The sequence below is a fragment of the Venturia canescens genome, chromosome 6 (genome assembly GCF_019457755.1).
Source record: "Venturia canescens isolate UGA chromosome 6, ASM1945775v1, whole genome shotgun sequence".
NCBI classification, from domain to species: domain Eukaryota; kingdom Metazoa; phylum Arthropoda; class Insecta; order Hymenoptera; family Ichneumonidae; genus Venturia; species Venturia canescens.
The window spans coordinates 18,883,348-18,955,436 of record NC_057426.1 but is presented as its reverse complement, the minus strand read 5'-3'; the positions used below and the strand labels follow the sequence as shown (position 1 = coordinate 18,955,436).

The 72,089-nt window shown below is 34.7% G+C and overlaps 2 protein-coding genes, 2 long non-coding RNA genes and 1 pseudogene across 4 annotated transcripts; 2 read left to right on the top strand and 3 right to left on the bottom strand.

Moving 5' to 3' along the window:
* Positions 1–32,175: 32,175 nt before the first annotated feature.
* Positions 32,176–35,160, bottom strand: LOC122412124 (uncharacterized). The gene is made up of 6 exons (XR_006261293.1): positions 34,925–35,160; positions 34,609–34,842; positions 34,387–34,521; positions 33,688–33,867; positions 33,293–33,537; positions 32,176–32,668 (listed from the first exon to the last, which is right to left on the bottom strand). It is a non-coding gene; the product is annotated as an uncharacterized lncRNA (long non-coding RNA).
* A 592-nt stretch (positions 35,161–35,752) lies between these two features.
* Positions 35,753–37,429, top strand: LOC122412084 (long-chain-fatty-acid--CoA ligase 3-like). Its single transcript, XM_043421371.1, has 3 exons — positions 35,753–36,581; positions 36,646–36,898; positions 37,260–37,429. Exons 1-3 carry the CDS (start codon positions 36,569–36,571, stop codon positions 37,261–37,263), a joined length of 270 nt encoding a protein of 89 aa, XP_043277306.1. The 5' UTR covers positions 35,753–36,568; the 3' UTR covers positions 37,264–37,429.
* A 2,458-nt stretch (positions 37,430–39,887) lies between these two features.
* Positions 39,888–42,809, bottom strand: LOC122412050 (RCC1-like G exchanging factor-like protein). Its single transcript, XM_043421312.1, has 9 exons — positions 42,761–42,809; positions 42,244–42,506; positions 41,618–41,887; positions 41,246–41,528; positions 40,895–41,067; positions 40,668–40,829; positions 40,445–40,572; positions 40,234–40,365; positions 39,888–40,157 (listed from the first exon to the last, which is right to left on the bottom strand). Exons 2-9 carry the CDS (start codon positions 42,299–42,301, stop codon positions 40,080–40,082), a joined length of 1,284 nt encoding a protein of 427 aa, XP_043277247.1. The 5' UTR covers positions 42,302–42,506; positions 42,761–42,809; the 3' UTR covers positions 39,888–40,079.
* Positions 42,810–42,882: 73 nt separating this feature from the next.
* Positions 42,883–46,932, top strand: LOC122412407 (exocyst complex component 2-like; annotated as a pseudogene).
* Positions 46,933–47,811: 879 nt separating this feature from the next.
* Positions 47,812–48,401, bottom strand: LOC122412159 (uncharacterized). Its single transcript, XR_006261298.1, has 3 exons — positions 48,297–48,401; positions 48,036–48,214; positions 47,812–47,955 (listed from the first exon to the last, which is right to left on the bottom strand). It is a non-coding gene; the product is annotated as an uncharacterized lncRNA (long non-coding RNA).
* Between the last annotated feature and the right edge of the window lie 23,688 nt (positions 48,402–72,089).

Below are 72,089 nucleotides of genomic sequence, written 5' to 3'. Positions count from 1 at the left end.
CATCAAAAAAAATATATAAGAATCTTTGGCATTAACAGGCCATGTTCTCTTTTTAATTGTTGCATCATCAACGTTTATCCAAGATGAACGGCCATGTCTGATCATGCAGGTATAGTGGCCTGTGGTGACATGTTCACCATGATGAAGTATCGCGCTCATAACTTTAAATGTATGTCCGCATAGTTTTATCTTAGAGCTAGGGACAGCCTTGATTTTACACTGTTTTTTTGTTATTTTACCCGTTTTTTCATTAACTACCGGTAATGCTAATACAATTACCAATATCTTTGACACTGAGCTCAAAGAGTATCGTACATTCCTTGTCATTGCAGAACAATTGTCGCAAGGAATATCAGCTGATTTCCATTCTGCTAAATTTCGATCAATTACTTCTTGGAGCGTTAATGTTGTTTTCGTGTTAATAAACACATCTATGGTTAAAAAATTTCTAAATTCCTCCGTTAAAGTTGTCGTATACCCGCAGGATTTGCAAACAACTTTTTTCAAAAGTTTACATTGAACAAGGTTTTTGATCGATGGCACGACTTGACATAGAGCATCAAAGAAATCTGATGCATCTTGTTGAATGGGTTGAACGAATTTGTCACCAATAAACTTTCGCACTTCATTTAAAGCGAATGGGGGGTTATTCTTTGTTTTATTAATCTCCAATGCAATCGACAGAGGTCGACAATCGTTTGCTTTCTGAACCGATTTCACAATGGGGTCACAGCTGAAAATACATTGAATGACAGTATTAGCATAACAAGATATGCCATCAGAGTTCAAAAATCCGGTAATGGAAGAATTTTCCTGCCGATGACATGTTTCGCTGTCTTGTATTTGCACATCGGTCATTCCTTTAGGGACGGCCCAAATGACATCGCGTGTTTTAGGTCCCCGAGTGTCTGGAACCTTTAGGTCGCCAAGATCGGGTCGATACAAATTCCTCAACCTATTGTACTCATCAATACATAAACGATTAGCATGAACCGAATATGGGTCGAAGTTTATTAAATGTAAGCCATTAAGAGACGTAACTCGCGACAAACCTACATAAATTTGGCCACAGCTGAATATCGGGTTCCCACAATCCATGACAACACATTTTAGACTCAATCCTTGACTTTTGTGGAATGAAATGGCATAACTAACACACAAAGGAAATTGTTTCCTAATTACGTATACACCGTCAATCACTTCGAATTTAACGCTCACACGCTCTATATCATATTGCGCACCATTTGCGAGTTTAATTGTGACTCTCTCAATTGAATTCTTATTCAATGACTCGGAAACTGAAAGTACCTCGCCAATTGTTCCATTTACGAGACCTACTGTTACATCGATATTCCGTCGAAGCATAACTTTGGCACCGATTTTTATGGGGATCACCCTAGCGAGCCCTGCAGTTTGACTTATGTCATCTTCCCACCGTTGTAAAATCTTTATAACCCTAGTCTTGACTGATGGTTTATCGATTAAATCTTCAGCTATTAAATTAATTTCTGTTGACGGAATCCGATCTAACATTGCCTCATTTAACACATCACACATTCGATTTGTGGGCATCAAGCAAACTACATCGGTTGCTAATGTACTTATATAATCGCACAATTCTCTAATTCTATCAGGAATATTTGAAGATAGCAATTCAATTTTTCTAGACTCCAACATTTGTATACTTTCGGTATCTATATAACCCAAGCGTATTTTTGAGAGCATTTCTCGATAAGATGAATCATTTTTTTGACGCATGTTGATTGATAGTTCGTCATATTTGAATAAATTACCCCACAAATTTGTGCTGCACAATGAACCAATCAATTTTTCAACCTTCTCTTTCGAAAGTTTCATGAACACTGGTTCTTCTCGAACAGGTGGTAATTGTAAAAGATCGCCAAAAACTATGATATGTTTTTTACCAAACCAACCATCTTCAACATCAGTGGTGTTAAAAATTTCTGTTAGTCTCAGATGAATGTACATTAAAGTGATATTTGAGACCATGGATATTTCGTCAATAATTATAAGATCAACGTTCTTCAAATTAACTCTAATAACCTCTAAAGCTGCATCGGACAGCTCCTTATATTTTGGTGTTTTATTATGTTCAACGGGCAATTGGAACAACCTATGTAAAGTTAATCCATCTATGTTAAAAGCAGCAATCCCAGTGGGAGCGGTAACAGCCGAATCCTTACCTTTTATTTGCTTGAGCCAACAGGTTATGGTTTTTATTAAGAAACTTTTGCCCGTTCCGCCCTCTCCGCTCACGTACAAACGTAATATTTCATCAGAATCCATCGTGCTGGTAACCAAATCAAACACACGTTTCTGGTCTTCGTTCAATTCTGCAATCATTTCTCTAATATTGAGATCTTTATGAGCTTCATTCGCGCCTAAATTGACGAAATCTTTCATCGCTTCATCTGCTTCGATGGGATCACATCCTCGTGGAATATTATCAGAAACGGGATGATTTTCTTGGTCTTTTTCCATTTCATCAATTTTTTGCTGTATCAATTCTTTCATTTCCTTCGTGTTTTTGGCAATTTCCGCTAAACGCTCGTGATATTCTGCGGCCATTGGCAATTTAGCATGTACTGAAAAATACGACGCAGTATATGTCTCTTCACCGTTTTTAAGCTCGGCCACACATCGCCATGGCTGGAATAATAACAACAACGAGTGAAAGTAATTTTCAGGGTTCGTCATGGGATCATAATGATAATGATTAATCAAATATCCGCGTTCGCGTTTCCGTAGATACGAGCCTGGTTTAAGTTTATAAAATCCATGAAAAAAACTTTAAAAATATTTTCTTTTTAAATTGTCAAAAAAATGATTTTATAAAAAAAAATACAGAACAATTCGAAAAAATTTTCACAAATCTTGAAAAAACATTATCTGTAAAAAAAACTAATCTGTATCTATTTTTTAAAGTGTCAAAAGAATCAAATAACAAGTAAAAAATAAAAAACCGAAAAATCGCGCTTGAAATCATTTTGGAAACCGATGCCTCATTCTTCTTATTTGATTCGAACAGCTAAATCAATTGAAAAAAATTCCATCTAATTTACGTGCAGCATTAAAATTTATTATATCAATTCGAGGCCAAGTATTTTCTAATGAATTGAAAAAGTTACCACTTGAGTTACGTGCAGCACTAAAATTTATGATATCAATCGAAGGACAAGTAATTTATGAGTAACTCCAAATTTCAACATTATGGAATTGTTCTAAGAAGCTTTTAAATCCAAAAAAATCACATGCAAGCTAGTCATTTCTTACTCTATGGTGGCAAAGACTTATAAGAAAATCGATTCTTTTTAGACTTTCAGGAGCTTCTGATATTATTCACAATATTCGACGTCGATTGGATCGATACAAATTATGTTTAAATATGAGTTAAAAGTACTTGTCCGGCCCATCACTATTCATTCAAATAAAAATCAATCATAAAAAAACGAAATTGTACGGCAGAGTCCGGTTGAAAATTTATTGACATGCGATTTATTATTAGTTTAATGTTCTTAATAATAGTATAGGTTAGTTATACCGAATGAAATACGTTCGCTGGAAAAAGTGAGAAGTAAAAATTGCCGTCATTCCAATACCAACTGGGGAGTTATTTTTGGAAGCTTGAACATATTTAATGTGCAAAATGTTTTTTATTTATCGATGCACAATAACATCCCTTGTATAGTACAGGACAGTTCGTTTCCATTCTTAATCAATTAGTGCAATTAAGGAAATATTACTTGAAGATAACTCTCTAAATACGCTCTGCATGAATATTTGTGCTCGATCAGATCTAGAGAAGCCCTGATTTTTATTTGAATAAACAATTTTGATGGAAAGTGATGGGCCGGACAAGTACTTTTAACTCATATTTAAACATAATTTGTATCGATCCAATCGACGTCGAATATTGTGAATAATATCAGAAGCTCCTGAAAGTCTAAAAAGAATCGATTTTCTTATAAGTCTTTGCCACCATAGAGTAAGAAATGACTAGCTTGCATGTGATTTTTTTGGATTTAAAAGCTTCTTAGAACAATTCCATAATGTTGAAATTTGGAGTTACTCATAAATTACTTGTCCTTCGATTGATATCATAAATTTTAGTGCTGCACGTAACTCAAGTGGTAACTTTTTCAATTCATTAGAAAACACTTGGCCTCGAATTGATATAATAAATTTTAATGCTGCACGTAAATTAGATGGAATTTTTTTCAATTGATTTAGCTGTTCGAATCAAATAAGAAGAATGAGGCATCGGTTTCCAAAATGATTTCAAGCGCGATTTTTCGGTTTTTTATTTTTTACTTGTTATTTGATTCTTTTGACACTTTAAAAAATAGATACAGATTAGTTTTTTTTACAGATAATGTTTTTTCAAGATTTGTGAAAATTTTTTCGAATTGTTCTGTATTTTTTTTTATAAAATCATTTTTTTGACAATTTAAAAAGAAAATATTTTTAAAGTTTTTTTCATGGATGGAATTATCAGCAAACGAGGGACCATCAATGTACTTGTCCCAACCTTTTTTTTCCTAGGGGAAGTTTATGGTTTGATATCACGTCTTTTTTCTCAAAAGTTCCTTATTTATGTTCAGTTGACTATAGGATTTTAGTTTAAATTTCTATGAATTATTTATGATTTTCGTCTTATAACGTTGGTTTTCACGAAAAAAGACCTATTTTTCGTAAAAATTGAACTGGAAATATTTCGTCACAGGTCTGTTCTTGGACTTTGGCGATTTTTTTCCTTGTACTCTAATATGTTTTGTCAATCAGGAACACAAGAGCACGGTCGAAAGCGGGTTGGAGGCCGGGATATGATTTTCGGCTTATAACGTTGGGTTCCACTAAAAAAGACTTATTTTTCGTAAAAATTGAACTGGAAATATTTCGTCACAGGTTTGTTCTTGGACTTTGGCGATTTTTTTCCTTGTACCTTAATATGTTTTGTCAATTAGGAACCAAAGAGCACGATGGAAAGCGGGTTGGAGGCCGAAATATGATTTTCGGCTTATAACGTTGGTTTCTACGAAAAAAGACCTATTTTTCATCCAAATTGTACTGAAAATATTTCGTCACAGGTCTCTCCTTGGACTTTAGCGATTTTTTTCCTTGTACTCTAATATGTTTTGTCAATTAGGAACCAAAGAGCACGGTGAAAAGCAGGTTGTAGGTCGTGATATGATTTTCGGCTTATAACGTTGATTTCCACGAAAAAAGACCTAAATTTCGTCAAAATTGTACTGGAAATATTTCGATAGAGGTTTGTTCTTGGACTTCGGTGATTTTTCTCCTTGTCTTCTAATATGTTTTGTCCATTGGAAACTCAAGAGCTTGTAGCAATGCGTGTTGCGGGCTGAGATATGATTTCCGGCTTATAACGTTAGTGAAAAGAAAGGAAAAGAGAAAAGATAGATCAAATTCAAGACACAACGAATACAACAGAATTGGCCATTTTTAAATGTCGTTTTTGCATTCTGAATCTAGACATTTTCGTGTCATCCAAAACATGCCCCCGATGAAATATATTTCCAAAGTTTGCAAGTGGCCGCGGAGATCCAATTATCTACAGTTTGATAGTTGCAGAAAAAAGGCACCAGTAAACATTTATTATGTCAGAATTCAAAGAAGTAAAAAAAACTGAGCGTACTTGATTCAACAGAGCAACGGAATTCAAAGACGTTTAAGGTACCTGCATTGCTTGTGGAGGAAAACAATTTCATTTCAGGATAATTTGAAAATAAATTAGGAAATTCAAAAATTTAGCATAGAATTTAGAAAAAGGAAAATTAAGATAATTAGTAAAGCTGAAAACTTTTGTGATGAATTTTTGAAATTACATGTTACGGTTGGAGTAAAAAATTTAAATAATTGGCACACATGCTGCGACACAAAAATATCAAAGTTTGAAGGTATTCGCTCCATACCGCAGTAATACAAACTTTAATACTATTTGAAAAGAAATACTTTAAAACTTGCTGAACAAAGTTCCATTACATATTACCATAAAGATAGGGGGTGATACTTAGCACATATACTTATCCACAGAAATTTCCAAGTTCGCAGGTATCTGCTGCAATTCAATGTATCTGCGCAATGAGTTTGGAAGACAGCAATTTCAAATCCATCCATAAATGAGCAACTGAAGACTTTTGTAATGAATTTTTCACTTCATATTTATGTTACGGTGCGAGTCAAAAAATAAAATGAATGGCACAGTATATAAATTTTATAGTTTGCAGATTTTTGCTGTATTTCAATGATCCAAATCTATAGTATTAGAGTGAAAAGTTGGCAAAAATCATGATGTTACGTTGAAATGACATAGCGAACATTGTATTCAGAAATTCTGTAGGTTTCCATGATGTTGGCAGGTATTATACTTAATCGCATCGAAAACTGAGCAACTGTACACTTATCGTAATGAATGTTTTCACCAATAATTCCACATTTGCAGTTTGCAGAATAGGAATACTCAACATACACGTCATTTCATAAGTATTGTTGTCAAAATTTGTGTTTGCCTACCGCATTCCGAAGATTCAACTTTTCATATTATCAGCAAAAAAAGCATCCAAAGACTTTTTGGAACAAGTTTCATAATTTATTACTCGACAGACCAGGTGGAAAAAGAATAACTACACTTATATCAAGACCAGAAACTGTTTTGAGAATCTGTTGTACAAAATGTGCGATTGATGATCATAATTGGAAACCTCTTGAATCACGTTACCACAATCAGCATGAAGAAATAGTAGAAAATCATAGGACACATATTAGGCAACCAATTAATAATATGCATCGATCCGCTGCAAACCGATGGAGTCAAAACAAGGATCGGAAAGAGCAGAGCCATAGTTAAAAAGAAAAAAGACAGCGCAATTGAAAGAGAACAGAAATCAAAATTGTTTCATGTATCTGTGCATTAGTTTCTGAAGACAGTAATTTCAGATCTATTCAGAAATAAGTAGGTGAAGACTTTAGTAATGAATATCTTCGTTAATATATTCCAGTCGGATCCAAAAAGTTAAAAGATTGGCATACCTGCTATTTCACAGAAATATCAAAGTTCATAGGTACTTGCTACGTACCAGTTATACAGACTTTGGTGCTATAGGGAAAAACACTTCAAAATTACATGAACCACATTTTTGAAACTTATTATGACACATTCAAAAAAAAAGTGACAGATACGATGCATGTTGAAGCAAGCAAAATGCTGTAATTTTGTATGTCTCCATGGTTATCCGCAGACAAAATATTTGATCACATCCAAAAATGATCAGGTGTAGACTTACAGACATGAATTTTTCAACCCACAATGCCAATCGCAAACATGGTCTGGAAATATTCAATATACATGTCGCTTCATCACTTTGTCGAACTTTAGAGGTGTTCATTGCATTTCGAAGATACAAATTTTGATATCATGAAAATTAAGCACCCAATGACTTATTGAAATAAATTTCCAAATTTATCATGTAACAACTCAAGTGAATATATCTATGCATTTACATGGCCCAAAGATTTTTCAAAACTTGGGTGAATGAACAAGCAATCATGAAGGCTTTTTGTTATAAATATTTCAAATTATCTTGTTGAAATTAATATAAAAAAATAGAAATACGAATATCTCTCGTATTGTCTGGAGAACAAATAGAAATTGGTATGACAATACACTGTAAGCTAAGGAGGTGGAAAAAAGGGACCGGTGAACACAGCCAAACTAAATGAAAGAAATTATGACAACAATACATTGAATTACTTGACCAAAGTTTTTTAAAATTTATTTGAATTCGTTTACACACAACCATCCACCTCTTTTTTTAATGTAATTACACAACATAGAATTTTTGTTTGGAAAGAACGTTTTAGAGGTTATAATGAACGAACGTTTTTTTTCTCATTGTTATTATTATTATTATTCAACACTAATTAGTCACGTCATTAATAATATCGATTCCTTCCACTTTTCAATAACCACTTTTATTTTTCTACACTCTGCACGCAACAGCACTCCGGCGGTCATAACCTCAAACGTCAACATGACGCGAAATCTCGCAAATTTGCTATCTATGTACATATTACGATATCGAAGTAGAACAGATAATTCTTAATTTTCACGACACACATTATTCACGTTTTCACTTCTCAACATTTTACTCACTCTCAGTACACTGTATGAGATCAATTAATCCACTTTTGAGGTTTTATTTATTATAGATATTATTGTCGTGAATTGGGCTCGAAACTTATTGAAACTTTTTTTATGAAAAAAATAAAATTGATTATATCCACTGCTATTTCCAATAATGTTTTATTTATTTAAACGAAATTTGCAAATCTTGCACCGTTGATCCACGAGGCTACGATCGCAATCACTTTATAATAACATAACAGACGATAACAGACGGTATACAAGAAAACATTGAGGACTATCAGAAACTTTCTCATCGGCGATTGGTCGAGACGGATAGATTCTTACCGGTGATTGGTTATGATGGGCATCAAGAAGCCCTTGTATGTATCGGTCTGAACCCATATACGGATACGTCAGCTGCGTAAATGTGTTGGTACTTTTTGCATAATCTTGAGCCCGTGCAAAGTTTTTTCTCAGCAATTACGCCACCGATCATGCTGATTTTGGGCGCAATCGAAAGAGAATTTCTTCATTAGCTGAAAGTTCAATTTTCAAATTGCGACATAACTCCTGAGCTTCGCAATTCAAGAAAATGACATGTCGATTTTACCCCCACCACCGCGAATCGTTTTATTCAGAGATAATATAGTCTCGGCGAGAGCCTCAGGCCAGCAGACGACAGGGCTGTCAATGTACTTGTCCCGAGACTCTGCCGAGTCTCTTGATACAACGTCTTTCCGTTGAGGCATGGCTTTTACAATGTCATACCACTTTGCGTAATCGTAAAGACACACATCGTTCAATTCAATTGGTCTATTTGGATAATTTTCAATCAAACCTTCGTAGAAAATATCCGTAGATTCTGCGTCCATGGTCTCTATTACTTTGCGGGTTTTCACTCGCCTACTTCTGACAATATTGATATCAACCCACCTTATTACAGTGTCTGGATCCGTCATAAACAACGGATACCCCAATAATCTATCGGCTGCTTCAAGTGCACCACATTCTCGATGGTTCAATGCACGTATTCCAATATTCCATAGCTTACTGGCTACAGATTTCGTACTGTTAATTTGTTCAAAAGTTTCCCCGACATGCGTTTTTTCTGATTTCGACAAATACTTGGTAAGATACCAAGCCAGCGCCGACGATTTTTCTCCTACAAATGAAATATCCATATTACCCTCCCAGGCTGTCAAAACAGCAGGGTTGTAGTTATCAAGAGACTCGGTAGAGTCTCGGGACAAGTACATTGACAGCCCTGTCGTCTGCTGGCCCGAGGCTCTCGCCGAGACTATACTTTCTCTGAATAAAACGATTCGCGGTGGTGGGGGTAAAATTGGCATGTGATTTTCTTTAATTGCGAAGCCTATGAGTTATGTACGACTTTGAAAATTGAACTTTCAGCTAATTGAGAAATTCTCTATCGAATGAGCCCAAAAACAGCATTATTGGTGGCGTAATTGCTGAGAAAAAACTTTGCACGGGCTCAAGATTATGCAAAAGTTACCAACACATTCAAGAATTTATGCGTCTGTATTTATAAACACCATCAAAGGCACTTTGATGCTCTCGAGTTTCTGATTCGTTTGATCTGACGACATCCATTTTTAGACGTTGTGATTGGTTGTTGAAATTAGTTGTTGATGATTGGAAATCTGACGTCAACTTCATAACGTAGCACACGGCGCAGCACAGCTGGTAACAGGAGTCATAAATTCGATCGATATACATATATAAATGTACAAACCATGTGTCAGTTTTTGATCGCATGAACAGAGTTTCGACATTACGAAGTGCGTGCGGGATAAATAGAAAAATAATTTTCGTCATCTAAAGAAGTCCATATTACTATTTATTTTGTTAAAATTTGTGATATATTAAACCGGTATCAAAGCGGCCGCGTAAATGTAGTCTGTGATGTGTGTGTGAAAAAGAATATAAAAAATGCGCGATGCATATGTCAACGAAACTTTTCAAGATTTCATTATTTCGTTCGATTGGAAATAAGTGTTGACTGAAATAATCCTTCAATTAAACCAAATTACAAAATATTGCCCAGTGCGAATATATCGTCACTGGCGTGGTTATATATCATGTGTAAATAGGTTATACATACGAATAAATAGAACAAAAACACACGGAACTGTTAGAATGATATTAGAAACTTTACTTGAATAAATGTTTTCTAATTTATTTCCTGTGTCAACATTATATATAAACATTCCCATATTTTGCTTGATATTCAGTTTGGCTCTGCCCTCTCCGATCCTTGTTTTCACCCCATCAGTTTGCAGAGGATCGATACATATTATTAATTCGTTCCCTGATATGTGTCCTATGATTTTCTACTCCTTCTTCATGATGATTGTGGTAACATAATTCGAGAGGTTTCTAACCATAATCTTGAATTGCACATTTTGTAAATCAGATTTTCAAAAAAATTTCTGGTCTTGGTATAAGTATAGTTATTCTTTTTCTACTTGGTCTGTCGAGTGATAAATTTGGAAACTTGTTCCAGAAAGCCTTTGGAGACTTTTTTTCTGATGATATGAAAAGTCGTATCTTCGGAATGTAGTGGGTAAACACAAATTTTGACAATAGAACTTATGAAATGACATGTGTGTTGAGTATTCCCACTTTGCAAACTGCAAATGTGGAATTAATAGTGAAAAGATTCATTATGATAAGTCTGCAGTTGCTCAGTTTTGGATACGATCAAATATCATGCCTGCCAACATCTATGGAAATATACAGAATTTCTGAATGCAATGTGCGCTATGTCATTTTAATGCAACATCATGACTTTTGACAACTTTTCATTATAATGCTGTAGATTCGGATCATTGAAATACAGCGAAAATCTGCAAACTATACAATTTATATACTGTGCCATTCATTTTACATTTTGACTCTAACCGTAACATATATATGAAGTAAAAAATTGATTATAAAAGTCTTCAGTTGCTCATTTATCGATAGATTTGAAATTGCTGTCTTCGAAGCTCATTGCGCAGATACATTGAACCGCAGCAGATATCTGCGAACTCTGAAATTTCTGTGGATCAATATATATGCTACGGATCAGCCCTTATCTTTGATTATGGTAATATGTAATGGAACTTTGTTCAGCAAGTTTTAAGGTGTTTCTTTTCAAATAGTATTGAAAATGTATTACTGTGGTATGGAGCGAAAACCTTCAAACTTTCATATTTTTGTGGCGCAGCATGTGTGCCAATACTGCGGTATGGAGCGAATACCTGCAAACTTTCATATGTTTGTGTCGCAGCATGTGTGCCCATCATTTAAATTTTTTACTCCAACCGTAACATATAATCTCAAAAATTCATCCCAAAAGTCTTCAGCTTTACTAATTAACTTAATTTTCCTTTTTCTAAATTCTATGCTGAATTTCTGAATTTCTAAATTTATTTCTAAATTATCCTGAAATTAAATTGTTTACCTCCACAACCAATGCAGGTACCTTAAACGTCTTTGAATTCCGTTGCTCTGTTGAATTAAGTACGCTCAGTTTTTTTTGCTTCTTTGAGTTCTAACATAATAAATGTTTTCAGGTGCCTTTTTTCGGCAACTATCAAACTGTAGATAATTGGATCGCAGCGGCCACTTGCAAACTTTGGAAATATATTTCGTCGGGGGTACGTTTTGGAATACACGAAAATGTCTAGATTCAGAATGCAAAAGCGACATTTAAAAATGGCCAATTCTGTTGGATTTGTTGAGTCTTGAATTTGATCTATCTTTCCTCTTTTCCTTTCTTTTTTCTAACGTTATAAGCTGAAAATCACATCTCGGGCCGCAACACGCATTGCTCCATGCTCTTGAGTTCCCAATGGACGAAACATATTAAAAGACAAGGAGAAAAATCACCAAAGTCCAAGAACAAACCTCTATCGAAATAGTTCCAATACAATTTTTACGAAAAATCGGTCTATTTTCGTGGAAACCAAAGTTACAAGCCGAAAAACATATCTCGACCTCCAACCTGCTTTCCACCGTGCTCTTGGGTTCCTAATTGACAAAACATATTAGAGTTAAAGGAAAAAAATTGCCAAAGTCCAAGAACAGACCTGTGACGAAATATTTGCAGTACATTTTTGACGAAAAATAGGTCTTTTTTCGTGAAAACCAACGTTATAAGCCGAAAATCATAAATAATTCGTAGAAATTTAAACTAAAATCCTATAGTCAACTGAACATAAATAAGGAACTTTAGAGAAAAAATACGTGATATCAAACCATAAACTTCCCCTAGGAAAAAAAAGGTTGGGACAAGTACATTGATGGTCCCTCGTTTGCTAATAAATCCATCCATAAAAAAACTTTAAAAAAAATTTTCTTTAAAAATACAGTACAATTCGAAAAAAATTTCACAAATCTAGAAAAAACAGTATGTTTAAAAAAAAAATATTCTGTATCTATTTTTTAAAGTTCAAAAAAATCAAATAACAAGTAAAAAATAAAAAACCGAAAAATCGCGTTTGAAATCATTATGCAAACCGATGTCTCATCCTTCTTATTTGATTCGAACAGCTAAATCAATTGAAAAAAATTCCATCTAATTTACGTGCAGCATTAAAATTTATTATATCAATTCGAGGCCAAGTATTTTCTAATGAATTGAAAAAAGTTACCACTTGAATTACGTGCAGCATTAAAATTTATAATATCAATCGGTGGACAAGTATTTTATTAGTAACTCCAAATTTTGACATTATTAAATTCTTCTAAGAAGCTTTTAAATCCAAATAACTCACATGAAAGCTAGTCATATGTTACTCTATGGTGGCAGAGACTTATAAGAAAATCAATTCTTCTCAGACTTTCAGGATCCTCTGGTATTATTCACAAAATTTGACGTCGATTGGATCGATACAAATTATGTTTACATATGTGTTAAAAGTACTTGTCCGGCCCATCACTATTCATTTAAATAAAAATCATTCATGAAAAAATGGAATTGTATGGCAGAATCCGGTTAAACATTTATTGAAATGCGATTCATTATTAGTTTAATGTTCGTAATAATAGTATAGGTTAGTTCTTATTCCGAATGGAATTCGTTCGCTGGATGAATAAGTGAGAAGCAAAAATTGCCGTCATTGAATACAAACTGGAGAGTTATTTTTTAAACTTGTACATATATATTATGTACAATTATTTTCATTTATCAATGCACAATAATATCCCTTGTATATTTCGGAACAATTTCTTTGCTTTTTTTATTAAATTAGTGCAATTACGTAAAAATTACTTGAAGATAATTCTCTCAATTCCCTCTGCATGGATACTTGCGATCCATCAGTTCTAGAGAAGCACTGATTATTATTGGGATGAACAATTTAAACGGAAAGTGATGGGCCGGACAAGTACTTTTAACACATATGTAAACATAATTTGTATCGATCCAATCGACGTCAAATTTTGTGAATAATACCAGAGGATCCTGAAAGTCTGAGAAGAATTGATTTTCTTATAAGTCTCTGCCACCATAGAGTAACATATGACTAGCTTTCATGTGAGTTATTTGGATTTAAAAGCTTCTTAGAAGAATTTAATAATGTCAAAATTTGGAGTTACTAATAAAATACTTGTCCACCGATTGATATTATAAATTTTAATGCTGCACGTAATTCAAGTGGTAACTTTTTTCAATTCATTAGAAAATACTTGGCCTCGAATTGATATAATAAATTTTAATGCTGCACGTAAATTAGATGGAATTTTTTTCAATTGATTTAGCTGTTCGAATCAAATAAGAAGGATGAGACATCGGTTTGCATAATGATTTCAAACGCGATTTTTCGGTTTTTTATTTTTTACTTGTTATTTGATTTTTTTGAACTTTAAAAAATAGATACAGAATATTTTTTTTTTAAACATACTGTTTTTTCTAGATTTGTGAAATTTTTTTCGAATTGTACTGTATTTTTAAAGAAAATTTTTTTTAAAGTTTTTTTATGGATGGATTTATTAGCAAACGAGGGACCATCAATGTATTTATATTAACTTCGTCAAGACTACGAGGATTATCATACAATTGGCATTTAGACTTTAACTTTCGCCGTCCAGCAATGGATGTTTGAACATCTCTGATAATCCACTCGTTAGTGACCGGTTTCGGAAATGCAAATCGACAAACTTTACGACTACTACCCTTATCTTTTACTCCTACTGATTTGCTACGCATACAGTAGGAATTGTGATGATGATATTGATGGGTAGTAACTCTACGATACAACATGGGTGAAATATCAGGATTCGGTATTCTGCAAGTCACATACGTTTTGATGAATTCAGAGACTTCTTCTTTCGAGTTTTTTCCGAGAACAGGGGCACCCTCTATCCATATAAGAAAATGGAAATGTACCATACCTCTTCCCTGATATTCTCTCCTTATAACAAAATGTATAATTTTTCCGATGGGATGGTCATCTGATTCGAGGAATTTTACCATTGCTTTGAATTCATTATCAATGAATATTGCAGCTGATATGGGATCGGCAGCTATGAGTTCGCTCATTGATTTTCCGCTTCCAACTGAGGGGTTCCTTTCTTGTAAAAATTCAGAAAGTCTATCCCATTGCCATTCACTCGGGCTCAATGTAAAAAACCACGTTGGAGGTCCATAATAAAAGAGCATGCAATTCAAATCACTACGCGGTTTTTTCCAATACTGTTCGGTATTCGGAAGTTTAGAAAATATTGTTGATAAATTTCCTTCCAGCTCCCCTTTTCTCAATTGATCCAAGTAAGAAGCAGAAGTATATCGCACGCGTCCATCGGTAACGTTAAGTTTATGATATATACCACTCGATAATTGTCGAATAGTTTGAGCATTCAAAAGGAAAAACAAGTATTGTTGATTTAACCGAAATTGATTGTTTCGTGACAAAATTCGGACTTTAGCATATTCAAATGAGGAAAGATGGACAGGCCTTTCTTCATATTCTCCATTAACACCATTAGGATATTCGCACGGAAAACATAATAAATCCAACAACTTATATCGGTTATCTAATGGTTCAGCGTGAACCTTCAACATCTGATAAAGTTCTGTGGCAGTTTTATTCTCCTTCGGAGCGTGCATTCTTTGAATAGTGTACTGTTCATAATAACAATCAGATGGTGTCATTTGCGTCAACAAAGCCGCTGCGCGGCCATCGATTTTCTTGTTTACACCTACTTTTTGAATACCGTCCCCTTGTTTCTTTTGTTTTTCTCGTCCAACAAGCTTAATATCTGGGTCATCAACATCTTCATCACTGTCACATTCTTGGGATATTTGGAATTCAGTTTCACGTAAATCCGCGTCCAGCAAATCTGAATATCGCTCTGGTAAATTTATTTCACCGTATAGGATATTGTGTTCTTTCAGAGTCAAAAGGGCGCGAAATACTTTTTGTTTGTTCACAATCGATTCCCAAACTTTTTTACTCTTAGTTGGAACGCCACGTACTAACATGTATAGTTCATGATCTGAATTAATTGCTTTGGTCGGAGGACAAATTTTTTCCAATGTTTTTTCTAACGGTAAAGGCAAGTGGAAAGCTCGCCCCTGAGCTTTAACTAACATTTTTCGGTGTGGTATATTTTTTTTGTGTACAGTACCCATCTTCACTACTGTTTGAAATACTTTTGCCCTCTGGATCAAAATTTTTTCAAATTCATTCAAATCTTTAAGTGGAGTAGGTGTAGGTCGAACGTATAAATTATTAAGAACGCATGTGGGAGGTATAACACCAGCGCGAAGCTTGGTTAAACAATACTGACAGATATATTCTGAATCACAATCTTTATGACTAGCAATGAACAGCTTCAAATCTTCCCAAATCTTTCCAACCGGAACGACGCGTAAGTTATCAAGTTTCCTGACATCGGTCAAGCAACAAAGCTTTTGACACGAAAGGCAAGGAAAATGTGGAAGATTAAAAGCTTTTTTCTGAAAAGATCGGAATGCGTCTGCATACTTGTGAAGTATGGCATCTTCGTCTAAAAGTATTTCGTCGGTATGTTGGAAATGTGTTGCATTTTCTTTTGCTTCTTCCGCAAATTTTTGCAAGTTTGCAACATCCGTCGTATTCAATACAATATCAATCTGCATCACTTTTTGGAGCAATGCTGATACAGTATAAAATAATCGCTTCACCAACCTCACTAGTGGAAAATGTGGTGATAAGAATTCTAAAGATAATAACAACGATTCGCATAGAGAAGGCTGTATATAACATGCTTGGCTATGTCCCAACATATTATCAGTGTGTTTCACTGTACATTTGCGAATTTTAGGTAAGACTTTATTCAATCTACGCACTGATATATCACGCATGATGGTCAGAAACTTCTCAAACTTATTCAAAACAATCTCATCTGGAACTCTGCAATGCTCAGAACAATTCCACGCTCGAAAACCACGGCGAGTTTTTTTTGTAACAATTAACGGAAGAACATTCGTTGCTTTAGATTTGATATCCAAAGCAATAGGTTCGGTGATTTTTCTGGGATGAACGTAAGCAGTTTCTTCATAGTAAGGTTCAGACGGTGCTGTATGCTTCCTATTCGAGCCACATAGAGCAGCTGTTCTACTGTTAATATCACAGTTTAATACGGCTGATTGGAGCGTTAAACAAATTTCAGCTCTACGTTTTAGCTTTTGCAGCGCTTGCTTGAGGGCGAAAATCTTTTTACCCCTAAGTCTTAAATTCCATTTAATAATACACTCAGCTTCGAAGAGACATTGATCCAACGAATGCGAACGTAATTTTTTCATTAATAGATTAACGTACTCTCTTCTAGTATTCGATAATTTTATAGTATCATTGCTTTCACGAATTCGGTAATACTTCCGGGATAATTGTTTTGCCTTCTGTAACTTAATTTTAATATCGATGCACTGTTGAATTTCGCGGTGATTTTTTTTAGCTGCACAAGATTTATTTTTACCTACAAGCTTTCGGCGTTTTGGGGAATGCGGAAGTACCGGACCATTCAACATTGGATACTTTCGCTTTTTACATTGTTCCGTTGTCATTTTTTGTTTTTTTATAATATGCGAAGAACAAACCGAAGGCGGAACATTTGATAGTTGCTGATGATTCACAACTACAGAATCTATTAAAATCGATTGCTTACACTCATTCCTGTCATCACAATGGTTAATAACCAGTGGAACAGTAGTGTTTTTTATTATAGTGTTGATTAAACATTTTTTACCATTCATATTGTCGAAGGTTTCACCTTTTTTAACAATTTTCGGGTCGATTAAGATCTTTTTATTCGACTTATATATCATCTTATTAGTCTCAGTAGAAGTCACCGGTTGAAAACTGGAGACTTCGCAATTCTTCGCTACTTGCGCAAGATTAAGTTCGTGAGGAACGTGGTTTATTATGCCTATAATAGTCGGTTCTTGTTTCATTATATTCCTCTTGACACCATCATGATCTTTGGTTGTGTTCTTTCCTTGCAAATGCTGATTAGAAATTTTTCGCCGAATAATATTTCCCAATACTTTTTGTCTCCGTTTTTTCAGTTGTTCCAATGAGCATATATTGACAGAATCGCCTTCCTTAACTATGCGCGGAAAATGACTAATCAACCCTGTGTCAAATATTTGTAACAAATGTTGACGCATTTTTTTCACATCGTATTCAATTTTTTCTGGTTTTACACCAAAAAAAAGCGTTATTGCGAAAGCAATAGCAAATACTCCACAGTCGTTCGAATTCGGTTGATTTGTCACGACTGGAAATTTAACAGGTTGTCGATCAAACGAATATTTCGGAAACAGACGCTGAAGATACAACTTATGATGTGAATGTAACTTTTTTTTGTTCATGGAATCAAATATAAAAATGGAGCGGGTATCGTAATAAGCGCACACCCAATGCCCCCCTCTATTGTTGATTCCTTCTGAACTGTGCAAAATTTGAATGAATTTATGATCAGCCCTCTCTTCAGTAATATTATGGGGCAATTGTACCTTCCATGTTTCTTGCATCACAAATTCAGATGAAGAATGTTTCGCTAAAATCCGGCCAAAGGTGTCAATATGATCTCCAGTGAGCCACTCTCCTCTGGATATGATCATTCGATCTTCGAATTTTAATTTTTTCATATCCATATTAGGAATAGACAATTGTTGTTGTTAATAGCTAACAGCGAATTCCCATACAACACCAGTAGAAATTTTCGTTATAGCGAACGTAGTAGCTTGCGATACAATGCACGAAGCAGCTTTTGATATAGCGCACGAAGCAGCTTTTTATATAGTGCACGAAGCAGCCTTCAATATAGCGCACGAAGCAGCTTTTTATATAGCGCACGAAGCAGCTTTTTATATAGCGCACGAAGCAGCTTTTTTTTAAGTGGAAAAACAGGAAAGAGGAGAAGTGGGGAAAGGGAGGGAAGAAAATCTCTCCAAGAGATGTCTTCAAACGTAGGAATAATCTGCAAAAAAGAAAAATTAAAACTGTCACAGATGAGTAGAACAAGACGTATAATACATTGTTCTTCTATCTATTTTTACAGAAAATCGTGACATATACACTCCCACTATCTGCGAAAAATGACCAAGGGAATTAGCAACTTGTCTTGGATTTATATTTTTGGCACTGTTTTGGTTGAAGTATATCAATTCATAACCTCATTTGAAAAGGAAGGAATTCTGCTGTGATTCATTTCCTTATTATTTGATATAATTCTTAAAAATTCTTTAACTTACAAGGAAAGTCACCTTAGTGTACCCCCACAACCTGGGTTGAAAAAATTACATTTTGTAGTTCACATCAAAGTATAAACACTCACAAAAAATTAGCTGCCCACTCGCATATTTAAGGGGTGAAATTAATTCCTCAAAATCGGTCGTTTTTTCGTTTTTCGTTGATATCTCCGTAACTAAAATGGATACGGCAAAAGTTTAAATGGCAAATTTATTCATTTTTCAGTGCTTTGCAATAATATATAATCGTTAATTTTATAGCTTTTTATTCATTTTATTTTTATAAAAAAACGTGTTTTTTTGTACATTTTTCTCTACTTTTCCATTATAAACCTAATTATTCCGATTCGAAATTCAATCATATCAATCTACATTGGTTGGTTTTTTTCCGACACAAGCGCTCATTAAAAGGAGTCAATTTTCCCAAACGCAAATTTTTTTATCAATTTCAACTGATAACATGTTTTCATCAAACTATGAGGTGGGTTTTTTAAAATACGTTTTATTTTTCTATGATATCCTATCTATTGTGTTAAACAGTAATATATCAGTAAAAGATCAGACTCTATATAATCTCATTGTTGTCACATTTAAGTTAGTTTTAAAGCGGTTCCCGTTCTCTAAGGTTCTCTGATCATAGGTGTGCATTGTTGAGTACGTATTGAATACTACGAACTTTTTTAAAAATGCATATCAATCCAATGAATGTCATACATATTTTGTCGACTTATTTTATGACGATGAATTTGCCCGAAACACCGGTGAATGAAAGTGAAATGAAATTAGCCAATACCATTAAAGAGTTTTTAATTGAAAGCATTAACGAATACACGGGAATTGAAATTGAAGAAGACGAAACTCTACACTTTCAAGAACAATTCAAACACCATGAGCCTGAAAGTGTAGAAGATAGTGAATTGGAATGGGATTCAATTTCATCCGATGAAGCAGATGGATCTCATTGTACAAAAAATGAAGATGAACTCTCATTTGATTACAAGAAGAAAGCTGTGGAGTATTGGAGAAGTGAAAAAACAAAAAATTTAAATATTCGTACGGTGGCATATCGTTTTAGAAAAGTAATTTCTAAAACACAATTAAAGCGTTGGGCTCATCAAATAAATAAAGGTGGGATTGAATAAAATATCTCAATATACTTTAAATCGCTTCACTGAAGCAACTGAATGTGGCAAGATCATATATGATATTGATTTGCAACGATGGGCTTTGACCGCACATAAAGATTTCATGAATTCCGATGCACGATTCAAAGCATCAAAAAATTGGGTTAAAAGACTCAAAAAATCTTGCAAAAACGGCTGAAGAGTTTATAAATAACGTTAAATCTGTTATCAACGACATTGGTCTGGAAAACATTTATAATTCGGACCAAAGTGGATTCCAATTTGAAATGCATTCCGGTCGCACTCTTGCAAACCAAGGATCAAAAGAGATTGAATGCGTTGCTTAGTACATATCTTCGACAACCCATTCGTATACGATTCAACCAATGATATCGGCCGATGGAAAATTACTTTCACCGTTATATCTTGTAATAAAAGAAATCGGTGGTGACTTTGGCCCACGTGTAGAAAAAACGTTGTTTAAACCCAGAAACGTTTTTGTTTCGGCATCAAAATCGGGAAAGTTAACATCAGGTACGAACTATTCAAGTTATATATTCGGGCGGCAAATTAAATATAGCAAACCAAATCATACTAAATATTTCGTTTTTTCGACAGATCATTTCAAAGAGTGGCTAACAGAAATCTATTTTCCGAATGTTGGTGACAGCAGAGCGCTCTTGATCGACTCTTGAAGTGGACACTGTCCAGGGATAGTTAATGAAGTAACTCCTCTTCATGAAAAAATTGTATTAGAAATTATTCCAATAGAAACAACAGGACAAATACAACCATTAGATGTGTTTGGTTTTCGAATATGGAAAAATTTTGTAAGGCACTTTTCAGACATAGCTATTCTTTCCTGTAGCGATATAAATCTACATTTAAGGAATAACATTATTAAACTGCAGTCACTTGTTCACAATCAACTGTCTTCTCCACGTTATGTTAATATATTTAAATATGCATGGTACAAAAGTGGCTATATAGAAAAAGTACCCCCTGAATTTATTAATCCTGTGATGTTTGGTTTTGGAGATAATTCGAAACCACGATGTCACATGTGTGGTGATTTAGCTGTTATAACATGTGCGTGGTGCAAAAAACTTTGTGTCTCAAACATTTCTTTGAGGAGTATCATTATTGTAATGATTCTATAATACGAAGGTAAATGAACTAATAAGTGCATGGCAGGGTTTTCTATTCTACTTGTCATGTGTCCTAGACATCGTAATAACAAGAATACATGAATTGAAGGTTTCTAGGAAATAATATGGAAATATATATATTGAATAAAGTTTTATATAAAATGGAAAACATCATCTGATAGTTATTCGCTTGTACTACAATTAATGGATGCACAAAACTAAACTAAAGGTAAATGATTCATGAGTATTTTAAGGCAAGAGTAGAACGCATACCTGGATACACTCATTTTATATTTGACAATTTTTCTAATCTTGTTTTATTTTCAGGTAAAGTAAAAACTTTTTCGACGATAAAATAAAGAAAAATGTACAACAAACACGTTTTTTTATGTAATTATTAAAAGCTATACAATTAACGATTACATATTATTGCAGAGCACTGAAAAATGAATAAATTTGCCATTTCAACTTTTGCCGTATCTATTTTAGTTTAGAGCCTTATTCCTTACTGATATATCAGTGTTTAACACAATAGATAGGATATCATAGAAAAATAAAACGTATTTTAAGAAACCCACCTCATACTTTGATGAAAACATGTTATCAGTTGAAATTGATAAAAAATTTTGCGTTTGAAAAAATTGACTCCTTTTAATGAGCTCTTGTGTCGGAAAAAACCAATGTAGATTAATATGATTGAATTTCGAATCGGAATAATTAGGTTTACCATGGAAAAGTAGAGAAAAATGTACAAAAAAACACGTTTTTTTATAAAAATAAAATGAAAATGAATATAAAAAGCTATACAATTAACGATTATATATTATTGCAAAGCACTGAAAATTGAATAAATTGCCATTCAAACTTTTGCCGTATCTATTTTAGTTACGGAGATATCAAACGAAAACTGTGAAAAAAAAACAAAAAAAAATGTGAATTACAAAATGTAATTTTTTCAACCCAGGTTGTGGGGGTACACTAAGGTGACTTTCCTTGTTAGAGTACTTTTGACCGGAACCTTAATTCGAGTCGTGAAAAATGTAGTGTGATATTAAAAACACGTGTATTTTTTTCATCGAATAATATTCTTTTAATATGCTTTAATTAGCTCCATCTGTATGTGTGTGTGCAAGTAAACTGATGAAATAATCCGACACTTTTTACAAGATTTATTTTGCTTTTTTTTTACTGTTTCGTTCGATCTGCTATAGAAGCGCGTTTTTTTCGTTGAGAAATTACAGGTGATATTTATTAAGGGGGTCACTTCGTATGGCAGCCGGATCATTTGGGGTTTTTTCATAATTTTTTTGTGGCGAAAAAAAACATAGACCTTTGAAATTTGGAGGATGTTATCACAAAATAGATATAGTTGAATCGGATAGATTCGATGTTACACTACTCCACAGGAACCCATGTGTTTCTCCATAGTCTCCACGATTCCGGAGATGGGTTTTATTTCAGACTAAAAAACCAAAGAGCATTTCAATTTATAAAACAGTAGCTATCGCCTGAACTAAAATCATACGGAAATATAAAAATTGAAGAACTTTCACGCCTTGGAAAACAAATCAAATTTTTGTGTTTCAAAGCGCGAAAATTCTTCAATTTTCAATATGTCCGTATGATTTTAGTTCAGGCGATAGCCACTGCTTCACAAATTGAAATGCTCTTTGGTTTTTGGATCTCAGATAAATCAATCCTCCGGAATAGTGGAGACTATAGAGAAACACATGGGTTCCTGTGGAGCAGTTTAACATCGAATCTACCCGAGATATCAGAGTTAGAAAATTCTGTCATAGAGGTGAAATACCAATAAATAACCCCTCCAAATTTCAAAAGTCTACGTTCTTTTTCCTCGCTGCTTAATATCTTGAAATCGTCTAACATAATTTTGGAGCTACGTGAACAAACTGTTCAGAGCTTCGAACTAAGATTTTTTAAAAATTCCAAAGAACTGAATAAAAGCAAATGCTTCACGAACTCTTAAGATGTTTTTAAAACATAAATGTATTCATCTTACCCGACATATTTTACAAATTTTATCTGCAGAATGCAATAATAAAAAATTTCTTCTTGGAATGCGATCCTCCAAATATAACGTTTAAAATAAAGATATAAGTTAACAAACAAAAAGTGGGTTATGAAAAGCAACGAGATATGACTGTAATAGTAATCCTACACCGAGCGTAATGCTCAGCATATAGTTCGAATGACTAACGGGAGAGTGTCCTAGCCTCCGTGAACTTGGCCAGACGATTTGAATTTTTTTATTCTAATCTCGCTTCCTATTAATAATAAATGATATAATTCACTGCTCCTTAAATTGTAATAACTGCTGCATTCTAATATGTAGAGTACCACAATGACATAACTTTTTATAAATAATCCTTAAAGTGCATTTTTAACGTTAAGTACTTCATTCGTCATCGATCCTTGAATACCCGTCCTCGAGCAAATGCTTAATTTACATTGATGATGGAACATAGGTGTTATATTATTGATTATGGAAAAGCTTCAAAATGTTTGTTTTTTTTTATATAAATCGCAGACAACAAAGTACACGAAGCGAATGTTATGAGGAAAATTGAATACTTCATTCGTCATCGATCCTTGAATACCCGTCCTCGAGCAAATGCTTAATTTACATTGATGATGGAACATAGGTGTTATAAAACGCAGACAACAAAGTACACGAAGCGAATGTTATGAGGAAAATTGAATTTCCAATAGATTTGTTCTTTTCGATTTATGAAGTCATTTTTTCGTTTTCACCATTTTACATTCCGATTCATCTCGGGAAAAATGGATTATAGTCTATGAAGTACCCACAAATTTGATAGAGTTTATCGCTGAAAATTCATTCAAACGAAACAGTCTCTTTTTGCCATTTTAACCATATTTTATTTTTATATCAATCGTAATCGATAAAATAACATTTTTAAGTTTAAATTTTGTACAAATTGATTCTTATCGACACGCTATAAAAACCATTCCTCCATTTCGACCAATTTTCATTCAAATGTATCCCAAAAAATATCAGTCGCAGCAGGTGATTAAAATAATATATTGAGATGAATTGTGCAGATCTCATTTTCGCACGAATTTGTTTATCACGATTCGTGGACTTGAAATCAATTCAAGGATATAATGTTGTTTTTCTATTCCAATATTTTTCCCTTACATTGGCAACTGAAATTTAAGGCCTTAGTGCCAGATTTCCATTTCGATTAAGTTTCGTATTGAGTTTCATTCGGATGAAAACGCAACAATTGTTTTTTTTCAATAATTTTCGACGTCGAAAATTTTATTTTCAACAACTCCTTCCTTGCTATCAATTATAAGTACACGATTATTTTCATATAAAGATTTAGGACCCCCTGTAGCCAATCCAATCAAAATGTAGATTATTGCTTATAAGTTACTAATTAAAATGAATTTCTAATTTTATTTAATGAGCTCTTAAGCACGGAACATCATGAATATAATGAATAATAATTTATACATACTGTCAGATTATTCAAATCTGTCGATATGGGTTTTTATTAATTCCATAAAATCGGAGCAAAATTCCATACTGAATGATAACATACCGAACATTAAAATTCCTTGTATTGGAATTGAAATGCGTATTCTATGATCCATTAAACAGAACTTAGTTCATTTATTAATAAGTGTCTTCACGCGCAATCCCAACTTATAACTTATTAATATAATATTATCAATGCGAAAGTAACTTTGTCTGTTACCTCTTCAAGCTTAAACAACCAAACAGATTTAGATCAAATTTAGTATGAAATAGTTTGGGTCCCGCGGAAGAACATAGGATAGTTTTTATCACAGAAATCATCACTTAAAGCAAGGACCTTCAAGTAAGGAATATGAAACTCATAATTTTCGTACTACTCAGACTAATTATAAATACAGAATATAGAAACAGAAGAAATATAGCATTTCAATCAAAACCGTTTACTCATCAATACATTGGAAAAAAAGTTCTCACATTCTTTTTTCCAATATGTATTGGAATCAAAATCTGTATTCTATGCATTCAATATTGAAAATCTTTCAGTTCATTTATCGATAAGTTTTGTAACCCACTATAATTCATTTATTAATGAGTTTCTTAACCCGCCATTAGAAAAAGTGAATGGGCACTCTGTGCATGGGACAGCGGCAATCCATTCGTTAACAAGTTTGTTTATAACCAGCACTCAGTGTATGAGCGCTCATTGTATGAGATAGCAGCGATAAAGCATTCTGCTGCAAACTTTTTAATCATTAATAACTCATCGATGACAGAACGATTCTATATTTTTTATGAAAATTGTAATCGATATCGAATCAATAACGTATTCAATCTAAACCGCATGATCATTAACCCATTGAATACAGCAGTCTGTTGTCAAGAGACTCGGTAGAGTCTTTGACATGATATTCTATCCATTGAACCGGTAAGGGTTTTAGATTATGAGTATATAGTGTTCGGTTGATTGCATTTTTATAATCAAGTTTGAAAGAAAAAATATGTAATATTACCTTTGCTGATCTGTGGAGGAATTGATTACATTGAACGTTGGTGTTATGTTTTAAAAACCTCTAATTTTCCTTCCTAGATATTTTAGCGCCTGGGTCAGATTACCTGCGAATGAGTAATTCCCATATTCAGACATAAAGATAGAAAAATCACATATAAATCCATTTGAACAAATCAATTTTGCCATTAGCTTGGACAGTGTGTACAAAATCCTTTTTTATTTGAATTACTTTTTCAATATAAGGGAACGCTTTTCATATCTTTTTCCCATAAAGAAGAAAATTATTTCCGTACATCTGAGTTCAATTGTCTATGTGATTCTGTAATTGTCTAAAAAATTTCGTCAATCCATTGATTAGTATATTAGTGTATTTTTTCGTATCGAATTATGAAACCGTACATGATTTGATTTCGAAAAAAGAGAAAAAACACCTACCCAAAACCGTACACAACTACGACGAATTGAAGCTTATATCGACGAAAAGCACTTATCACTATCACTGGCGTCTAAAAGAAGAAAAAATTGAGGATTATTTTAACAAAAATGCGGATTTATAATTCACGAAAAGGACGAAAATGCTTACACGAGTTGTTTACACTGAATGTTATAACAATCAAATTAACCATAGCATATAAAACTTCTACTCGCACGGACTCTTCATATTAGTTCGGACTTTTTCCGATAAGCGGCTACTCATCGAACATTACAACTAGCATCGGATTGAGGGGACTCAAGATAAAAGCAGCTATTCAAAATTTTTTTAAAATAATTAAGTGATAAACAAAGAATCCCAACACACTTCAACGTATAACCAATCAAGTTTGGTATTCATGGACGAATTCTGCAAGAAAAAATGTTTTTTGTGCTATGCAGTGGAATTACAATTGGGTTGAGTTGAGTTTGTGCGCTAGAGTTGGGTAGCCAAACTATTCAACTTTGGTGCTCTATTCCGATTTTTGCATTCTGTTTTCAACGCTAATTGTTTGACTGTGTTTTTAGTTTAATCGGAGTGTTTGTTTGATAATGTTACCACTAATAATTGAAAAAACACCTACCCAAAACCGTACACAACCACGACGAATTGAAGCTTATATCGACGAAAAGCACTTATCACTATCACTGGCGTCTAAAAGAAGAAAAAATTGAGGATTATTTTAACAAAAATGCGGATTTATAATTCACGAAAAGGACGAAAATGCTTACACGAGTTGTTTACACTGAATGTTATAACAATCAAATTAACCATAGCATATAAAACTTCTACTCGCACGGACTCTTCATATTAGTTCGGACTTTTTCCGATAAGCGGCTACTCATCGAACATTACAACTAGCATCGGATTGAGGGGACTCAAGATAAAAGCAGCTATTCAAAATTTTTTTAAAATAATTAAGTGATAAACAAAGAATCCCAACACACTTCAACGTATAACCAATCAAGTTTGGTATTCATGGACGAATTCTGCAAGAAAAAATGTTTTTTGTGCTATGCAGTGGAATTACAATTGGGTTGAGTTGAGTTTGTGCGCTAGAGTTGGGTAGCCAAACTATTCAACTTTGGTGCTCTATTCCGATTTTTTACATTCTGTTTTCAACGCTAATTGTTTGACTGTGTTTTTAGTTTAATCGGAGTGTTTGTTTGATAATGTTACCACTAATAATTGAAATTAGAAAATTCATAAAAAACGTGGAAATGTTTGAAAAAGAATTTTCTCTTAGAACGTATTTTCGACCATAATTTATGTTAAAAACTAAAAAAGTCGAAAAAGGAGGGCAAAGTTTGGGTTGCTGTCAAAAACAACCGCAGCGCCGTTAAGTGACTGGTGCTGATATCATGGATAAGATTACAGTAACTGCTTTTTTTTTTAATTTTCAATGAATTTTAAAAATATTGTCGATTGACTGAACGATTGAAAATAAAAAATAAACGAGGAAATATGTGACCGAATGAAACCGGGGAGTTCCCGCCGTGGTCTGACATTTACTGACTACTCGTTACCGACCGACAGTAACTTCCTCTGAAAAGTAAAAAAATCTTATTCATATCACGATCACGAAGAAATAAAATTATATCAGGATATAAAAAAAAAAGTTATAAATTATTCGCGAAGAAATACAACCTATTCCTTTTATTTAAAGGCAGAAAAATTGCACGGAGATATTTTGACCCTATCTTTACCGCTGCCATCTAACGGGAGTGTAGGTGTTCATGATGCGGAACGCCATCTCATGGAAATAAAAATCTTCTTTAGTTTGAGTTATATGACCACTCTGGCGCCCAAAAACCATTTCCATCACTGCAGTCGTTCCAAAAGGTAGTAAGTATATTTTCAAATTTTGCTTGTGCATCTTTATTTTTTTCTAATTTATTATATGAACTAATCATAGTTCGACCCGATTCTCATTAATTGATCTGTTCACGCCGGCTGAACTTTCTGCACTATTCTGCACTTATGGTGCATATAAATGCGTAAAAAGTTTAAGGCTCTGCTTAGATGGGTATCGTTGTAATGTTTCAGCGTAGTGCTGACGTTGCGAACTTTACGATTTTCCAACAAAGCCTCAAATTTTTGTAAAAGTATAAATCGTGAATGTCCTAAATCAAATTAAATGTTATTTTTTTTTATTTCCAAGCAATATGCAACAAAACATTGAGCGTGACGAGGTAGAGTTGGTTGGTGGTGTTGCCAACAATTTTCCGGCACCACCGCAAAGAATTGAAGGAAGGCAACCAGGTGAGGCACCGGTGGAACTACCACCAGAACCACCACTACAGCCACCGCAGCAACCTGGGCTAAGACCTGCCCCAGATGTACCACCTGGCCCGCAAGGTGGACGACCTGCAAATCGTGAGTAATCAGGACTGCTTGTTTGTACCAAAACTGAAACCAATATGAAAATCATCATATTTATACTTGTTTTATTATTTTCAATAATAAATTGTTGATTCTTTGTTCCTACTTTAGACCGTGGTACAAGAGCAGGGTGGAGGGTTCGGCAGACGCTGAAGATGAAGTTCCTCAACCAACTCCAGCACCTCTCAGCGGATCACCTTGCCAATGAGGCTTTGCGGTCCAGGCGCCACAGATGGCATAAAAAAAATTCAGGCCGTCGGGGTGGTCAAGATGGCCCAAGAGGCCAAGGTAATCCGGGTAATCTAGGTGGTCCAGGCGGTCAAGGCCCCTTGGGTGGCGAAGGTGGTCAAAACTAAAATAAACTGAAAAAAATGATATATACCAGCATAAATTTAGAAAGTACTAACAGTCAATGAAAGATTTAATTTGTGGTCCGTGAATCATTTCAGTATATTAATGTTTTTCTTTGAGCATCATTCAGTTCGAAACACAACAGAAAACATCCATCATGTTCCTTAAAGTTTTTGATTTTTTTAAATTTTCAACCTTCAGCTTTTTCTTTCAACGCATGAAGTGAAAAATAATTCTATGGGTTGAAGTTGATGAAATCTCGTCGTTCCCTATCGTTCCTCTGCTTTTTTAGTCTTCTGCTTAACTAACGAAAACGAATAAACAGTATATGTAAAAGAACGAAATCACAAAAGTAATATATTTAGTTTATAAATTTGAATGAAAAAATTATATTCAATATTGAAATTTTGATTTTGAACTGTTCTTGGATCAATCGCTGTTAGAGAAATTATTCCGCGATCAATTATTCTCAAATTAGTTTTTGGTTAAGAAATGAGGAATCGTCGGTGTTTAATTTTTTATAACAATGCTCTAATGTGGAGTGTTGTTTATGTGATTGCTAAAACTTTTGGTTTCTTATTGCTGATCTCTGCTCTTGCCAAATTTTTAATGATTCGATCGATTATTCTAGTTTCGTCAAAGTGGTAGCTTTTAAAACTCGGTACCGATTTTCCTTTTCATTCTCCATCGAAGCATGCTGACTCATTTCGTTATGCATATCCATAATGTCATAATTCTCATGAAGCATGAAGATAGATGGTAATTGGGTGACCATAGAATTTGCGAATTGAATGGGTTTTCCAATTTGTAAAGTAATTTTGTGTATCAATTTTTCCAGCAAATCAAGTTTTCACAACTTTAAATCCATGCTTCTAGATTTAACGTGTTGACAATCATCAATTTCAGTTGAAAAAAGAAGGAGATATTCGGGTATAAGTGATATCAATGTACGAGAATAAATATTTGCGCTTACGTGTCTTGCGTTAGCGCGAAGAATTTCATCACTTCCACCACTATAAACTTGGCAGTAGAATTTCAGCTTTGATCATTGTTTATTCAATATATCTTTTTAATTAATCAAGGTGTGATTTAATTGCCTAAGAAATCTTGTTGAATCTAAATTTTCCTTCAAGTTATTGCTCCGGTGCATAAATTTTATGAAAATTTTGTTATTCAATATATCTTTTTATTCAAGGTGTGATTTAATTGCCTATAAGAAATCTTCTTGAATCTAAATTTTCCTTCAAGTTACTGCTCCAGTACATACATTTTATTAAAATTTTGTCGAACTTGAGAATTAATTGAATTTAAAGAAAGGGTGTGGAAAGAACGCTGTGTTGTCTAAGCATTTTATCAAAATGCAATCCTGGAGCAGCAGAGAAACGTCAGAAACGAATTCTCACCTCCTAATTTGGGATTCTATTTATGACTTATTACATTTTTTTATCATTTTTATTACATACCATATTGCTACACAGATAGCAATGCGCGATCGAACTCCCTTGGTTTGCTGCATCAGAAACGAATTTCGTTTTCGAAATAACGGATTGGTTGAGAGCCACAGCTCTCGAGTTGATCATCGACGTAAATCCTCGTTGCGACATTGTTGTTTCCCTACTTAACTGTACGCTTATTTTTATCTTGATATGACAAACGAGTTTCTAATTTTCCAATCGTCTACAAACGAAAACATAATCGAAGCAAATTTAAAAATTCAATTTCGAGGTACACAATTATTTTCGTGGGAGATTTACCATCGATCGGTAATGAGTGGTCAGTAAATGTTGAAACGTAGCAAGGATTCCCTATTTTCACTCTATCATCACGTATTTTGTCTAAACAAAAAAACCCTCAGACGCGGGAGTCAGGGGTTTCTCCTAAAAAAAATCATTACACAGTTGAACGATAGCCTCGTTGTAACGCGCTTGACCGTGGAATCCATAGTTTCAGGTTCGAGACCTGTCAGCATTACATTTTTTTTTTATAAATGATTACAAATATTACGTTAAAAATAAAAGCCAAAAAGCCAGCAATATTAGCGTATACTAGAGTACGGCGGACTCACGTAACGCAGGCTTTTAATACTTGGCGTCGAGCCGTTGCTGCGTCTCTCTTGATTATTTTTTCATAATTTTTATCGATTACTCCCTAGCATTTTATTCCGAAAAAGAAGGCTTTCTTTATGCGACCCGTGACCAATGGAAATTGAAACGGGTATGAATATAAGGTTCATTATGTTTTACGGTTGCATCATTATCAAGTAAATATATAATAACTTGAATCATTTTGCGTAAAAGAATCGTTCAATGTCATGCAATTTTACGCACTTTGCATAAAATTATGAATCAATAACTAATGAGTTTTTTTATAATAAAACTAATTCCTTAAAAAAGATACTCCCTTTGTCCTTGGAATTATACTTAACTCCTTGGAAAAGAAACTCCCCTTATCCTTGGAATCGAAAAAACGATCTTCGATCTATCCTGTCAACCCCCAAATCCTCAAATGGTTACTTCTAGATTCCCGAGGAATTGGAACCGAGATATCGCGTCGCGTAACATTCAATTTCAGGATCGTTTTTTCATGGAATTTGAAGTAAAAAAACGTTGCTCTGGCTTATCTCTCGGGCAGTAAGGATTTTTTTTCTATAATCGTAGTTTCTTTTGCCTTCGTGGAACTAAAAAGCATGAGAGTATCTCGATGGTTAGCCGGGTATGAATTTCGGCTTGTGACATCCAATTTCACGATTAAAACTCGTTTTTTCACGAAATTGGAAGTGAAAAAACATTGCCTTGGTTTTTCTCGAGGGCAATAGAGATTTTTTCCTACAGCTATAGTAGCTCATTTTTCTCTTTCAAATTACATTTCATTTAATTCTGAATTTCTCTTTATTTTCAGAGAAATTTGAATTTGAATCATTATCCTCGAAAACAAAAGTAACAACAAAGTAAAGTAGAATACGAAATACGGATCGTGAGTTGCTTATAATTGATAACAGATAATAGATAATATAACAAAGACGCTTGAGCGCCTTTGAGAAATGAAAAAATCTCTGAATGCGAACCAATTTTATTCGTTTGGAGTAAATATATGTTAGTGTTTTAAGGCTAATTCGAGTAGGCAAGTATTTTTCCTTCACAAAAATCCCAACAGGTAAGGTAAATGTTAATTGAGCTTATAATTATAGATTGAATTGAGAACAATCACGAGTATGTGGAATAAAAAAAATTTTCATTTTATTGATACCACAAAAAAGCAGGCATTATAATATTTCGATACCATTTCTTTACACTACTTATTTGAAAAATCGAATGTTTTCATTGCATCTTCCAGAAATTCAGTACATCAAGGTAATATGGGTAAAAAAAAACAACAGTTTTGCATCGTTTTCAATGGATCGGATGAGTAAATTAAAATATAATCCCACCTATATTCGACGCATTTTGTTTTCCAAATCACGGTCGCAATAAACGTGAAAAAGTTCGGTTTGAATGTAGTTGAAAAATCACTTGCAGTTGAACAAAAAATCTGATAAATATAGAAAAATGTTGAAAAATCGATTCGTCATTCCGAACACTTGCCCTCCTCGAGCAAAGTTTTTTCACTTTGTTGAAAGTTATGAGCGTTTTACTCATTTTCGATTGGTCGATTATTCTTCTCTTTTTTCTTCTTTATTTTTTCTTCTTCTGCCTTTCTTACTGATTACGGCTGCGAATTATTCGATCCACGGCTTAGTATTAATCATCTGAAACATTGGAGGCCATAAAAAACATGTATTGAAATAAAAAAATATAAAATATATCCATCACATTCCTCAAAAACCAACTAATCGAGCTATTTTTTAATAGTGTGAATCCGCCATTGGAAGTACAAATTATCTATTGATCGAAAGAATTTATCGTTTAGTTATTTTAATGTTCACATGTCGAATATTCATGACCTATTCACTATTTCATCAGGTCATCCTCATTATTATACGTTTAATGTTCTCGATAACTGAGTAAACGTGGGAAATTGATGAAATATAGATTAATCGATTTTTTTTTTTTAATCTCTTCGTTTTCGATATAGAAAGATTTATCATTCCCTGGAAAAGAAATGTGACCACCCAAATAAACTGATTCGTTTAAACTTTCTTCTTTCCGGTTTTACTAGAACAAATGCTCGAGGTTTCGTTGTTTACCTCAGGAGAATACAAGGAATGGCATTTCTTTATTTCCCTTGTGGTGAGAGAGTGTAGCCACGAAGGTAAAGAGGCATTGACCTTAGTGTGTTTCTTAGTTTATGGATGTGGAAGAGGAAGACAGGAAACACTAAAAAGATTGATCGATGACAATGATGAATTCGATTTTTTTTTGTTTCAACGAACCTTTTAGAAAAATGTGAGTCCAACTGATGTCGATTGTTCGTCAATTTTTAACATCAGCTATGAACATTCGGGTGGGTCGATGCAAATTTACAGGTTCGGTCATAGGGTTCGTAGGATTTCCAACGCTGTCTACTACCAGCCTAAATGGTGCCGAAATTTCAGTACCGATCACGTCACTCTTCACCAAAGTTCGCGCTGCTCCTTTGAAAAAAAACGCAAGTTCTATCATTTCTTTCTTCGTATATCTGAAAAATAAATTATTATTACTATGATTTGTTTTAATAAAATCAATTTTAATTCCTAAGTTAGAGTACCTCTCGAAATCATCTTTTGATTTTCATAATTATTAAAGACTAAAATTCAACAAATAAAAGAAAATCTTAAAATAAACGTACCTTCAAGAATAAAACAGTGTGTACTGACTTTTTCCGTGACGTAGGCTGAATCACTACTAACACCGTAATCAATTGTTAGTACACCCATAGGTTCTCTATCGACCCCGAAAACTCTAACCGTAGGATCGAACAACTGATCAGTTTTATCGGAGCTTCGATCCAAATGAAGTTTTTCTAAATCTGTAATATAATTGGAGGAATAAAATATTTGATAATTCACTATCATAATTGAGGTATTCATGAAACCTGATAATGGTTCTCAAATATTGAAGGAATTTGTTAATTGACATTTGATATCTAATTGAGATATGAATGGAACCAGATAAAGTTTCTCTATAAAATCATTGATGGAATAAAACATTTGTTGATATTCACTATTCTAGCTTAATTGAGCTATTGAAAGAATATGATATTTGATAATTTTGATATTGAGCTGTTGAAAGAATAAAACATTTGATATTTTTGATATTCACTATCTTAATTGAGATTTCCAAAAAATTTTCTTGCGCAGCAGTGCAGTTATTTCCTTTGTGCATATCGATTCTTATTTTTTTATGATTTTGATAATAGGTGAATAATTTTTTTAATTGAACAAGAATAACCAATCAATCGCAAACCTTGAATCATCAATGATGATGTTAAAATACTACGCAATCAATCCAACCGGCATCGAATGAATTTATTAAAATCAAGACTTACCACAGGGGAGTCGTAAGAGAAATCTTGAGAGCCATCAGATAATCCCTCGGATAAACAATGAACGCAAAATGAGAAAACCTATCCAGAAGAAGCGTCGCTTAAGTCTCAGAATAAATAGTTCCGATATATTATGTCCTGAGATGCCAACAGACAAACACACATACAGATAGCTTGTAATTCATTCGATGTGTAGTGAATCAGCAAGAACATAGGACTACTTACCTTGTAGCCATCCAAATCTCTCATTTGTATCTGTAACGGTGACAAACCACTGAGGATCCAAATATTATCCCTTAAACCATTTAAGCGCTATGCAATAGCACTTGATAGCTTCGTCGTATTTCTTGTTGGAACGTTGCAAAAGATGATAAACGTGCCAACGAACAGCGAACTGCATGTAGATCGTTTCTGAGCAGGAATCCCATCTGAGACGATCGTAAACCTCTTCTTTGCGTCCTAAGCAGTTGAGAGTAAGATTTTTTATGGCCAAGATTTCTAAATTGAATGCTCACTGGATTTTTAATTCGTCAATATTTACTTGGCAAATTTCGAACCAATTTCGACATATTTACACCGCACCTCACCTGTGACACCTGTCACAGTACTCGCAGTAGTCACGTCAACGAAGTCGAAGACAAATTTTCTGTGACCCAAACGACCGCTCCGCGGCGCGGCGTTCGCTTGTGGCATCACTAGTGGAACAGCTGTCCGAACAACCGATCTGTCATCGGTGTGAACTTGGCCCCCCGATTTTGACTTACAAAATTTTTTCTAATTCCATTCGTTTGTGAATCGTTAGTAGATATTTGTGAGATTAAGAAAACCTATTGTGAGATGTATTTTTGCTAAAAAATCAAAAATCAAAATTAGCGTAAAGTTAACCCTTCTATTTTATTTTTGAAGCTATATGAGTTTATTAGTAGATAAATCGATGCGAAATCGTTTGTAGAATACGAAAATTATAATAAAAACGTTTGTAGGACGCTTATTGTAGAGCGAAACACAAAAATAAAATTGAAAAAAAAATTCCGAACCAGATGATCATCTCGCGAAATAATTGTTTAGACTCCCGGAGGCTCTCACCGTGCATCGGGGAGTTTAGCCGAAAAGAAAAAGGAAGCACGTGGCCGCGATAAATGCCGTATATTTGACTTGAGTGCTCTAATGTACATCTCGTACATGCCCTAATGAGATTTGTTGAGATCACAATTGCTAAACTGTGATTTTCGTTATTTATTGAAACAGGTAACAGACGTTATAATGGATCTCATTTTGCGCGAAATGGTGACAGTGAACGGGTGTGATGGCTCAGTGCTTGTTTTGGTTCTATTGATCATTGCAGGATATGTTTGGAAAAATCTGGAAAGCGCGTTATCATTAATTAAAAAAATTACAGTTTTGTGATAAAAGATCTGCATCAAAAAATGCATCATTTAAGACTCAGGAAGAAAATAGAAACTAATAGAATAGCACCAAATTGAATCGTTATGATGATGACTGAAAAAAAATATATCACAGCTGATGCTCGATCGCATCTCCAAAGGAATAAACGAGAAAGTTGAAAAATTTGGAGTGTTCAGACAAGCGATTTTCAATTTCGCATACGAGTACAAGCTCAAATGGACGAAACGTGGCTATATGAGACACCTTTGTTCAATTATTACATTTTCCTCGTTATTTCGCCTCGTTATTGTCACGCAGGGATACGGTCTCACGGAAACGTGCTCAGGAGCCACAGTTATGGACAGTAAGCATAAAATCTGTTGTATATTCTTAAATTATATATTTAATAAATAATCGATAAAATAAAAGAAATAATATACGTTTTGAGAAAAATTTACACAGTTTTCCTACCGATGCAGCTTAAGTTGCTAAATCTATCAACTGTGTTTTACCATTTATAATCCTATTCGAAGCTTTGTCTTCGAAATATAACTTATATAAAAACATTTTTTATTATTAGTGTACAATAGAAGCACAGAAAGAGTCGGAGTTCCTACGGTTATCTGTGACATAAGAGTGGAAAATTAGGAAGAAAGGGAATTACAGAGTAACGCATACACCTAACCCGAGAGGCTGGTTTTACAAACTTCCGGACCAAACAAAAGAGAACTTCTTTGAGGAGAATGGCAGATAATGGTTCAGAACAGGCGACATTGGGGAATTGCATCCGGATGGAAGCATGACGATTATCGGTGAGCATTTGCTTTGAAACTTTTCCTCAGTACGTAACTTATTTATTTATTCTGTCACCGGCAGATCAAAAGAAAGATTTAGTCAAATTGCTATTGGGAGAGTGCGTATCACTCGGTAATATCGAAGCTGAATTGGAGACTTGTCCCGCCGTGGAAAATATCTGCGTCTATGGAAACGCTTTCAAGGTGTACACAGTTGCTCTTGTCGTACCGAGTCCTTGCAGCCTTGAAGAAATTGCAGCTAATCTTAATAGATTACAACGAAGAATCTTGAAGAATTGTGCGTTCCGTATAAATCAAATTTTCGAATGGATGAGGTGATTATTGAAACATGCCTTTAATTTTTATTTTGGATTTGTGGTACCTCGCGGTTTGATGTGCGAAAATTTCCACACCTTTTTTGTCGAATGGAATGCATTTTTATTTTTATTTTTTATAATTCTTTCGAATTTTGTCAGAAAGTTTGCCGTTTTTTGTGAACTTTTCTGATCGTTTCGAAAAAGCATTGTCACGAAAAATTAACGTTTTGGTTTGAAAAATCTAACATTCTTACGTCATTTCCTCGATTGAAAAGGAACAGATAGATAAATGACCTTTTCAAACATAACTCACGAAAGTTGTATGCGCCCATTGTAAAATTTGCCACGAGTATAATATTTCACCTTATTTTATTTAAAGGTAAACTACAGAGATTCGAAATCCCGGAAGTTGTGAAGCTCTGTCCAGAGCAGTGGTCACCGGACATGGATCTGGTAACGACTACTTTCAAACTGAAACGAAAAGCTGTCCAAGAGCGTTATCAGCACGAAATAAATCGGATGTACGCCTCTTGATGTTACGGCAAAAAATGCGCAAAGTGTAACGTCCAGTGTATACGCAAACGTAGTAATTTGGAAGTTCGACGTCGCGGAGGAGAAAAAGAAAAAAAGATCAACAAACATAACGCCAGTCGACGCATAGATCTCTCAGCGTGTCCTGAATAAGCAATGTTGAAATTCATAAACATCGGCGATACTTATGACAAACGAAAATACGCGATCGCCCTCGATTCACTTGGTACCGTGGATGTGTACGTGTGTATGTGTCCTTTATGTATTCGAACTGTTTGCGTAGATTGGGATTGTCGAAAATATATCGGTTATCAAGCCATTATAGATAGCGCGTACATGATTGTGATTAAACTCTTTTTTATTCAACGTTTCGGTACAACCAACGTTTTTTTTTCTTTTGTGAATTTCTGTCAATACGTACAATTGTCATTCGAAGTCGCACAAAACAAAATGTTTTCCTTTGGCCTTCAGACAATTTCCAAAGTCGATTGAGTTTATTCCTTAAATGAACTACTGATTCAGTCGCACAAATTTGCGTAATTCAATTTCGCGATCGGGTATATTCCTATCAATCTCTCTGTATCTATCGGAAACATTATTCCCTGAAAGCGAACACGCTTTTTGGAAAAAATAATTGCTGAAATTGTAGGCTCTTGATTTTGACCTCGTTGATAAACGTTTTTGTACATATTCATCAAATACTATGTTTATGGAAGATATCTAGACTGGAAATCGTAATGAGGAAACTGCAAGTAATTGTTATTACCCGTGATCTTTTGGCCGTTCAATATTGGAGAAAACGGAGAACACTTCAAGTAAAAATTAATTGTTCAATTATTACCGCAGTTGAATTCATTGAAAAATGTATATCATTCTCGGACAATGGTGAGCGAATTCTTCTGGAACAGTAATAATGATCCAAAACGAAATCATTTCTCTCACTCTAAACTGTAGAAATTAAATCGCCAATTTTCCTCTTAATACCAAAAAAAAAGGTTTCGATCGAACTTATTTTCAAATCAATTTTATCATCCGTTATATAATTATGATTTACCCGAATTTTCAGAATCCCCGAGCAGAAGCTTGACCGATACATTTTGGGGCTCTAAGGCAGCAGCTGTCACCGAAATCACAGTTCCAAGAGAAATAGTACCAAAGGGGGTCAAAACGACCCCGAATTCCAAGGGGCACATTTTTGGCTCGTCGGGCATCGATCTGTCTTTGAAAAAATTCGCTTTTCAAAATCATTCGAATTATTGGCCAAATTTCAATTGATATTTTCGACAAATGTTCGAATAAACAAAGGAACGTTGAAACTCGAAAATATTTTTGTACCAGAAAATTTTTCCGTCACTCCTTCGATGCATAGCTTGTCACGGTCAGCTTTACCGTGCTCCCATATCGTATTCAATATGGCACGGTGAAGAGCGCAACGTTCCTGGATCGTGAGAGCCTCGACAGGAAATGCGAGCCTGTTTCCTGGCACCAATTCCTCGATTATTCGATGCTTCGAACGCTGCGAGCCTGTCCCACCGAAAGGCGGAACTCCTTCCTTCACTCTGATCTCCGAATAAAATTCGATGCCATCGAATTTTCACTATTTTCGATCAATCGAATTTTCATAATCATGAAAATTCATGGAAACAAGAATTTTGTGGTTTAACAGTAAATTTTTCATTTTCACCAAAATTTCAAGACAATTCTAATTTGAAGAAAAATATTCACGAAGGTGCAAACCTGTGGAGTAACGAGGTTGAAATCGTTATGATGTTCATCGAATTGGCAGAATATTTTTCAGCCTTTCTGATGATGTCGATAACGACTTGGAGGCTCATGGGCAGTTGTGGCCCATAAAAAGTTTCGTTTTCGTAACATTCTCGAAGGAATTCCGGAATCGTTATTTGTGAATGAGATAAAAATATTCCTGGAGAAAAAATGATATATTTTTTGGAAACGAATCGAAGTTAAAAAGGCTTTTTTTTTTAAATACTTTCAGAATTTCGTATTTCATTCAAATTGGACTTTAACTACTTAATTATTCAATCGATTGGAACGAACCCCAAAACGTGAGCAGAAACAAACATTTGTAATCCATTGTTCACCGATATTTCATTGCACTTCGGTACACCTTTTGGTTTTACGACCGTGTTACATTCCCAGCTCTAAGCTAGTCGTGAATCATTGATGTTCTACCTTAAAACACACCCACATTTTTCGTGATAAGATAAAAGCAGATTCTTTATCAGACTTGTACACACGCTTTCGTTATACGTGCTTTGGGGTTTCTCACCTCGGATATTTTCAATAGAGAAAATTCGATTTCTAATCCCCGTAAGAAAAAAGTGTTTAGAAACGAAATTTGAAAAGAAACTATGAATATGAATTTTGATGTTCTCGATTGAATCGTTGCTCGTTGTTATGGGCAACTGTGGGAAAATAATGAACGTTGGAAAGTTTGAATTCAATAATGATTTGAAAAATGTAATTGTTCAGATTTTTTTTGGAAAATTTTCTCTCTTTATTCGTTCGCAAATTACATTTTTATTTTTTCTGATATTTACAGGGGAATCGAGTTTCACTGATTCGTTTAAAGTTCTAACGTAAAATATTAATTACGTTTTCTTCTGGGGTTTGCTTGTTTTCATTTTCATAATTTTCCACAATTTATTCAAATGAAGGGTTTACACAGCGTCACTGTGTGGTCGACTCTGCAGGCAACTATTTTCACCTGCGCTCCGATTGCGACCTGAAAAAACAAAATTGAGAACCAAAAATCAAGTGTGCCAATTTGTTGCCTTTTTTTCAAAATCAACAAATTTTACCTTCAGAGGGAAAAATTGATCATTTCGATTACCGAGGCCCAGGAAACCGAATTTGTTTCTACCCCACATGTAGAGATCGCCCGTGTTGGTCACAGCTCCGAGGTGGCTGATACCGCAGCAGATCTTCGAAACCTTGAAAGTGAATAATGAGTGAAGACATTGAAGAAAATGCATCGAAATTTTCATGGAATTTATTCTTTTTTCTAGTCACCTTAAGATTTTTGTCGTAGGGGTTGGCACCGAAGAGGGTGGGAGGAATGAGAGTAGGTTTGTCAACCGTCAGAACTTCAGGTCCGAATCCGAGAATGCCGTAGCCCCAAACGTAGACATTGCCAGTGCCTGTGAATGATTTTTTTTTTTTCAAAATTCAAATAAAATTAATATTTTGTCAAACCTTTTGAAAAGTTTTTTCTTCTGCTGTATTTGAAACTCACTGTTCAAGAGCATGCAAAAACTGCCACCAGCAGGGATGTCAACAACGTGCCCAACTTCCGAAGGAATCACTAATTCTGTGGTGATATTGATTTCGTGATTATCGCCTTTGCCTGGAAGTTGTCCATATTCCGAGTTGCCCCAGCCAAAGACTTTTCCCTTGTCTGTAAAGAAGAAAATTACCACTGAAAGCCAAAACGCAGTCGGCGATGCATGCCAATCTGGTTACCACTGAAAGCCAAAACGCAGTCGGCGATGCATGCCAATCTGGTTATATGCTGACCAGTCAGATCACCTTTGACCAGGGACGGTTGCCATTCATTTTTGTAGTGAGCCAGAGCAGTTTGGCCGTCGGCGCCCCAACCAAAAGTGTAAACTCTACCCTTTTCTGTTAAAAGAATGCTGCACGAGTAAACGAAGGAGAAAAAAGAATTGTAGATCGAAGAAGCGAATGAAGAATCAGTGAATAAATGGGTTTAAAAATTGATTGAAAACTCATTAAATTAGCGAGTAGCCGATGAGTTGTCAATTTAATAAGTCGATGGATTAATACATTGATTATCTGAAGAAACGCTCTCACCTATGATCCTGGCTGGCAGCAACGCCAGTTATGTTTTCACCTTTGACGTTAGGAATATGATGGACAACTCGACTCTGCGCATATTCTTCGTTTCCTATAATGGGCCTTCCGCATTGTCCATAACCGTTGTTGCCCAACGTGAAAACTCCCTCACTGGTTAAAATTAAAGAGTGAGCTCTTCCCGCTGCGAGTCCAAGTACTTTTAGTGAAAGACTCTTCAATGGCAAATGAATGGGTCTTGGGACAGGAATTATTCCGGCTGTGTACTGTTCGTCCGAGTCATCGAATCTTGGACATTATTTATCAAACAGATTCAACTCATGTATCAAGGGAAGTTCTCAATTGTGAAAATAGAGAATTTATAGAATTTTCATTTACCAATTTGCGAATCTGTGTTGATTCCATTGCCATAAACAATTTTTCTGTCGTCAGAATTGACTCCGAACATAAAAAATCCATAGCCACAACCTATATCATCAACCACTTTGTGCTTCTCTCCAAAATACAATCGGCTAGGCTTTCCTATGTAAGCTACGTCGTCCACTATTCTTGTTTTTCCTAAAGTTCCCAATGCTCCGTGTTCCGCCAAACCCCAAACATAAACCCTTCGATAATCTTCCTGACTCGTCGCATATTGAAAGACTGCAAAAATATCGATGTTTTTATTGAGTCTTGAACTCATTCAATAAACGAGGAATTTTCAATGATTTTCGAAAAATTAGCATTTTTTATTTCGTATTTCATAACATCATTTTCTAACCTATAAAATGATGAACAATTTCGATGTTTTTTGATCGATTTTGAAAGTGAATGGTAAATGAAAAAACTAATTTAGAGAAATTGATTGAATATTTTGTTTATATTCCGACGGAATTTTGTATACGAGTTTTGAGATTTCATAACCTGCTGCACGTGCTATTCCCGAATGGATACAAACTCATATAATGCTACTACGATTATTTCAAAAATATGAAAAAAAAATATATATGTATTCGTACCGATGTTGTTAATTAGAGATCGTATTTCCTCAATGATTGGTTTTTTAATTAAATCCATCACTATAATAGCACCTCACATGCTTGGCACATTGTTAGTTATTGAACTTGAATGGAAACTATAACTATATATATCTTGTTCTGGTTTTCTGGTGTTTCTCTCTGGTGACACGAAAAACCGACGGTGTGAAGACAGACGACAGGACAAATCGGAAGTTTTCTCGTCGACGATTGGTTGAGGCCGGTATATTCTCAGTGCGGATTGGCTATGAAGGGCATCAAAATGCTCTTATATGTATCGGTCGGAAAGCGAATACAGATACCTCGAGTTCTGAATGTGTTAGTAACTTTTGCATAATCTTAAGCCCGTGCAAAGTTTTTTCTCAGCAATTACGACACCGATCATGCTGATTTTGGGCTCATTCGACAGAGAACTTCTTAATTAGCTGAAAGCTCAATTTTAAAAGCCGTACATAACTCATGAGCTTCGTAATTAAAGAAAATAACGTGGAAAATTTACCCCCACCACGGCGAATCGTTTTATTCAGAGAAAGTATAGTCTCGGCGAGAGCCTCAGGCCAGCAGACGACAGAGCTGTCAATGTACTTGTCCCGAGACTCTACCGAGTCTCTTGATTAAATGATGCCACGTTTCAAATAATTTACGATGTTAGATAAAAGAGAGAATGAAAATTAATAAATTCGTTCAGTAATGAACACGAGTTTTGTAAAACATGAAGTTGAGACTCTAGTTAATCTTGATGAAAATGACTCATGAAAATTTATAATTCGAGAAAAATAATTAGACTCGATTTTATTGAATTAAGAAATATCAATTCTCGAGGAAAAGAATGGAAAAATCACTCGACGAAAATTGATGACAATAATTCGCGAGTTTCGGTGAGAAATACTCGAACGAAAGAAATGATTTCGAATTAATCGCGAGATTCGGTGGAAATTACTCAACGGATATAAATTGTTAATTAATCGCGAGATTCGGTGGAAATTACTCAACGGATATAAATTGTTAATTAATCGCGAGATTCGGTGGAAATTACTCAACGAGGGTTTTAAGGATGATTTAAATAATTATTTTAAAAACTTTTCACCCTTTTTACACTTATGTATTGTTACAAACTTTTAAGTTGCGATGTTACAAAATTAAAATAAACTTGTACGATTAACTTGTACGAAAAAGAACTTTAAAAACTTATTAAAAACTTTTCGATTTTCAGCTGCTCTGCGGGAGTATCCGTGCTCGCTCTCGGCCGGAGTTCGACTGGCTAGCTGTGGAGAGATTCGAGAACTTTAAAAACTTATTAAAAACTGTTCGATTTTCAGCTGCTCCGCGGGAGTATCCGTGCTCGCTCTCGGCCGGAGTTCGACTGGCTAGCTGTGGAGAGATTCGAGAACTGGTGAGTGCGGCGCGCCTGCGCTCTTAAATAGCAGCGTCCCGTTGGAGTATCGGTGAGGCCGGGCGTCTCGGTGTTGGTTGGCGCACACAAATAAAGTGAGTATCCGTGACTCTTATATCTTATACGTTAGTAATCGAACAAATAGTTCAATTTTTTATTATAATTTTCACTTTTTTTGAGCTTTTTTAATGTCCAGTTGTTAATTTTTTAATTCAGTCTATAAGTTAGTTGTTGCAATAAACAATTCGAAAAGTAAAGGTCCTCGAATATGAATAAAATTTTGCCACAAAACAAATTGTTCTTGCAACGAAAATTTATGAAACCGTTTCAAGCTGTAAAATATAAATGAATCCTGGAATTAGGACTCACAATATGTGGCTGTGATTGTTTGCTTTCTGCAGAATGGAAGTCCCTGAACTAAATAATAGCTCGTTCTGGGATGTGCAAAGGCCGAGGAGATATTTTGGTAACAACAAGAAGCAGGGGTCAGGAAAGTTTGACATCCAATTCAAAGGGTACCATGAAATGATCGGGCCAATAAAAGAGTCAGCAGTGTGAGTGAAAAAAGCTCTGGTCCACAAGTTTTGTTTGGAGCAGACAAGCTCTCTCATCGACAAATTATCAGCAAGAAAATTTCTTGTGTTATCATTATGCGACAACGAACGACCATCTCGATATTAATAAAATATTCTTGGAAGAAAAACATTGCCGGAGGATGAACTCTGCGAACTTTTTGATGATCGCTCTGGAGAATTAACCAGTGAAAAATTTCATCGCGGTTGGTTTTTGTTGCAACATCATTATGCGATAACGGATGACCATGTCGATTTCAATGGTGTAAAATTCTTGGAAGAAAAACATTGCTGGAAGATGAACTCTGCGAACTTTTTGATGATCGCTCTGGAGAATTAGCAAGTGAAAAATTTCATCGCGGTTGGTTTTTGTTGCAACATCATTATGCGACAACGGACGATCGTCTCCAAGCTAGTTTGGTTTATTTACAATGCAAAGTAAACTCTCAGAAGAAAGGTTACCTTTTCTCAACGTAAGTAAATAAGAATTGGAGTGGAAAAAATTGTTGCTGTTTTCATTAAAAATTAATTGCTTAATTTTTAAATTGATTGCAGGTAAACGTCGGAGCAGTGATGGAGTAATTGAAAATGATTATACTTCTGAAAGAGCAGTTCGACTCGGACGTGAGAAAGTTTGGGAATAATCCAAGGGACAAATTGGAATCTGCGATAAAATATCAGTGACGACGGCGAACAAGTTTTTGAGGATGTTTGGTACGCAGAGATCGTGAAGATTCGACGAGAAGTTCACTCGGTTTGATGCAATGTTATCGATTTCTATTTTGCATGCCTGCCAAGCTCGAGAAAAATATAAATCGTGGTAATTATGATCTCGGCATAAACGATTACGCTCGCGTTGAAAATTTGTTCGTTAACACGGAAGTCGAGATTTTGAAGTGTTCTCGACGAGATCAAAAACAAAATTTCTCAACTGCGGACCAAATATTGAGAAAAAAAACCCGAGGAAACTCCCTTTGCACTTGAAAGACAGAAAAAAATTATTATTTGAAATCTCGATAATCTCGAAGCTAGTGGCGAACCGGCTTGGGATGCAATTGCTAGTTTATTTCATAATTCTCGAAAAATGAATTTTGTGAATTAGAATCAGTTTATGTCTAAAATTGAAAAAAACCGATAATTGACAGATTTTCGTTTCCCAAATTGCAGTTTCCCACGCAGCCTATCTAGAAAAAAGCATTAAACGTTGCGTGCAGGATTTTCTTAGTTCGGATGGTTCCGGAGCAGCAGGTGACGAGAGCGCATTTTACAACGTGCCCGCGCATGTGCAATGCATTGAGGCTTTGGGGGACGTCGTGGCGGAGCAATTGCCAGATTTATGGAGATTGGGGCAAAATTATTTCGACGGACAATTGCACGTGTCAGTCGACACAGAAAAACAAATATTTGTGGTGCAAAGTAAACTCTCAGAAGAAAGGTAATTATCTTTTCTGAGCCTAAGTAAATGGGAATTGAAGTGGAAAAAATTGTTGCTCTTTTCATTGAAAATTAATTGGGTAGTTTTAAAATTGATTGCAGGCAAACGTCGGAGCAGTGATGGAGTAATTGGAAACGATTGTACTTCTGAAAGAGCAGTTCGACTCGGACGTGAGAAAGTTTGGGAATAATCCAAGGGATAAATTGGAATCTGCTATAAAAATATCAATGACAAAGGCGAACAAGCTTTTTGAGGATGTTTGGTACGCAGAGACCGTGAAGATTCGACGAGAAGTTCACTCGCTTTGATGCAACGTTAGCGATTTCTATTTTGCATGCCTGCCAAGCTCGAGAAAAATATAAATCGTTAATCTCGGCATAAACGATTACGCTCGCGTTAAAAATTTGTTCGTCAACACGGAAGTCGAGTTTTTGAAAAGAGTTCTCGATGAGATCGAAAACAAAATTTCTCAACTGCGGACCAAATATTCAGAAAAAAAACCCGAGGAAACTCCCTTTGCACTTGAAAGTAAGAAAAAAATTATTATTAGAAATCTCGTTAATCTCGAAGCTAGTGGCGAACCGGCTTGGGATGCAATTGCTAATTTATTTCAAATAATTCTCGAAAAATGAATTTTGTGAATTAGAATCAGTTTATGTCTAAAATTTAAAAAATACCGATAATTGACAGATTTTCGTTTCCCAAATTGCAGTTTCCCACGCAGCCTATCTAGAAAAAAAACATTAAACGTTGCGTGCAGGATTTTCTCAGTTCGGATGGTTCCGGAGCAGCAGGTGACGAGAGCGCATATTACAACGTGCCCGCGCATGTACAACGCATTGAGGCTTTGGGGGACGTCGTGGCGGAGCAATTGCCAGATTTATGGAGATTGAGGCAAAATTATTTCGACGGACAACTGCACGTGTCAGTCGACACAGAAAAACAAATATTTGTGGTGCAAAGTAAACTCTCAGAAGAAAGGTAATTATCTTTTCTGAACCTAAGTAAATGGGAATTGAAGTGGAAAAAATTGTTGCTCTTTTCATTGAAAATTAATTGGGTAGTTTTAAAATTGATTGCAGGCAAACGTCGGAGGAGTGATGGAGTAATTGGAAACGATTGTACTTCTGAAAGAGCAGTTCGACTCGGACGTGAGAAAGTTTGGGAATAATCCCAGGGATAAATTGGAATCTGCTATAAAAATATCAATGACAAAGGCGAACAAGCTTTTTGAGGAGGTTTGGTACGCAGAGACCGTGAAGATTCGACGAGAAGTTCACTCGCTTTGATGAAACGTTATCGATTTCTATTTTGCATGCCTGCCAAGCTCGAGAAAAATATAAATCGTTAATCTCGGCATAAACGATTACGCTCGCGTTAAAAATTTGTTCGTCAACACGGAAGTCGAGATTTTGAAAAGAGTTCTCGATGAGATCGAAAACAAAATTTCTCAACTGTGGACCAAACATCTTCAAAAACTTGTTGATTTCGTCTGTAACTGTAATTTCATAAACGTATGAAATTTTTAAATTTCACACAAAAACTGCTGTATATGATATGAAGAAAAATCTAAACCCAAAATTCGCGAATTTTTCCTTTTTCTATTGTTTTCTGATTTCCGAAAAAAAAATTTCGAAATTTTCTGTTTATGGGATAAATCGACCTTAGTGATAAATTCTTTTTAGGGTTCAGTTTTCTATTTTTCATGAAAAAAAAGTTTCTACATTTTGGACTATAGAGCTTGTGGAATGTGTAACTGGACTGAATGTTTTTTACTTCAGTCAATATTGAAAATAAAAAATTTCATTTTTTTCCTCTTGCTGTGGGAATAATAAAAGGATAGTGTAAACAACGTACCCGATAGAAACATTAAGCAATTTTTGCCTCTTATTTTAATTACCGATTCGGTCAACACATTATATGCATAAATAATTTTAAAAAAACACAGGAGCATTGTAATTTTCATTTAATATTTTTATTTTATATGATTTTTTTATTATTCATAAATAAACATAAAAATAATGAAGTAGATTGAAACCCATTCATAATGATTCTGAAACAAATGAAAAGAAATAAAAACAATCATATGAATGAAAAACCAACAGATATATTTTTTAATTTCTTGTCATCATATATATATACCACTCATCCACGACGACTTCGGCTGCCACGACCACCTCGCCAATTCCGCCAATAGCGATCGGCGATGATTTGTCCCGTCCGCTCATTCAAACGTGCAATGAAATCAATTTTTTTGGCCTCGCGGGCCCGCCATCCCGCTCGTGTGCCCCGTTCTGGAATAAAAAATGACAAACTGTGAAACAAACGGACATCTTGACGGACTTTCAATTATCATTATCAACCTCTAACTTACTTTTTCTCTGGCTCTCGCTGGCTTGTTGCGGTCGATGTTGCTGCTCGCCGATCTGATCGCCATTTTCTGGCGGCCCTCCTTGTTGGTGCGGATCGTCATTGCCTCGTGGCTGATTATCGCCGTTCTCATTATTATGAGCCCGAAGCTCGCCATCGACGTCCATTCCAGCGATTTTTTTTCTGTAATTAAACGATTAATTCGATCACTACAATAGATTTTATAATTATTATCCATTAAATAGAAACAACGAACGCTACTTACTGGTATATACGTCTGTTGATGATGAGAGGTAGAATGGAAATGAAACGCTGGAGTGTGACCCATCAAGATGGAAATGCGAGTTTGAAAATTTTTTCTCACCAGGTGGCATTTTCAATATCAAGCGTTATCGTTACATTTATCTTGAGCAATCGAGATAAACGTTCTGAATTAATCGTTACATTTATCTTGAACAATCGAGAACGTTACGAATTAGGTGAAAGTCGTTTTAGATGAATGAAAACTCATTTTGTCGAGTAAGGTTTCTCTTACAACAATTAAGAAAACAATTGAGATAAACAGATCTTAAACAATTGAGATAAACGTAGCACAGTATTAATCTAAGTTTAAGCTTGGTTCATCCTATGTCAAAACTATATGAACAAATCTGAACGGAGTTTGAAGTACTTCGGAAAAAACGGCCATAAGTGAAAGTAGTTTTAGATAAAAAATAATCCTTTTGTTTAAGGGAATTTTTTTATGTCAAGCGAACAAACTATCAATAAAGAATCGTGAAATAGGAAATGTGACAAAGAGAAAGCGGGGAACCCCTGCCGCGCTCTGACCACTTGTTACCGACAGATGGTAGCTTTATCGAAAATAATCGGATTGATCAATCATGCTATATCTAGCTCTCCTATATTGTGGAAACATTACGATCATCAAATTATTATTCCTAGCGACGGCTTGCATGTACGATTGAATTAAGTGCTCAATCGATATAGAACTTTTCCGTGGTCGTAAACAATCAAAATGATAGTTTAGTATATAATTATAATAAATAAGTACTTCTCTCGATCACTGGTTACTTTATTCATAAAATATTTTACATCATAATTTAAATGACGCGCTGCAACACTTGTTGAGAATCATAACCGTTAACATATAACCCGGGGTTATGAAAACAAGCTATTTTGAGCCTGTTCAGACCCTACCTATTAAAGATAAGAAAAAACGGTAGGGGTGTGGGTAACTCAGATTAAATAAAAAAATAACGAACATGTTGTTATTAACGAATAGTTGGAATCAGTGGTTAATTGAAATTAGTTTAGAATAAAAAAATATTTTCGAACAGTCACGTCTACATTGGGATGGTCGGAATGGTTATTACAAAATCATTCGTATGCTAATAAATTGTAATCGAAAGACATTCGTTTGGTGGTGATAGGAATTTAGTCTAAAACGTTAGTTGCAGTTAATTATATCGATCTAAGCGCTCACTCGATGAGAGGTATCGAGCATGTCTCTCTCTCTCTTTCTATCTCGCACTCTCATTCGCACTCTAGCTACCCCTCGCATTCTATTGCGCTCTCCCACACTTTCCTCATCCCCGTGTACCCGCGCAGATCTTTTCGTATTCTCTTTCGCATTCTCGCGTATCTTCTTGCATTTTGTCGTTTTATTTCGTGAACTCTTGTACGCTCTTTCACTCCCACGCATAAGGTTGCACTCGGAATCTACATCTAAACTGCACTCTTTCACACTCTCTCGCTCTTTTTCATATTTCTTTCACGTTCTCTCACTCTCTCTTGCATCCTTCCGCTTTCTTTCGCACTTTCTTGCACTATTTTATAAAATCATTGGCATCCTTTCTTACAATCTTGCACACTGTGTACCTCTCTTCGCTCACTCACTTTCTTCTCTTCGTTTCGCAATCTTGTTTTGGATATATACCTACCTAGGGTATATTATCATTATCATCGAGTGAGCGCTTAGATCGATAAATCAACTGCAACTAACGTTTTAGACTAAATTCCTATCACTACCAAACGAATATCTTTCGATTACAATTTATTAGCATACGAATGATTTTGTAATAACCATTCCAACCATCCCAATGTAGACGCGACTGTTAGAAAATAAATTTTTATTTTTTAACCACTGATTTCAACTATTCGTTAATGACAACATGTTCGTTATTTTTTTATTCAACCTGATTATCATTATACCGAAAACATCAGTAATACCGATCTCAGGATTGGAGTGTAGTATTTCCCTCTCACTAATTCAAAATTTCTCGGTCGCCTCCTGTCGGAAAAAACCTGACTTAATATGACATGAAAAAAGTTTGTTCATGATAGTAGCTTTTGTTCACCGATGAAAGTTCATTATTAATATATATTATTACCGAAAACATCATTATCATTATATCGCAATCTTGCTTTGGATATATACCTACCTAGGGTATTTATCATTATTGTCGAGTGAGCGCTTAGATCGATAAAGCAACTGCAACTAACGTTTTAGACTAAATTTTTATCACCACCAAACGAATATCTTTCGATTACAATTTATTAGCATACGAATGATTTTGTAATAACCATTCCAACTATCCCAATGTAGACGCGACTGTTCGAAAATACATTTTTATTTTAAAACTAATTTCAATTAACCACTGATTCCAACTATTCGTTAATAACAACATGTTCGTTATTTTTTTATTCAACCTGATTATCATTATACCGAAAACATCAGTAATACCGATCTCAGGATTGGAGTGTAGTATTTCCCTCTCACTAATTCAAAATTTCTCGGTCGCCTCCTGTCGGAAAAAACCTGACCTAATATGATATGAAAAAAGTTTGTTCATGATAGTGGCTTTTGTTCACCGATGAAAACTCATTATTAATATATATATCATTACCGAAAACATCAGTAATACCGATCTCAGGATTGGAGTGTAGTATTTCTCTCTCACTAATTCAAAATTTCTCGGTCGCCTCCTGTCGGAAAAAACCTGACCTAATATGACATGAAAAAAGTTTGTTCATGATAGTAGCTTTTGTTCACCGATGAAAACTCATTATTAATATATATAACCAAAAACATCAGTATAATACCGATCTCAGCATTATCATTACCGATTAGTAATACCGATTAATATATCGTTACCGAAAACATCAGTAATACCGATCTCAGAATTGGAGTGTAGTATTTCCCTCTCACTTATTCAAAATTTCTCGGTCGCCTCCTGTCGGAAAAAACCTGATCTAATATGACATAAAAAAAGTTTGTTTATCATAGTGGCTTTTGTTCACCGATGAAGACTCATTATTAACACTCTTATGAGAAAATCGAGACTGTATTTTATTTGTGATATAATTGTGATAATAGTGTACATTTCTATTATTTGAAAGTATTTTTAATGCTTTTATCCTTTCTCTTCAGAAATATAAAATCCTTTCTCTACAGAAATATAAAACATCGTTATTCATTTTCGTGGCGGACATCGAAATTCGTTTCGCATTATTATTACAGTTACGTATATTTTACGCGACCGAGATATGTAACGAGTGTCTGTCATTTGCGTTGCTTTTTTATAACAATGGTTTATCTACAGGTGATTTACCTTCGATTGTATCCTTCATCCTCTTCTGATGTAAATTTGTTATCGAGATCGGATATAAAGGAAAAAGTTTGTCTTCAATTTAAGGTACAGAGAATATTTTTACTATGTCTGTTTTTCATTTCATATTAAAGTTGCGTATATATTACGCGATCGAGATATATGTGACGAGTGTCATGCAATGAGCGTGATCTGTCAGTATCTTATATATTTTGGCATAGTTTTTTTATAACAATGGTTTATCTATATCTACAGGAAATTTGTGTTTTGTGCAAAAACACAAATTCACAGTTTTATCAGGACCTGATAAAAGCCGGACACAGAAAAAGTGTTGTCTTCAATTTATAAGGTACAGAGAATTTTTTTTACTAATTACTAATGTTTTTCTAAAAAGAGTTCATGCTCTGTTAATGCTTTAAGGGATGAACAATAAGTCTTTTATTGCGAGTTTTCAATTCCAGCAAGAGTGCATAATTTTTTAATACAATTGATCGTCTCAGTTCAGGTACATTTCAACTACATTCGCTAAGCTCCTGCTACCAAAATAGGTTGCATTTATAAAAGTAATCACTTAAATTTTCCTTTGCAGTATTCTCAAAAAAATAAACCATTGCTATTTTTTAGAACGAACTGCGTTTCAGATCTCCTAGTTATGTTTTTTTCATTGAACGTGATAAAAATGCATAGCGTAAGGGTGAAAAATAAACAAAATATTAACATATTTATTGTACCATGATGTCAGATTTAAAAAAATGCTGGTGCGCACCCTTGCCACACTCTAATTAGATGGATATCAAAAAAAAGTTTTATCGCTGTCTGTCAGTAAAAGTTTTCACTCACATTTTATTTATTCAGGGTGACTGAAAACTCATCTACTCAAGAAACCATATATGAGTAAAATATAATTCAAATAAATTTGAAAAAAAGTCAACACCTTACTTTTTTTGGTATTGGAGAATTAACATCTCAATAATTATAGTACCATGATGTCAGGTTAAAAAAAAGCTGGTGTGAGCCCCTGCCAAACTCTAATATTATTAGATGGATATCGAAAAAAGTTTTATCGCTGTCGGTCAGTAAAAGTTTTCACACTCATATTTTATTTATCCAGGGTGACTGAAAACTCATAATACTCAAGATACCATTGCAACAAATGATATAATGTTTAAATCAATTTAAAGAAAATTAAATACCTTACTTTTCTTTGGTAATTAGAGAAAGATTCTGTTTTGTATCGCTGTTATCGAAAAAAGTTTTATCGCTGTCGGTCAGTAAAAGTTTTCACACATATTTCATTTATCCAGGGTGACTGAAAACTCATAATACTCAAGATACCATTGCAACAAATGAATATGAGAAATATATATATAATGTTTAAATCAATTTAAAGAAAATTCAATACCTTACTTTTCTTTGGTAATTGGAGAAAGATTCTGTTTTGACAAAATAGTGTTTGCTGCGGCCCACAATAACTGGAATTTCTACACACAGATTTGTTTGAATTTTTGGTTTCGCCATAGTTATGTTTAAAAGTTCGTGAACGTGGTACTCAATATCAAATCAGTACAATAAATGAGTTGTCAAATAAATTTGTTCAACCCTGGTGTGCCATAATAATAGGTTTATCAAAACATTCGATACAGTTTTATAAAGTTGAATTTGCATTTTGATCATTCAACCAATGAAACTTTTGTTATTTCGGATTGTCTGTGTTTGTCAATTTTGAAGTTATCAAATTAAAGCCAGTTGATCAAGTTTTCCGAGAGCATTCAGGATTTTTTATGAATTTGACGGTGAAGTTCCTTATTTCAAAAAATAAAATAAATAAACACAAGATTTCTCAAATAGTCTGGCGAAAAGTCATAATTTTTGCCTTTCAGAAGCTAACCCAATACGTCAAGTTTATTTTTCTTAGAACCGGTGCAATCGCTGTCCGGTGTGAGTTTGTTTATTATGCAATATTCCACTATACTCCTTCACATCTTGTATTGTACTTTACAAGTTATTCATTTACTTGACGGCAATCGTTATATTATGATTAAATATTATACATATAGCGTACGACCACTTTTTCATTTTTTCATACTCTTAACTCCAACAATGTTAAATGGAATACTGGTTTGAATATGAGCCTTTTTGATATTGCTGCTTATTATCATTGTTTTTTTTTTTTTATATATCAACCAAGAATATATAAAAAATGTGGCATCTTTTGTTATACCGATACTTGACATTGATAAATGAATTAGGAATCTTTTTTTCTGTTTTCTTCCTGTGCATGGAAATTAATTATACATGTAAAAGGGCACGATTGAAAAAAATTAACTTTTTTGATTTTTTATAAACTCCCATTCAGTAACTGGAAAAACGATAAGCGAGATGCTAGTTTGAATAAGAGTCTTATTAATATTGCTGCTTTCACTATTGTTTATTATTTTTTTTATTCAACCAAAAATATAACCTAGGGAAAAAAAGGTTGGGACAAGTGCATTGATGGTCCTTGGTTTCCTGGTCATATCACAAAAAGTGTATAAAAAATTCCATAAAAAAATTGCGAAATTGACTGTAAATAAATTCTACATAACAATTCAGAAAAAAATTTACATATCATGAAAAAACATTATTCCATAAAAAAAATACGAAACTGACTGTAAATAAGTTTTACATAACAATTCAGAAAAAATTTTACAAATCATAATTATATTAAAGAAAAATAAAAATCCATAATTCTTTTGTAAAGTGGAAATAAAATTCAAATAATACGTGAGAAATGAAAAACCAAAAAATCGCGCTTGAAATGGAAAACATTTTGGAAACCGATGCCCCGTTATGCTCATCTTATTAACATCCAAATCGAATGAAAAAAATTTTCATTCAAGTTACGTGCAGCATGAAAATTGATGATATCAATTCAAGGCCAAGTATTTAATGGTAATTCGGAATATTTTCATTCCTACGGGACACATCAGGAACTTGGGAAAAATTTCGTGAATCAAAAACTTTACCATCTAAGTTATGTACAGTTGTAAAATTTATGATATCAATTAGTGGACAAGTATTTTATGAGTAATCACAATTTTAACAATCTGGAATTGTTCTAATACGTGTTAATAATACTCGTCCGGCTCGGGTCGCTTTATGGAAATTAGTAGACAATCAGCAACTATTAAAAATCTCAAAATCTTGCTTTCTAACAATTAGAACCATGCCAACCAATTTTTTTTTTATATTCAACCAAAAATATAATAATATCCTTACATTGAAATTACCAAATGATCAACGTAGAAGCGTGATGGAATTAAGTTTTCAAGTTAAAACAATTAAAGTGAATTGATTAACTGAACAAACAATCTTGTGAATGAAATAAAATCCGAACAAATATTGAAAGAAAAAGCCAGTCGTTATTTCACGGGTAGCGGTGCATATCGCTGGTGGACTCTCAGCGAGTCAATGAAATACGACCGCTTCTGTTCCGCTGGCAACGGGGCTTCCCCAAGAACTGATGGACTACGTTTACACAGCGTTTTTATTCCGGTTTAGTAACACTCGGTGCAGTAAAACCGGTGTTAAAATGTATGTCAACGATACTTTACACCTGGTGTAAAGTTTCCCTATTCTTATTGACCAACGGGCGTAGGATTAGTAAACCGCAATATGATAGGAATATAAGTGCGTTTAAACGGTATAGAACAGGATTTTTAGTCATTCGCTGGGCAAAATATCATGACAATTGATTTTTTGATTCGATGATAGCGGATCTCTCCTAAGTATGAAAACAAGTTTCTGTCGTTCGAAATCGCGAGAGTTTTAGTCACTATCTTGAAAAACGCCTTTTTGCAAATATCTTGAAAATGGTAAGTTTCACGTTAAAAATAGGGAGGACTTATTTTATAGGAGATAAAATTTCCAATATTTTTCATTTTGAACTTTTTTCTCCATTGTTGACATTTTCCGCGATTAGTCGATGAAAAAAAACCTAATTTTATTTTGTACTATTTTTAACGTAAAACTCACCGTTTTTGAGATTTGCAAATAGACGTTTTTCAAGATGTCAGCTAATGCTCGCGGTTTTGCACAACAGAAGCTTGGTTTTATATTAATGAGACACCCTCTGACATAATCTCAAAATAAATTATCTATCAGGATTTTTCCGGGAGTTAAACCATTTTTGGTACTAAGATTCCTGGACTAGTACGGGTTTAAGTACACCGGCAGCGGCAACGCCAAAAGCAAAAAAGTTTCTTTGAAGTTTACTAAGGCGTTAGCATTCTACATTCAAGATAAATGACAAAAAAAATGCAGGAGAAATTTGAGGAAATATATTTCCTGATAACAAAATATTGGGGGAAAAATGTTTTCTCATAAATAAACAAAAAAGTGAAAACAGAATACTTTCCAACACAACATAAAAAATCCATTTGTGATTACGATTTTCAAGGAAATCGTTATTTTTCTATAACTATTACCTATGTTTGTCCAGATGTAAAATCTTGAAAGGATTGTAAAATTGTGACTTGCAAAGATTCTGCCAACAAACAGATGCTGACCACGAGTAAAATCTCTCTTATTGTAATTATATTGTCATTAATTGAGAAATGAACCTGATATTTCTTTAACTTTCTGTCGACGCATGTGGTTTGATGATTTTTTATTTTTTACCCTCGTGCTCGGAAAAGTCGCTTTTTGGTTACAATTTTTTTAACATAAAGTGACAGTTTTCGTCACTTTTATGATTTTAAATGAAAAGTTCCTTTTCATTTACAGATTTTTTACTTTTCGTTTACAATCAGTACAATTTTTTTGTGTGCAGGTGTTCGCAACTTCCAGAGACATTTCGTGAAGAGGACTTCTTTCATTTCACATTATCTTTTTGCAATATTTTCAAACGGCTGCTGCTTAAGCGCTCTATTAATAGCAGCTTTCAGCGCTATAACAAAAGCTGCTTCTAGCGCTATACTTGAAGCTGCTTCAAGCGCTATTCGTAAAGCTGCTTCTAGCGCTGTACAAGAAGCTGTTACGTGTACTGTATCAAAAGCTACAGCGTGCGTTGAACTGAAAATTGCTATAAGTGGTACTAAATAATCATTTAAAAAATGGTTATGAACGAATTAAAAACCGGAGATCGAAATATTATAGCCCGTGGCGAATGGCTTACTGAGGATCACATTGATACTTTTGGTCGCCTTTTAGCAGAACATTCCAATTCCGAATTTGTTATGCAAGGAACATGGAAAGTACAATTACCTCATAATATTGATGCAATGAGTGCTGATTGTAAATTTATTCAAATTTTGCATAGTGCAGATGGACAAAACAATGCCGGAGGGCATTGGGTGTGTTCATATTACGATACCCATACCATTTTCATTTATGATTCTCTCAACAAGAAAAAGCTGCATCAAAACCATAAGACGTATCTCAAGGGATTGTTGCCGAACTACCCATTTGATCAGCGTCCCGTCCAATTTCCAGTCGTGACAAATCAACCAAATTCTAATGACTGCGGTGTATTTGCCATTGCTTTTGCGACATCACTTTTTTTTGGTGTAAAGCCAGAGAAAATAGAGTATGACGTGAACAATATGCGCCAACATCTATTAAAAATATTCGACACGGGGATAATAAGTCATTTTCCCCGTAAAGTTAAGGAAGGGGATTCTATTAGAATATGTTCATTAGAACAATTAAAGAGACGAAAGCGTAAAGCTTTGGATACTACAATTAGACGACAAAAAATGAAGAATCATCAACTATCTCAAATCGCAATGGAAGTTCCCGATTTTGTAAACGGCAATACAGAGAGTCAAAAACAGACTAATATGGTGGGAAACTATCCTTCACATGAACATGTACAGTCAAACTTTAGAGTACCAGATTGGCGTCAAATAAAAGAAGAAATGACGCATCCTTCTAATACTCCGGTTTTTGCTGTACCAAAATTGACTGCTCCAGCCATGTCAATTAATCTTAAATGTCCATTCGAGGCAAAAATAACGAATAACTCCAGCTACGAAAAAAGTACACTTTCCAAAGTCACAACTTGGTCTGAGACTCCACATGACAAGATAAAAGAAACGAAGTTTGTTATTGGTTCTAAAACACTACAACATGCACAAAATTTGAATAAAACAGGTTGTGAAAAATCTTTACTCAGAATTAACATGAAAAATATGCTTACATCACTGACTAATGATTGTGAATATGACAAAAGGTGTGGAAAATTCATTGCAAGCGATATGGTTGTAAATCATCAAGAACTTTCGAAATGTTCGATTCTCAATGACATTCCACTTGAATCAAACCAGGCCAACTCTATTGATCATGGAAAAAAATGTCATAATATATTTCCCGTACAGACACAATTCAATAATCCGCAGGAACAATCGAATTTGTTGCTTTCAGCTACAACTCGGCATGATATAAAAACAAGTCGTTTGAGGAATCAATCTGGAAAGCGGAAAATTTCGATTTCAATCCATGCGACGCTTCAGAACCCTCCAAAACGTCAAAAAGTTCTAGCTTCAAAGTCCATCAAATCTTGCGCAAATGAAAAACAACATCAACAAATTCAACAATGCTTAAATAGAAAACTAAAGTTACAGAAGGCCAAATCATTATCTCGGAAGTATTATCGAGTTCGTGAAACCAATGATACCATAAAAATGTCGAATAATAGAAGAGAGTATGTTAATCGATTGTTGAAAAAATTACGTTCCCATCCTGTCCATGAATCTCTTTTCGAAGCTGAACGTATTATTAAATGGAATTTGAGATTTAGAGGTAAAAAGATTTTTGCCCTCAGGCTAGCACTGCAAAAGTTAAAACGTAGAGCTGAAATTTGTTTAACACTTCAATCAGCCGTATCGAACTCTGATATTAATAGTCGAATAGTTGCTCTATGTGGCTCGATTAGGAAGCATACAGCATGGTCTGAACCATACTACGAGGAAACTGCTTACGTTTATCCCCGAAAATTCACCGAGCCTATTGTTTTGAATATCGAATCGAAAACATCAAATGTGCTCCCGTTGATTGTTACAAAAAAGACCCGCCGCAGGTATCGAGCATGGGATTGTTCCGAGCATTGCAGAGTTCCGGACGATATTATTTTGAAAAACCTTGAGAAGTTCCTGATTATCATACGTGATATTCCTATGCGTAGGTTGAAAACAGTTTTGCCAAAAATTCGCAAATGTACAGTGAAACACACTGATAAAATGTTGGGTCATAGTCAAGCATGCTATATGCAACCTTCTCTCTGCGAATCATTGTTGTTGTCTTTAGAATTCTTAGCACCACATTTTCCACAAGTGAGGCTGATGAAGCGATTATTTTATACCGTATCAGCATTGCTCCAAAAAGTGGTGGAAATTGATACTGCTTTGAATGAGACGGATGTCGGAAAATTGCAAAAATTTGCGGAAGAAGCAAAAGAAAATGCAGCACATTTTCAACATACCGATGAAATACTATTAGACGAAGATGCCATACTTCACAAGTATGCAGATGCATTCAAATCTTTTCAGAAAAAAGCTTTTAATCTGCCACGTTTCCCTTGCCTATCGTGTCAAAAGCTTTGTTGCTTGACCGATGTCAGGAAACTTGACAACTTACGCGTCGTTCCAGTTGGAAAGATTTGGGAAGATTTGAAGCTCTTCATTGCTAGTCATAGAGACTGTGATTCAGATTATATCTGTCAGTATTGTTTAACCAAGCTCCGCTCTGGTGTTATACCTCCCACGTGCGTTCTTAATAATTTATACGTTCGACCTACACCTGCTCCACTTGAAAATTTGAATGAATTTGAGAAAATTTTGATACAGCGGGCTAAAGTATTTCAAACAGTACTGAAGATGGGTACGGTACATAAAAAAAATATACCACACCGAAAAATGTTAGTTAAAGCTCAGGGGCGAGCTTTCCACTTGCCTTTACCGTTAGAAAGAACATTGGAAAAAATTTGTCCTCCGACAAAAGCAATTAATTCAGATCATGAACTATACATGTTAGTACGTGGCGTTCCAACTAAAAGTAAAAAAGTTTGGGAATCGATTGTCAATAAACAGAAAGTATTTCGCGCCCTTTTGACTTTGAAAGAACGCAATATTCTATACAGCGAAATAAAGTTACCAGAGCGATATTCGGACTTGTTGGACACGGATTTACGTGAAATTGAATTCCAAATATCTCAAGAATGCGATAGTGACGAAGGTCCTGATGACCCAGATATAAAGCTTGCTGGACGAGAAAAACAAAACGAACAAGGGGACGGTATTCAAAAAGTAAGTGTAAATAAACAGATTGATGGCCGCGCAGGGGCTTTGTTGACGCAAATGACACCATCTGATTGTTATTATGAACAGTACACTATTCAGAGAATGCACGCTCCGAAGGAGAATAAAACTGCCACAGAACTTTATCAGATGTTGAAGGTTCACGCTGAACCATTAGATAACCGATATAAGTTGTTGGATTTATTATGTTTTCCGTGCGAATATCCTGATGGTGTTAATGGAGAATATGAAGAAAGGCCTGCCCATCTTTCCTCATTTGAATATGCTAAAGTCCGAATTTTGTCACGAAACAATCAATTTCGGTTGAATCAACAATACTTGTTTTTCCTTTTGAATGCTCAAACTATTCGACAATTATCGAGTGGTATATATCATAAACTTAACATTAGCGATGGACGTGTGCGATATACTACTGCTTCTTACTTGGATCAATTGAAAAAAGGAGAGCTAGAAGGAAATTTGTCAACAATATTTTCTAAACTTCCGAATACCGAACAGTATTGGAAAAAACCGCGTAGTGATTTGTATTGCATGCTATTTCATTATGGACCTCCGACATGGTTTTTCACATTGAGCCCGAGTGAATGGCAATGGGATAGACTTTCGGAGTTTTTACGAGAAAGGAACCCCTCAGTTGGAAGCGGAAAATCAGTGAGCGAACTTATAGCTGTCGATCCCATAACAGCTGCAATATTCATTAATAACGAATTCGAGGCAATGATAGAATTCCTTATGTCAGACGACCATCCTATCGGAAAAATGGAACATTATGTTATAAGAAGAGAATATCAGGGAAGAGGTATTCCACATTTACATGGATTTGGGTGGATAAAGGGTGCCCCTGTTCTCGGAATAAACTCTAAAGAAGAAGTCATTGACTTCATTAGAAAGTATGTAACTTGCAAAATACCGAATCCTAATGTTTCACCCACGTTGTATCGTAGAGTTACTACCCATCAACATCATCATCATAATACTTACTGTATGCGTAGCAAACAAGTAGGAGTGAAAGGTAAGGGTGGTACTTGTAAGGTTTGCCGTTTTGCATTTCCAAAACCGGTTACTAACGAATGGATCATGAGAGATGTTCAAACCTCTATCGCCGGCAGACGAAAATTAAAATCAAATTGCCAATTATATGATAATCCTCGTACTCTTGACGAAGTGAACATTAATAATTACAATCCTGCTGTATTGACAGCGTGGGAGGGTAATATGGACATCTCGTTCGTTGGAGAAAAGTCGTCGTCTTTGGCTGCGTACCTTACCAAGTATGTATCGAAATCAGAAAAAACGCATGTCGGGGAAACCTTTGAACAAATTAATAGTACGAAATCTGTGGCCAGTAGGCTATGGAATATTGGACTACGCGCATTGAATCATCGAGAATGTGGTGCACTAGAAGCAGCAGATAGATTGTTGGGGTATCCGCTGTTCATGACAGATCGAAAAACCGTAATCAGGTGGGTTGACATTAATATTGTCAGAAGTAGGCGGGTGAAACCCCGCAAAGTAATAGAGACCATGGACGCAGAATCTACGGATATTTTCTACGAAGGCTTGATTGAAAGTTATCCAAAGAGACCAGTTGAATTGAACGATGTATGTCTTTACGATTATGCAAAGTGGTATGACGTCGTAAAAACCATGCCTCAACGGAAAGGTGTTATATTTTATAAACTTAAACCAGGCTCGTACTTGCGAAAACGCGAATGCGGATATTTGATTAATCATTATCGTTATGATCCCTTAACGAAGCCTGAAAATTACTTTTACTCGTTGTTGGTATTATTCCAGCCATGGCGATGTGTGACCGAGCTTAAGAATGGTGAAGAAACATATACTGCGTCGTATTGTTCGGTACATGGTACATTGCCGATGGCCGCAGAATATCATAAACGTTTAACGGAAATTGCCAAAGACACGAAAGAAATGAAAGAATTAATTGAGCATAAAATGGATGAAATGGAAAAAGACCAAGAAAATCATCCTGTATCGGAAAATATTCCACGAGGGTGTGATCCTATCGAAGCGGATCAAGCGATGAAAGATTTCGTCGATTTAGGCGCGAATAAAGCTCATCAAAATATCAATATTACAGATATGATTGCAGAATTGAATGAAGACCAGAAACGTGTGTTTGATTTGGTTACCAGCACAATGGATTCTGATAAAATTTTACGGCTGTACGTGAGCGGAGAAGGTGGAACAGGCAAAAGTTTTTTAATAAAAACCATAACCTGTTGGCTCAAGCAAGTAAAAGGGAAGGATGCGGCTGTTACCGCTCCCACTGGAATTTCTGCTTTTAACATAGAAGGGATGACTTTTCATAAGTTGTTGCAATTGCCCGTTGAACATAATAAAACACCAAAATATAAAGAGCTGTCTGATGCTGCTTTAAAGGTCATTAGAGACAATTTGAAAAACGTTGATCTTATAATCATTGACGAAATATCCATGGTATCAAATATCACATTGATGTACCTTCATCTTAGACTAACAAGCATTTTTGACACCGCTGACGATGAAGATGGTTATTTTGGAAAAAAGCACATTATAGTTTTTGGTGATCTTTTACAATTACCACCCGTTCGAGAAGAACCAGTGTTCATGAAACTTTCGAGAGATAAAGTTGAAAAATTGATTGGTTCATTGTGCAGCACAGATTTGTGGGGCAACTTATTCAAGTATGACGAACTAACTATTAACATGCGTCAGAAAAATGATTCATCGTATCGAGAAATGCTTTCGAAAATACGCTTGGGTTACATAGATACCGAAAGTGTTCAAATGTTGGAGTCTAGGAAAATTGAATTGATATCTTCGAATATTCCTGATAGAGTTAGGAAATTATGCGATTATATAAATACATTATCAACGGACGTAGTTTGCTTGATGCCTACAAATCGAATGTGTGATGTATTAAATGAGGCAATGTTAGATCGGATCTCGTCAACAGAAATTCACTTAATCGCTGAAGATTTAATCGATAAACCATCAGTCAGGACTAGAGTGACAAAGATTTTACAACGGTGGGAGGATGATATAAGTCAAACTGCAGGACTTGCTAGGGTCATTCCTGTAAAAATCGGTGCCAAAGTTATGCTTCGAAGGAATATCGATGTCACAGCAGGACTTGTGAATGGAACGATCGGCGAGGTAGTTTCAGTCTCTGAATCTTTGGATAAGAGTTCAATTGAGAGAGTCACAATAAAACTCGCGAATAGTGCGCAATACGACATAGAGCGTGTGAGCGTTAAATTCGAAGTGATCGATAGTGTTTACGTAACTAGGAGACAATTTCCTTTGTGTCTCAGTTACGCTATTTCGTTCCACAAAAGTCAAGGATTGAGTTTGAAATATGTTGTCATGGATTGCGGGAATACTATATTCAGCTGTGGCCAAATTTATGTTGGTTTGTCGCGAGTTACATCTCTTGATGGCTTACATTTAATAAATTTCGACCCATATTCGGTTAATGCTAATCGTTTATGTATTGATGAGTACAATAGGTTAAGAAATTTGTATCGACCCGATCTTGGCGACCTAAAAATTCCAGACACTCGGGGACCTAAAACACGCGATGTCATTTGGGCCGTGCCTAAAGGAATGACCGATGTGCAAATACAAGACAGCGAAACATGTCATCGGCAGGAAAATTCTTTTATTACCGGTTTTTTGAACTCTGATGGCATATCTTGTTATGCAAATACTGTTATTCAATGTATTTTTAGCTGTGACCCCATTGTGAAATCTATTCAGAACGCAAATGATTGTCGACCTCTGTCGATTGCATTGGAGATCAATAAAAGAAAGAATAGTCCCCCATTTGCTTTAAATGAAGTTCGAAGGTTCATTGGCGACAAATTCGTTCAACCCATTCAACAAGATGCATCAGATTTCTTTGATGCCGTATGTCAAGTTGTGCCATCGATCAAAAACCTTGTACAATGTAAACTTTTAAAAAAAATTCTTTGTAAAGCCTGCGGATATACGACAACTCTGACGGACGAATTAAAAAATTTTTTAACCATAGATGTGATTAACTCCAAAACAACTTTAACTCTCCAGGAAGTAATCGATCGAAATTTAGCAGAATGGAAATCAGCTGATATTCCTTGCGATAATTGTTCGGCAATGACAAGGAATGTACGATACTCTTTGAGCTTAGTTTCAAAGATATTGGTAATCGTATTAGCATTACCGGTAGTTGATGAAAAAACAGGTAGAATAACAAAAAAACAGTGTAAAATTAAGGCTGTGCCGAGCTCTAAGATGAAACTATGTGGACATACATTTAAAGTTATAAGCGCGATATTTCATCATGGTGAACATGTTACGACAGGACATTATACCTGCATGATCCGACATGGCCGTTCATCCTGGATGAACGTTGATGATGCAACAATTGAAAAGAGAACATGGCCCGTTAATGCCAAAGATTCTTATATGTTTTTCTTATTGGGAGAGTAAATTTAACAGAGCGTTTCAAAAATAATGAATATATGTTTTATTTTTATTTTTTATATGCTAGAGCACTTATCAGTCAACGTGTTTGGTACAAGGATCAGAAAAAAATACTAAGGTTTAGCCTTGAATTGCAGAGTCACGTTAATTGTTGGACGAAAACTGTGCTTAAAGTTCACCATCTCACTCATATAATGAAATAAATCTCCAGATGTGGTGGCTAGGTAAATACCATTTTTTAAAACCGCTGATACTTTATACTGTTAACAGTATTGAGAATAATATTTATTTTCCATTGTTTTGTGTAGACTCAAATGCCGACTAAAATCCTACCGATAACTCTAGTCGTTGCCAGTATCAACTTGCAGAGATGGTCCAACTACGGTAGAACAAGCAATGAGTTTACAAGCGATGAGATGTGGATTAGGCCTCTCGGGGAAACCACGTTAAAAAAAACGCGCCTGGAATTCTACCCCTGTGGTGGTGCGGAAAAGAGTTCGCAGACAAAAATTTTAACGCTGCTCATGTTTGTATGAGCATGGAATCTCTAAAAATTTACTAAGAAAATAATTCGTAGAAATTTGAACTAAAATACTATAGCCATCAGAACGGGTGGGGCGCAGAAGTTTGAATGACTAAAATGGCGAACACCTAAAATAGCGAATTTTAACATACAATTATATATATATATATCGATAACTGTATGTTAAAATTCGTTATTTTAGGTGTTCGCCATTTTAGTCATTCAAACTTCTGCGCCCCACCCATCAGAACATAAATGAGGAACTTTTGAGAAAAAAGACGTGATATAAAACCATAAACTTCCCCTAGGGAAAAAAAAGGTTGGGACAAGTACATTGATGGTTCCTTGTTTGCGGATAATTCCACCATAAAAAAAATTATCCCACAAAAAAACTATTAAAAAAATTCCACAAAATAAAACTATTAAAAAAATTATAATAAAATTTTAAAAATACTTAAAACCACCATAAAAAAAATTATCCCACAAAAAAACTATTAAAAAAATTATAAAAAAATTATAAAAATACTTATAAATTATAAACCTGCCGGGAAATTATTTCAACACAACAGATGAGGAAAAAATTCACAAATCAGAAAAAAATTTATTAATTATGCTATAAAAAAAAATATATTGACACAATAATTGAGATATAAAAAAATGCAAATGAAACGTGAGAAAAACTGCAATACGCAACTCAAAAACATTGTAAATGTAACAAAAAAATTCTCGCTTGAAAACATTCCAAAATCACCGATCTCACATTATTCTCATCTTATTCTATAACTAAATGATTCTCATCTTATTCTAAAAAAGGAATAACTAAATGAATTGAACAGGTTTCCATCTAAGTTACGTGCAGCACTAAAATTTATTATATCAATTCGAGGCCAAGTATTTATTGGCGATTCAGAATACTAATTCCTACGGAACACATCAGGAACGTAGGAAAAATTTAGTGAATAAAAAACTTTACCATCTAACTTATGTACAGGTGTAAAATTTATGATATCAATGAGTGGACAAGTATTTTATTAGTAATTCGTAATTAATATTCTAATTGTATTCTATAAGTAATAAGAATACTCGTCCAGCTCAGGTTGTTTTATGGAAATGAGAAGCAAATGAGGAATTATAAAAAATCTCAAAATCCTGCTTTCTAACAATTAGAATGATGCCAACCCACTTTTTTTATAATCAGAACATATAAAAAATCAGAACACTGTGAAATTGTGTTTGAATGCGAGTTGAGAATACTTTTCCAGCCCAAGCAACGGTAAAGTCAGAAGTTATTTTCCAACAGCAGAAACTTAAATCTCAAAATCTTACTTTCTAACAATTAGAACGATGCCAACCCATTTTTTAAATAATCAGAACATATAAAAAATCAGAACATATAAAATTGTGTTTGAATGCGAGTTGAGAATACTCTTCCAGCCCAAACAACGGTGAAGTTAGAAGTTACTTTCCGACAGCAGAAACTTATAAAGAAGCCGAAACCTTCATGCCCATGACTTTTTGGTAAAATGGCTTATCCAAAAAAATCACATCAAAGGTAAAGTTATTTGTTACTCTTTGGCAGTAGAGACTTCTAAGAAAACCGATTCTTCTCTGACTTTCAGGACCCCCTGGTATTATTCACAACATTCGACGTCGATTGGATCGGTACAAATTATGTTTAAATACATGTTAAAAGTACTTGTCCGGCCCATCACTTTTCATTCAAATTGCTCATTCAAATAAAAATCAAAGTAGAGCAAAATGCTGGAGCTGCGCGCTCGCTTTAATTCAGACATCTAACAGGTGCTCGGTAGCAATTATCTCTTGGCAACGGATAGAGGCTTCACATTTCGATATATCGAAACATCATTTCTAAGGAGGATAGTATTCACTAAAAATTCACTTCTTTCAGAGTTCTATAGAATCCTTGTCGTGTACTCATCTTTTGACGTTAATTTTAATAAGTTAGAATTGTGTTTGTGATAAGAAAAAAAATTGTACCACCGAATCCGCTCGGAAATTTATTGAAATGTGATTTATTATCAGTGCTATGTTCTCAGCAATACTATAGGTTAGTTCGCATGTTTCGTTCGTTAAAAGAAATGAGAAATAAAAATTATCCTCATTGCAATATTAATTGGGGGATTATTTTATTGTTAGACAGTCGAAAACTTTTATTATAAAGAAAGAATGTTTTTATTGATAAATAACAGATTCTCTTGTATATTACAGAAAATCCGGTTCCTTTTCTCTTGAAATTAATGCAATCAAGTTCAAATTACCTGAAGGTAATCTCATTTTTTCTCTCTGCGTGCATACTAGTGATTCATAATTTCTAGGAAAGCCCTGATTTTTATTTGAATGAGCAATTTGAATGAAAAGTGATGGGCCGGACAAGTACTTTTAACATGTATTTAAACATAATTTGTACCGATCCAATCGACGTCGAATGTTGTGAATAATACCAGGGGGTCCTGAAAGTCAGAGAAGAATCGGTTTTCTTAGAAGTCTCTACTGCCAAAGAGTAACAAATAACTTTACCTTTGATGTGATTTTTTTGGATAAGCCATTTTACCAAAAAGTCATGGGCATGAAGGTTTCGGCTTCTTTATAAGTTTCTGCTGTCGGAAAGTAACTTCTAACTTCACCGTTGTTTGGGCTGGAAGAGTATTCTCAACTCGCATTCAAACACAATTTTATATGTTCTGATTTTTTATATGTTCTGATTATTTAAAAAATGGGTTGGCATCGTTCTAATTGTTAGAAAGTAAGATTTTGAGATTTAAGTTTCTGCTGTTGGAAAATAACTTCTGACTTTACCGTTGCTTGGGCTGGAAAAGTATTCTCAACTCGCATTCAAACACAATTTTACAGTGTTCTGATTTTTTATATGTTCTGATTATAAAAAAAGTGGGTTGGCATCATTCTAATTGTTAGAAAGCAGGATTTTGAGATTTTTTATAATTCCTCATTTGCTTCTCATTTCCATAAAACAACCTGAGCTGGACGAGTATTCTTATTACTTATAGAATACAATTAGAATATTAATTACGAATTACTAATAAAATACTTGTCCACTCATTGATATCATAAATTTTACACCTGTACATAAGTTAGATGGTAAAGTTTTTTATTCACTAAATTTTTCCTACGTTCCTGATGTGTTCCGTAGGAATTAGTATTCTGAATCGCCAATAAATACTTGGCCTCGAATTGATATAATAAATTTTAGTGCTGCACGTAACTTAGATGGAAACCTGTTCAATTCATTTAGTTATTCCTTTTTTAGAATAAGATGAGAATCATTTAGTTATAGAATAAGATGAGAATAATGTGAGATCGGTGATTTTGGAATGTTTTCAAGCGAGAATTTTTTTGTTACATTTACAATGTTTTTGAGTTGCGTATTGCAGTTTTTCTCACGTTTCATTTGCATTTTTTTATATCTCAATTATTGTGTCAATATATTTTTTTTTATAGCATAATTAATAAATTTTTTTCTGATTTGTGAATTTTTTCCTCATCTGTTGTGTTGAAATAATTTCCCGGCAGGTTTATAATTTATAAGTATTTTTATAATTTTTTTATAATTTTTTTAATAGTTTTTTTGTGGGATAATTTTTTTTATGGTGGTTTTAAGTATTTTTAAAATTTTATTATAATTTTTTTAATAGTTTTATTTTGTGGAATTTTTTTAATAGTTTTTTTGTGGGATAATTTTTTTTATGGTGGTATTAAGTATTTTTAAAATTTTATTATAATTTTTTTAATAGTTTTATTTTGTGGAATAATAATTTTTTTAATAGTTTTTTTGTGGGATAATTTTTTTTATGGTGGTACAAACTTTCGGAAACGACATCACTCGATTGTAAGTTTTGATCTCGAATCGCACGTCGGAAACCGATTCTGTTCGAATTGTCAGTGAATCTTGATAATTTGTAACGATTCTCACAAAAGTTTATTTGTGATCACCAATTTTCATATTTGTGAACGTTCAGAATCGACATCGTTCGAATGTCAGTTCCAGTCTCGAATCGCATTTCGGATTGCGATTCTGATAGAAATGTCGGAAAAAATTGTTAATTTGTAACGATTAACACAAAAGATTATCGCTGATTACCTATTTTCGTGTTTATGAAAGATTGGAAACGTTCACCGATAAACGTCACATATCATTAATTTTACAGACATTTAGTATCGCAATCCGAAGGGCCATTTGAGAACTGAACTGACAATCGAGCGATGAAAACGTTTCCGAACGTTCATAAACATAAAGATTGGTGATCACCAATAAAATTTCTGTTCAATTCATGACAAATTAACAATATTCAATGACATTTCGATTCGAGATCATAAATTACAATCGAGTGATGTCGTTTCCGAACGTTCATAAACATGAAAATTGGTGATCACCGATACACTTTTGTGTGAATCGACTCAAATTAACAAGCATCACTGACATTTCGTTCTGAATCGCTTTCCGATGTGCAAATCGAGTTCATACATTACAATCGAGTGATGTCGTTTCCGAACGTTCATAAACATGAAAATTGGTGATCACCGATATACTTTTGTGTGAATCGACACAAATTAACCAGATTCACAGACATTTCTTTCTGAATCGCTTTCCGATGTGCGAATCGCGATCACACCTTACAATCGAGTGATGTCGTTTCCGAACCATCATAAACGTGAAAATTGGTGATCACCGATAAACTTTTGTGTAAATCGATAAAAATTAACAAGATTTACTGACATTTGGAACTGAACAGCTTTCTGTCGTGCGATTCGAGATCATGCCTTACAATCGAGTGATGCCGTTACCGAACGTTCATATACATGAAAATTGGTGTTCACCGATACGCTTTTGTATGAATCGATAGAAATTAACAAGATTCACTGACATTTCGTTCTGAATCGCTTTCTGATGTGCAAATCGAGATCATACCTTACAATCGAGTGATGTCGTTTCGGAACGTTCATGAACGTGAAAATTGGTGATCACCGATACACTTTTGTGAGAATCGCAACAAATCAAGAAGATTCACTGACATTTCGAACAGAGCAGCTTTCCGACGTGCGATCCGAGATCATAACTTACAATCGAGTGATGTCGTTTCCGAACGTTCATAAACATGAAAATTGGTGATCACCGATACACTTTTGTGGGAATCGCTAAAAATTAACAAGATTCACTGACATTTCGAACTGAACAGCTTTCCGACGTGCGATTCGAGATCATACCTTACAATCGAGTGATGTCGTTTCCTACCGGTCATAAACATGAAAATTGGTGATCACCGATACACTTTTGTGTGAATCGACACAAATTAACAAGATTCGCTGACATTTCGTTCTGAATCGCTTTCCGATGTGCGAATCGAGATCATACATTACAATCGAGTGATGTCGTTTCCGAACGTTCATAAACGTGAAAATTGCAGATCACCGATATACTTTTGTGTGAATCGACACAAATTAACCAGATTCACAGACATTTCGTTCTGAATCGCTTTCCGATGTGCGAATCGCGATCACACCTTACAATCGAGTGATGTCGTTTCCGAACCATCATAAACATGAAAATTGGTGATCACCGATACACTTTTTTGTGAATCGACACAAATTAACAAGATTCACTGACATTCCGTTCTGAATCGCTTTCCGATGTGCAAATCGAGATCAAATATTACAATCGAGTGATGTCGATTCCGAACCATCATAAACGTGAAAATTGGTGATCACAGATACACTTTTGTGTGAATCGATAAAAATTAACAAGATTCACTGACATTTCGAACTGAACAGCTTTCCGACGTGCGATTCGAGATCATACCTTACAATCGAGTGATGTCGTTTCCTAACGTTCATAAACATGAAAATTGGTGATCACCGATACACTTTTGTGTGAATCGACACAAATTAACAAGATTCACTGACATTTCGTTCTGAATCGCTTTCCGATGTGCAAATCGAGATCAAACATTACAATCGAGTGATGTCGTTTCCGAACGTTCATAAACGTGAAAATTGGTGATCACCGATACACTTTTTAGAGAATCGCAACAAATCAAGAAGATTCACTGACATTTCGAACAGAACAGCTTTCCGACGTGCGATCCGAGATCATAACTTACAATCGAGTTATGTCATTTCCGAACGTTCATAAACGTGAAAATTGGTGATCACCGATACACTTTTGTGTGAATCGATACAATTTAACACATTCACTGACATTTCAAACAGAACAGCTTTTCGACGTGCGATCCGAGATCATAACTTACAATCGAGTGATGTCATTTCCGAACGTTCATAAACGTGAAAATTGGTATTCACCGATACACTTTTGTGTGAATCGCTAAAAATTAACAAGATTCACTGACATTTCGAACTGAACAGCTTTCCGACGTGCGATTCGAGATCATACCTTACAATCGAGTGATGACGTTTCGTACCGTTCATAAACATGAAAATTGGTGATCACCGATACACTTTTGTGTGAATCGACACAAATTAACAAGATTCGCTGACATTTCGTTCTGAATCGCTTTCCGATGTGCGAATCGCGATCACACCTTACAATCGAGTGATGTCGTTTCCGAACGTTCATAAACATGACCATTGGTGATCACCGATACACTTTTGTGTGAATCGATAAAAATTAACAAGATTCACTGACATTTCGAACTGAACAGCTTTCCGACGTGCGATTCGAGATCATACCTTACAATCGAGTGATGTCGTTTTCGAACGATCATAAGCATGAAAATTGGTGATCACCGATACACTTTTGTGTGAATCGACACAAATTAACAAGATTCACTGACATTTCGTTCTGAATCGCTTTCCGATGTGCAAATCGAGTTCATACATTACAATCGAGTGATGTCGTTTCCTAACGTTCATAAACATGAAAATTGGTGATCACCGATACACTTTTGTGTGAATCGACACAAGTTGACAAGATTCACTGACATTTCGTTCTGAATCGCTTTCCGATGTGCGAATCGAGATCATACATTACAATCGAGTGATGTCGTTTCCGAACGTTCATAAACGTGAAAATTGCAGATCACCGATATACTTTTGTGTGAATCGACACAAATTAACCAGATTCACAGACATTTCGTTCTGAATCGCTTTCCGATGTGCGAATCGCGATCACCACT

Excerpts from the sequence above, each read along its gene's own strand:
- LOC122412050 (XM_043421312.1), bottom strand. The coding sequence starts at position 42,301 with ATGGATTTAATTAAAAAACCAATCATTGAGGAAATACGATCTCTAATT. Across the intron at positions 41,888-42,243 it reads ATCTCTAATTAACAACATCG|TCTTTCAATATGCGACGAGT; the intron begins GTACGAATACAT and ends ATATTTTTGCAG. Across the intron at positions 40,830-40,894 it reads CTGCGTTTTGGCTTTCAGTG|ACAAGGGAAAAGTCTTTGGC; the intron begins GTAACCAGATTG and ends TCTTCTTTACAG.